The sequence below is a fragment of the Phoxinus phoxinus genome (genome assembly GCF_949152265.1).
Source record: "Phoxinus phoxinus genome assembly, chromosome: 9".
In the NCBI taxonomy this organism is placed as follows: Eukaryota; Metazoa; Chordata; class Actinopteri; order Cypriniformes; family Leuciscidae; genus Phoxinus; species Phoxinus phoxinus.
In genome coordinates this window covers 28,766,473-28,834,490 of record NC_136884.1, presented here as the reverse complement: position 1 = coordinate 28,834,490, position 68,018 = coordinate 28,766,473, and the positions used below count along the sequence as shown (strand labels likewise).

The 68,018-nt window shown below is 40.5% G+C and overlaps 1 protein-coding gene across 1 annotated transcript; it reads right to left on the bottom strand.

The window, feature by feature from the left end:
* Positions 1-32,127: 32,127 nt before the first annotated feature.
* LOC307003770 (tripartite motif-containing protein 16-like) lies at positions 32,128-47,906 on the bottom strand. Its single transcript, XM_079622560.1, has 6 exons — positions 47,258-47,906; positions 39,967-40,062; positions 38,870-39,103; positions 37,877-38,030; positions 34,827-34,874; positions 32,128-34,594 (listed from the first exon to the last, which is right to left on the bottom strand). The coding sequence occupies exons 1-6, from the start codon at positions 47,828-47,830 to the stop codon at positions 34,065-34,067; spliced, it is 1,635 nt and encodes a 544-aa protein (XP_079478686.1). The 5' UTR covers positions 47,831-47,906; the 3' UTR covers positions 32,128-34,064.
* Positions 47,907-68,018: the final 20,112 nt, after the last annotated feature.

Sequence of the window (68,018 nt, the reverse complement as noted above, 5' to 3'; positions counted from 1 at the left end):
ACTCTGTTAACTTTCCACAGTAAAAAGTTAATTAATATCACTTTTTAAACACTTTTATGAGATGAAGATTTCTCATGTCAAAAGCTGTTCTTGATGTGCAGAGGCAAAAGTGCTGTGACCATATACTGTACAGTAGCAATTATTAGCAGACACATTTATTCAAAGCAAATTAAAAATGAGGATCATCAAACAATTTCTGATAAGAGCCAACAGTATTTGTAGTTCACATCACTATGTACGTATAACTTATAAGTTATAACTGGTCGTAAGGTATAGTTGCTTTTAGAGATTTACCATTGGTCAGTAAATCTCTCACTTTCGATGTCATTGCATTTGTCCTCAAGGAACTTGATTTTAGCTTTTAAAAAAGCATTTGCTTCCTTCATTTTGTGTAGGGACACCTGCTGAGTTGGTGCTGTTGCTGATGCTCCTGATGGAATATATATATATAAACACTTTAACACTCTATCTAAATAGCTATATTATATCTATATTAGTCTTGTGAGTAAACTAGAACATTACTAGCCAATGGCGATGCTATTGCCAAGGTGTGAGATAATGCATGATGCATAATTAATTCTAAAGTCAAGAATATGGTAATTCAGTAATGACTCGTGTTTAGAAGGAATTACTAGGAAATGTATTTTTGTTTAATAACACAGAAAAAAAAAATATTAAAGAATGTGAAAGCTTTGATTAAGGAGATCCCATTAATGTAGTAACAATAAATATTAGGGGTGTGACGAGATCTCACCCCCTAATATTTCATGATGGTTTCATTATAAATATGGTGATTATCTCTATGATGGGCACCCAACTTATTGCCTTTAACAAAATATTAACAAGCCTTTGACTCAAAATATCACATTTTCACCTGCATCGTGAAACACGGATGTTTAGGAAAGTGGTTTTGGGGTTTAGAGGAGAATACAATCCAATGTGCAATTCTTTCCTTGATTTCAAACATTTCATTAACAGTTAGTCCTACCTTCATTACTTAAATAATGGATTTGTATATTGCTGAATGAAATATTGACCCAGTTTTGCTAATAAACTTTAAATTGCCTCGCCAATCACTAATTGGCCGAGCTTGTCAACGAGCATTTGCTAGTTAGGCCTAACTGTTACTACACACATATGGTGCTAATCCTATGATAATATGCATAGAACTTAAAATACATAAATTACCGGCAGTATCCTCATCACTTTCCTCAACTAGGCGATTGGCTGGTACCCTTCTTCGATCAGCCATGCCTTCTCCTGCTGAACTTTCTGCCGAATCACATCGCCGCTGAGTTACGTTGTCCCAATATGTTATATAATTAATCACTGGCCTTACACCACTCATTCTCAAATCATTTAACATTTGAATTATATTTTTAGATTTTCCCTTGTTTTTATTACCAGTTATAAAATCCATCTCAATCAATGTTTTTGCTTAACAAGACAGGACACTCGATTGTGGTTGGTTTAGGCACATTCGGTCAAATTTGAATGACTTACTCTTACATATTTATTTACTTTATTAAGGACTAATAAAATATTTTTCAGTTCAATTATTTAATATGCTTCCTGACCGTTTTAAGATGTAAAAAAAACCTTTTTTTGTGTGTACATTTTACGACAGATGACATACAACAGATTGTTTTTCACGGACAAAGGCGCCTTCGCTGTTACGCCGTTGTGTATAAGGAGTAGCTACAGTCCAACAATGGGACTTTCAAGAAAGATTGTATCGCTCTGTCAGCACACGGACATAAAAGGAAACAGAAAGTTAACTAAATGGCTACAAAAAGACAAGCTAACGGGTTCTACAAAGAAATGCAGAATATGTAAAAGAAATATGAAATTGAGGAAGACACACAACAAATGGTTAATATAGATCCCTAAGATACGTTTTTGTCAGCTAATTTAAAGCTAAATGCTAAGTGTTACTGTACTTTTGTATTTTAAGGGTATGTACACGAGTAGCACACAATGAAAAAGGGACAAAATCATGCAGATCAGGATAAATGTTTGACAAGACCAAAATTGGATGACTTTTATATATTGGGTGGTGTAACAACATGCTAAATAACCTATTCTTACCTTTTTTCACACAAATATTTCACTATTGCTGACAGATTCTGTCAAGGATTACGCTTACGGCATTTAATTACAACATTTAATGTTTTTCACAGTCAGTAATTCATACTGTAACATTCGTTTGTATGTTGTCATGGTGCAGTTTGTTTGAAATAACACACCTGTTCACCTGAAGGAAAACTCGACGAAGTGCTATTAGAAGACATCCTGTCAAAGCTTTTTGGTACATATCGCCTACCGTAGATGCAACGCGTATTTGAAAAAGTGAGGCGCTGGAGAGCAAAATTAGTTTGAATGCAAAATACAAATTCACCACTAGATGGGAGTAATTCCTACTTATTGTCCCTTTAAGAAGCTTCTTATGGGACACTTCGGGGAACACACTTAGGAACATAAACTACTTTGGTAAGATGTATCTTATTTGAACAGATCTGAACTAAACGGTAGCTTCTGAAACAGTTTACAGCTCGTGTCAGCACTGATCCACATATTTAATCAAAACTAACTTTTTCGACGTCTGACAGTCACTCCCACTTGAAGTGTTCAAATGTTTCTCTCTCTCTTCTAGCAGCAGTCCAGTTACTCCAACAGTTTATACTTAAAGGGACAGGTCACCCAAAAATTAAAATTCTGTCATCATTTACTCTCAGGTTTTTCCAATCCTCTATAAATGTCTTTGTTCTGTTGAACACAAAGGAAGAAATTGAACAGTTCTGGGGCACCATTAACTTCCATAGTATTTACATTTTTTTTAAAGGTGTATAACTTTCTTCAACGTATAGTATCTTTCTTGGTGTTCAGCATGACAGAGATATTCACACAGGTTTCAACTTGAGGGCGAGTAAATGATGACAGAATTGACATTTTTTGGGTGAACTATCCCTTTAATATCAAAATACTTGTAGGAAACACACCCTGAAGAAGGCTGATTGTGCCGCTGCGCGTGGGTTGTTTTTCCCCCCCATGTTTTTTACATTTTCTACTATGAAATAGCCAATCTAATAAAGGCTTTTTATATATTTCCAAAGAAGAGTGTCTTGGATTTCCTTCTATTACATTTTGTTGAATTCCCAACCTCAAAGAGCACCTTCAAAAAACTTCCTTATGTTGAACTCCTTGAGCACCCTGGACATTTTTTCTTTTTGTACTTTTAGGAAACATTTGATTTTTAATCAAGATTTTAAAAAATAAGAAAGGCATTAAATAGACACATTAATGAATTGATAAATGAAGTATTAAATAATAAATAAAAGAGTAAATAATTAATGTAGCCCACACTGACTGGCATGATTGTTGTAGACAACATATACATTAGTCCTGGTCATGGTCCTGTGGTCTCCAACAACAAAGCTAGCATATGTTGTGGAGTTAACAGTACCATGGGAAAATGGGGTTGAAGAGGCTTATGAGAAGAAAAGGAACAAATATTCCGACCTGGCAGCTGAAGCATCCCAGAACGGCTGGAAGACTAGGATCTTCCCAGTAGAGGTCGGATGCAGGGGATTTGTTGCCACATCTACCACCAGTTTGTTGAGGAAAATGGGAGTGAAGGGTCGCTCTCTCCAACAGGCCATCAAGTCATTGTCAAGTGCTGCCGAAAAAAGCAGTAATTGGCTCTGGATCAAACGTAAGGACCCCAGCTGGGCAGCAAGGTAGAGACAGAGGGTATGCGGTCAGGCTTAGGCCCGACTCGGGGAGAAGGACGCCCCTGCCATGCAGAGCCCATCAGGGACAAGGAGGATATGGCATAGAGGGGGGTGTACCTGGGACGCTGGGTACACCGTTGAGCCTTCTGGAGACGTTGTGGGCTTCAATCAAGATGACCCCAATGACATACCTTACCCTCCTTTTCACCACTCCACACCGACTGCTACTGTCAAGAGTTTCCTACTAAAGGGATTGAAACATCTAGTTCTATTAGCTTTACTAATACTACTGTTGTCCAGCTAATAAAAACTAGATTTCTTTTTACCTTACTGGCATAAAAACGCACTTATATATTAATTTAATAAATAATGTGTATTGTAAAGTTGGAATAAAGTTACAATAATTACATTTACATAATTACATTTTTACATTTTACCAACCCAACGCTTTTTGACTTTCTCAGGTTGTCTAAATCCACTTGGGGTTCAGAGTATCCACAAACACACCACAAAACATTGCATTTATGTGGTTTCATTTCATTAAAACAGTGTCCACTTTTTCCTTGATTTACCCCGAAAGAATGGAAGTGAAATGTGACAACCATGGGGCACGCTGTAACATGACCATATGACAGCTTAAAATGTTATCATATCTATTCAAAAAATGTACAAGACAAACTAAAATATTTTGTTAATAAAATACAATGAACTTTTTCATATAAAATAATGTCATTTTTTAAATAATTAAACAAAGCTATACAGCATAGTTCAAAACATAATAATTATTCATATTATCTGAACATTGACTCTTTGTCTTTATTCACCTTCTTCTCATGGTTTCTAAATATATATATATATATAAAAAGTTGTTAAATATGAATTATATGGAATAGCATAGTTATAATAGGGGCACATTGTAACGCCGCGTTACGTGCCACACCTGCACACAACTGGGATGTAAACGAGGCCCGTGTCTAATCTAAACAGATTGGAGATTTAAATGATAGCAGATTTGTCTCATTTTATATAAACACTAAAAACTGAGAAGAAAAATTAGTTTCAGTAAGAAATGTACTTTTACTGTGATTAAATACATGTTCAGTGATATCTTCCAAAGATTTTAAAATGTTGGTGCATTTTTATATGTATACAGTGCTCAGCATAAGTGAACACACACATGCTAAAGCTGACTAAAAAGAGGAATAAAAAAATAATATTTTGGAAATTGATATTAATGCCTTATTTATAAAAATTAGGGAAAACTCCAACCTTTACGGACACCAATTTTAGCCCCACATCCTCACACACCCTTCACCATACCTAGAGAGTGGCATGGGGTACTTTCCATAAGATCATCTCTCAATGCAAATCAAACCAGCTAATAGGCTAACTGAAATAAACCATGCCAATCTCTAGGTGTGGTGAAGGGTGTGTGATGATGGGGGGCTATTTTAATCCCAAAGGCCAAGGGAACTTTATCAGGATGCATAGTATCCTGGATCCATGAAATAACTGGCCTTTAAAAATAAAAATCTGCATTTAAAAATGGGAATTTAACATAGGGGTGTCCTGACTTATGCACCCTGTATTTTAAGGAAGAACATTTATTTATTTACGATACATTATTCATTCACAAAGAAAATTGGTGTCCTTAAAGGTTGGATTTTTCCTCATTTTTTAATTAAGGCATTAAAGGTTGTGTAGGTAAGAATTGTCTAAAGAACTTTTTTTCAAATTGGCTTAAACTGTCTTTATATACCAATACATAATTAAAATGTAAGTACTTTGAAAAAGAGAGTATATAAATTGAGTGACTATAGTGTATTTAATCTTCAAAAAACACCGCTCATTAATTCCTACCGGGACGAAACAAGTGATTGGCTTGCGCGACTGTCACTCTCCGTCACCATGACTACCGCCGCTATTATTGGCTCTGCCCATGTGCGCGCAGTCGCGCACCCGTTTTTAGGTGGGAGTGAATGGAATTAATGAGCTGTGTTTATTGAAGATTAAATACACTAGAGTCACTCAGTTTTTTATACTCTCTATTTCAGAGTACTTGCATTTTAATTATGTATTGGTATATAAAGACAGTTTAAACAAATTTGAATAAAAGTTTTTTTAGACAATTCTGACCTACCCTACCTTTAAGATCAATTTCCAAAAGATACTTTTTTTATTCCTCTTTTTGGTCAACTTTAGCATGGGTGTGTTCACTTATGCTAAGCACTGTGTGTGTGTGTGTGTATATATATATATATATACACACACACACACACACACTCTGTAGTGTGCTGGAGAAAGCAGGCAAAGGCGAGGATCTATCTGCAGGGTTTTAATGAAATCACACATAGAACAAAATAATAAAGAACACGAGCGACAAAGAAACAAAACCACAAGCAGGACCGAACTAGCAGCAACCATACATGTACAAAAACTGACAATTTAACAAGTGAAATACAAGGGCTATAAATACACAGGCAAACACGATTAACAAGATAACAAGGGGGCGTGGCTAATAAGAAACACCTGGGAACATAACGGGGAACTGCTAAACATAGGACAAGACAGGGGAACACAGACATGAAAGTCCCTGTAAAGGTAATTCTAAAAAAAAATTCTAAACACATTATACATGTTAGAAATGTATTGCTAAAACATATTACAAAGACTGTGAACTGCGAAGTACTGAATTGTGGAGTTAGACCGTTAAACAGTTTTTCACCATTGCTATTTTCCGTATTTTTTGGGCGGGGCTAAAACGGGGGCTCGATGACGCACTGGAGCCCCTGAGCTGCTGGACACGCCCCTACTTGATGACGCACTGGAGCCCCCGAGGCTGGCCGCGGCGCTCCCTAACAAAATAAATATAGCACATTCGCATCAGTTTGCCGCTCAATCGCGAGTTACTGTCAGTCAGTACTATTATTAGTTACTACAGCCTACAGTTTGCTAGTTACAGATGGTACTCAACCAGAATGCCTATTACCGCCGCGACAGGCACCGCGGCGAAACTACCGCGGTAAAAATAATCCAGTCGCATTTCAAAGTCATTCGCGAAATGACCGCCAGGTGGCGCAGAGGGACATTGTGCAAAACAGCCGCTATTGCCGTATTTTGAAATGTAAGCGGGGTTAATGTCAATTAACAGATGAAATAGGCTACTATAGAACATTGTTTAGGACAGAAAAATAGAATCATAATTTTAAAATAGAGACGAGAACAATATAGCCTTTGTTTCATATTGTAACCTAGACGTCGGTGGGCGACATAAGCCTATTGCCCGTTGGGAGCAGCGTGATAAAATTATAATAATAACAAAAATAACGAACAAAAATAAATTAGGTGCAAAGAAGCTGATTATTTGTTTACTACTCAACTGAGGAATGAGACGAATGATGAGCGCTTTTCTGGAACAGATTGGATAAACCGGGCATTTTTAAATAAGTATATTCATAGCCTATTAATGCATGTCATAGCCTATTATTAATGCAGACAATCAAACAAACAAAACATTTTTTTTATACAGGATAGCCTTTTTTTTGGTTCATATAGAGTTAAACATGGTTTTAATAAGGTGCGATTTGCCAGGGGGGACGGGGATTTCCTTCTGGTCTAAACATCCCTGCTTCTGCTGAATTATTTTAATCCCCCCTCCCTCCACAGTAACCAATGCTATAAATTACTTCACCAATAGGCCATTTAAAATATATAAAATAAAGATATGCAACAGGCACGTTTAAACGACAATAAAATCAGAACCAGTTTCAGTTCATGGTTCCAGTGCCTTAATGCATGCACGGCTTTCAAAATGTCACAAAGCGTTTTGAGATTATTTTGAATGAAATATTGAAGTTTATAATTAAGTATTTTGGCACACCACGCCGAGTGGCGCTATCCATTGTTCTAAAGTCGGGTTTTATTCTGGCATGTTGAAATAGTGTTCGGCAGACGCGGCTGCGCGTTCATTTGGATTTATTTTTCTCATAACAGACAGCTAAAATAACTTCGGCCCTAATAGGCTACTCCGTAGTTTTTTAGTCATACAGATCAGAGTAGAGTAGCCTAGCCTACATCGGTCAAAACTGTAAACTTGTATTCATATTCAAACTTTTATTCAAAAGTTTATCTGTCGTCTCTGTCTCCAGGAACTGCGCGTCACAAAAATGAACCGAAAGCCACTTTCCTCCGCTCAGTCACGATAAGAAATCGGCTATGTCTAAAGCCTTTAAATGTCTAAATATTTAATAAATGTTATCTGATTAGGTAATCCGTATGAAACCGAGAGGTGCAGATCTACTCAAAAGCTATGAGCGCTTCCCAATGATGAACGGACAAGGATGAAAATCTCGCTATAATTAAATGTAGGCCTATAGTCTAGGCTAAATCGCCCTGAATTAAATTGTAAAAATAGATCAGATAATTTATTTGTCGAAATGTTGCGATATTGTTTCATTTAAGTTCATAAATATTATATAAATGTTATTTAGTTTAGCAGCAGCACAAAGCACTGTGGTTCGAGATTTATATATAAAAAAATAATAATAGATAATTCACAAATCGCGCACCCTGGTTGTAAGGATCCAAAGATCCCCGTGGAATTTAACATTGAGTTGAACATTGTATTCATGACAACAAATGAACATGCGTTTGAACAAATGAACATGCGTTTGTATTTAGGCTTGCTTGGAAAAAGCTGCCCAAACCGAGGTAGCGTTTTATTTCTTCAATTATTGAAATAATTAAATGTTTATTAATAAACTTTTATGACAGAAATATTAGCCTATTAGCCTACATGTAGCCTAAATAATTAAATTATTTCATTATCAACACTTTACTAGCCTAATGCTATGTCTAGAATTAAGTGTGAATTGCGACTTCTCTTTGTTTTAAGTCGGTCTGGAGCTCAGATCGCCTGTGGGGGGTTGGGTGTTCAGGAGGTGTTAATGTTCCGTCTTTCATATGGAGAGTAGCCGAAGCCTGATGACCAGGCAAAGGCAAAATACTTTTAAAAATAAATCTCTCGATGTGTCCAAATGTAGGCCCTTAAATTATAAATATTGTAGTTTTATGTATTGTATTTAAAGGGGTTTCACACACACTTTCAGTTGAAGTGTTCAATCCATTTGTTTCAACTGGTTTTGTAGAATTTTAACACGTTTGAGTAGTGTGTTTGTCAACAATCTGGCATTATCTAAACATGAACTATCGACGAAACGCGTTCATGCCAACTAAACGAATGCAAGTGAGCAGCAGATACAGAGCGCTTATTCGCGATCCACCTCGTTTTATTGTACGGTGAATTCAACCAGGCATTCTGTTTGAAGCAAGACTCAATCATGTTACAGTTTTTTTTTCGTGATTTGTCTGGATGACACACAGCGACATCAGTATTATCAGCTGTATAATGGGGTTTTACCCTGAAATCTTGTTTAATTTCGAGAGAGACCCCGGCGCGCGCAGTGCAGGGAGACATAAACTAAAATAAAAGAGATCCAGCGCGAGAGAGAAGCAAAGAAAATCTTAATTTATGTTGCTTTGAACTATTTTCGTTTTGTAGACTATAGCCTACTGTTTAATTGTTTATTTAGCTGCAATTTCTTTGGCAATACAGATTTAAAATGTTGCAAGAATAAGATTCTGTTTCTTACTTAATAAACTCTAACTCGATGCAACCCTGTTTTAAATAAATAAACTGCCCCGACACTTTATTTAAACCTTGAAATGTCCAGGATCTGTTTTTAAAAATTTCTTCCTTTGGCGGGTATCAATTGTCAGTCATCTCAATTTCGTGGATGATTCACAAAACAATAATTTAGCAGATTAAAGATAGCTTCCATTTTCATTCTCTGACGCGATCGGCTGATAATCTTCCTTCATCAGTTTTGTCGTCTGTGCAGCGGCTCTACTGGAAAGTAGCAAATTTATGTTGTAATGTGCCATTGATAATTAAACAAAACGCTTGACTTCAATAAACAGTTACCCATCTAAGCATCAAGAATGGTAAAACATTTAACGCTGTCAGCCAAAGCTAGTGGGATTCGATCTCGCATCGCTTGAATCTCCGTGAAGTTCGTTCTGGTGCGTTGTCTACTGCGCTATCGTCAGTCCACTGATAAGACGCTGCTCTTGCAAATCCTCATTGATGTAGCCTAATATTTTTCTATTGCAATGTTTTGTGTTGAAATGTTTTCATTATTTATTAAATGTATTAGGCCTACATTTAATTTCAGTCTTGTGATTATATGAATTCATTTAACTACATGTTTAACTTGAATTGATCTGTTTTACCACATTTCAATCACTCTCAATGAGCCGCGGCGCGGCGGCAGATTACACAATAGAGAGAATAAACTGACACTTTTCAAAGTCTGCGATTGTAGCGCCTCTTAGCGGTCAAAGCCAGCAAATACACCCCCGCAATTTTACCGCCGCGGGAACGGCGGCGGTAAAAGTCTCATTCTGGTTGAGTACCATCTGTAGCTATGCCTTCGTCACAGAAATGCGTACTACCTGGATGCGATCATGTACGAAACAGATCGGTGTCCTTATTTAAATTTCCTAAAAACGATCACATCAAGAAGAGGTGGATTAATTTTGTGAAGAGCCACCTTGATGGAGAGCTGAGGATCACCACCAAAACGTACTCGGTTACTAACGTAACCTCGGTTCTCTCTAGGAGAGGGAACGAGTACTGCGTCGAATCGACGCTGCGGGAAAGATATTTCTTTGTCGAGATTGAAGCCCAAAAATTAATCCTTAATTTTGTAATATGTAAAACGCTTTTCTGTAGCATACAACCCTAGGCGGAGCAATACAGCTCGCCCATTGGCTGCTCCGCCAGAAAAGCACAGCCTATGCGAGGCCAGTGACGCTGACCAATGAGGGCGCTTCGCGCCCTTCTGCGTCATCTCCCGCCGAAACAGGCGTGGCCTAGGTCTATAAATACCAAGCATAGCTGCTTCCACTCCGATTTTTGTCACAGAAGCGACACATCGTGGGCATGCACGGCATGAGACGCAGTACTCGTTCCCTCTCCTAGAGAGAACCGAGGTTACGTTAGTAACCGAGTACGTTCTCTTACGTAGAGTTCTCTCCTACTGCGTCGAATCGACGCTGCGGGAACCCCTGTAAGACGCCGTGCGTGCTCTTGGACCGACCCAGACACCCGAGGGCGCGCGCACGCGCCCCGGCATGCCAGAGCCTACACCAAGAGTATACAGGGAGAGCGGCTAGGATAGCATCATCCCTTTATAATAGGGCCCCTAGGGGCATAATAACATATATATGTAAATAATAGATATATATGGGGGGGGGTAAATAGCATGCTCATGGGACACATTGTCGGTGAGTGATGCTTAAACATTAGTGACCTGGGCCGCAGTGCGGGGCAGGAACACTATACCTGGTCTTAGACCGAGAGCAGTTTAGCCTGCAACGCGGGAACCTCTAGGTTATAGAACCTTATAAATGTAGACGGGGAGGCCCAGCCTGCCGCCATACAAATATCATGCAAAGAGATTCCGCTATACCAAGCCCACGACGAGGCCATGCCTCTCGTAGAATGTGCTCTGATGCCCAGGGGGCATTCCAAACCTCTAGATGCGTAGGCTAGCGCAATGGCATCCACTACCCATCGAGATAGGCTCTGTTTCGTCGCAGCACGCCCTTTAGAGCGCCCACTGAACGAAACGAAGAGCTGCTCCGTCTGTCGAAAAACAGCGGAGCGGGACACGTAAGCTCTTAATGCCCTGACCGGGCAAAGAAAGCTATTTCCGTCCTCAGAGGCCGGCAGAGCCGACAGGGAGATGACCTGAGCCCTGAACGGTGTGTTGAGGGACTTAGGTACATACCCGTGCTTCGGTTTCAACACGACTATAGAGTCGTTGGGCCCGAACTCCATACAAGAGGCTCTTACTGAGAGCGCTTGCAGATCCCCCACACGCTTCACTGAAGCGAGAGCCAAAAGAAACATGGTCTTGAGAGACAGATGTTTCATGTCAACTGAGTGAATAGGCTCGAAAGGGGCCCCTTTCATAGCGTTCAACACTGTAGAAAGGTCCCAAACGGGGACTGAGGGAGGCCTTGGAGGATTTAACCTTCTGGCTCCTCTAAGGAAACGTACCACCAGGTCGTTTCTGCCCAGTGCATGGCCAAGCGTCGGATTGACGAACGCTGATATGGCTGCCACATAGACTTTGAGCGTGGATGGGGTCCTACCCTTATCCAACAGCTCCTGCAGGAAGGAGAGAACCTCCGTTTCACCGCACTGAAGAGGTGATAGACCTTGGTCTGAACACCAGTCAGAGAACACCGACCATTTGGAAGCGTAGAGCCGTCTAGTAGACGGGGCCCTAGCCTGCTCGATCGTGTCTAACACTCCTCTCGGGAGTTTAGCGGGTACCCGTTTATGGCCCACACATGAAGGGACCATAGCTCTGGGTGAGGATGCAAAATCGAGCCCCTGGCCTGCGAGAGGAGATCCCTCCTCACCGGGATCGGCCACGGAGCAGTACTCTTGAGCTGCATCAAGACTGGGAACCAGGGTTGATTCGTCCAGTATGGTGCTACAAGAAGCACTGAGCATCCGCTTTTCCTGATTCGCTCGAGCACTTGGGGCAGGAGCGAGACAGGGGGAAAAGCATAGAGCGGACGGCGGGGCCAGACTCTGGCGAGCGCGTTCGTGCTCTTTGAAAAGAATTCCGGGCAGTGAGCGTTTTCCTGGTTTGCAAACAGGTCTATCTCCGCTCTGCCGAACGTTTTCCACAGCAGACGCACTGTCTGTGTGTGTAGGGACCATTCTCCTGTCGGAACATTGTTCCGTGAGAGTCTGTCTGGTCCTACATTCAGGCGACCAGGCACATGGATCGCTCTCAGCGAGCGCAGGTTGTGCTGGGCCCATACCAGTATGCGTTCCGTCAGCCTGTAAAGGTTTCGGGATCTCACGCCACCCTGGCGGTTTATATAGGCTACTACCGACGTGTTGTCCGAACGGACTAGGACGTGGTGTCCTTTTATCCGAGGACAGAAGCGCCTCAGCGCTAAGTCCACTGCCATCATTTCTAGGCAGTTTATGTGCGGTAGTTCGACTCGTTTTGCCCATTGGCCAAAAAACGGTCTGCCTTCGAGCAGTGCTCCCCAGCCTGAGGTGGACGCGTCCGTGGACACCACCTTCAGGCTCGAAGAAGTCCCCAGGCTTACACCTGACCGGTACCAGTCTGACGCTCTCCATGGTGTCAGGGCTGAAACGCATTCCTGATTGACCTTGAGGCGATAACGACCGTGGACCCATGCTCGGCGCGGTACACGCGCTTTTAGCCAGAACTGCAGTGGGCGCATGCGCAGCAGGCCCAACTGTAGAGCTGTCGATGCTGCGGCCATGAGGCCTAGCATTTTCTGAAATCTCTTGAGCGGCACTATGTGGCCGCTGCGGAAGGATTTCGCCATCCGCAGGGAATTTCGCCTGCGTTGTGATGACAGTCGAGCTGTCATAGACAGCGAGTTCAGCTCCAGTCCTAAAAAGGAGATCCTTTGACTGGGAAACAGTGAACTTTTCTCCCAATTGACTCTCAGACCCAAGCACTCGAGGTGATCGAGAATTAGGGTCTTGTGGCGGATGAGTTCTGAAGGTGATTGAGCTAGAATCAGCCAATCGTCCAAATAATTCAGAATTCGAATGCCGCGGAGTCTCAGGGGTGCCAGCGCCGCGTCCATGCACACTGTAAATGTACGAGGTGCTAGAGACAGGCCGAATGGCAGGACTGTGTACTGATATGCCTGGCCCTCGAAGGCGAATCTCAAAAATCGCCTGTGACGTGACGCAATTTGTATGTGAAAATACGCGTCTTTCAGATCTATTGCCATAAACCAGTCTCCTCGGCGAACCTGCGCGAGGATGGCTCTGGTCGTGAGCATTCTGAACTTTCGCTTTGTCAGCGCTTTGTTCAGATGCCTGAGATCTAAAATGGGTCTGAGACCCCCGTCTTTTTTCGGTACCAGAAAATATCTGCTGTACAGACCCCCTTCGCTCTGAGCTTGAGATAAAGGCTCTATGGCCCCTTTGCTCAATAGCTTCGCTATTTCGGCTCGAAGTAGATGTGCTACTTCTGTTTTTACCGTTGTTTCGACTTTCTCCGTGAAACGGGGAGGGCGTCGATGAAACTGTAGCGAATAGCCTCTTTTTATAGTCTCTAGCACCCATTCTGAGACCCCGGGAAGTCTTTCCCATGCATCTGCACGTGTGACTAGGGGTTGAATGTAATCTGGGCCCTGGTCGCGAAAATGGCGGCGACACGAGAGCAACCGTGTGCTGTGACATGGACGCCGTGGCGTGTGAGGCGGGGGGCATGTTTAACACAGTATGCATCCCGCGCGCGCTCGGCTCTCTGTGTCGAGAGAGAGCGCGCGGGACGAGTCCCGTAGGGCTCGATATGTTTGTGAATAAACGTGGGCGCTTGGTGGCGGGCACATTTATAACACCGGGGACATTGTGTTTGTGTACTGACTGACCGTTCGTTAGTTTCGTTTTTACAGAAACCGCGGAACGTGCAGTGTGTAGTGGTTGTGGGCACTGGATAGTGGGCACGCTCACTACATGCAAAGCACAATCGGCATGAGCCGATTTTATGTGTGCAAACCCTGTGTTGAACGGGGCTGTGCTTGTGTGAATGAATGGGCACTGGGTGGGCATTGCAGTTACACACATTACACCATCGGCCTTGGCCGGAACACCAGAAATTAAACTCTTTTTTAGATTTATCTGGGTCGCCGTGAAAACGGCGTTTGTGTGCAGGCAAACGGGCTTTACGGCCGGTTTGTTGGCTGCTAAATACACTGGTACAAACACGGAACTTAGGGCTGTACAAGCGAAAATCTTTGGTGGAAGTCCGGCCGCAGCGGGACCCGAACACCGTCTTTTTCCTAGCAGGGCTAGGATGGCGCCGAGGCCTCGGGCTTGAGTGAAATCTTGGGCCGAGGACCACGCGGTGGCGGGCGGCGTCCGGCGGAGCGAGACCGTGGTCTCTCTCGGGCCTGTTGCTGCTGGGCCGGTGCGGCGGGCGCGGGGCGCTGCTGAGTTCGGGCAGGCGGCTGTTTAGGGCGGCCTGTTACGGAACTGGAGCGCTTTGGCAGAAAATGTCTCATGGCCTGCGAAGTTTTCTGTACCTCGGCGAATCGGTCCGCGAAGTCCTTCACGGAGGATCCGAAGAGGCCCGTCGTTGAAATGGGAGCGTCGAGGAACGCAGAGCGCTCCGACTCCGCCATTTCAGAGAGAGTCAGCCACAAATGTCTCTCGGAAACAGTAGCTGAGGCCATAATCCTGCCGATGGCGTGTGCGGCGGACTTTGTAGCGCGAAGAGCTAGGTCTGTGGCGCTACGCAAGTCCGGAACACTGATCGCGCCCGGGCCTTCCTCGTCTAGCTTGCAGAGGAGGTTAGCCTGGTGGATTTGGAGCACCGCCATGGTGTGCAGCGCCGATGCAGCTTGTCCGGCGGCGGAATACACGCGGCCGTTCAGAGCTGACGATGTGCGGCAAGCTTTCGATGGTAGGACTCCCTTAGCCCGCCGTCCAGCAGAGGGTGGGCAAAGGTGAGTCGCTACGGCCTCCTCGACCGGAGGGAGAGCGTGGTAGCCTCTGTCTCGAGCACCGTCCACTACGGAGAATGCTGGCGAGGCAGAAGTACGCACTCTGGCTGAAAAAGGCGCCTTCCACGATTTCGCTACCTCTTCGTGAAGCTCAGGAAGAAATGGTGCGTGTCTGGAGGGGGGCGCAGCGCGGTCTCCAGCGAGGAAGCGGCCATCCAGCCGGTTGAGTGCAGGTTGTTCGGGCGTCGACCACTCGAGGCCGAGGCTCGACACGGCCTGTGTGAGCAGACGCATCAGCTCTGTCTCGATGCTGATCTTCCCTCCTCGACGTTCCGGAACGGCGGGGGAGGGGAGATCCACAGAGCTCGCCCATCCCTCGCTCTCCGAAGCGAGAAGCGAACAGCAGTCGTCATCCCCCTCAGATACAGCTTGCTGGTCGTCCTCCATAACGGACAAAGCGGCGTGCTGCGGCTGTTGTCCGTCGGTGAGCGACTCGAGCGAAACGTTGAGAGGAGCTAGCGGCGGCGGCGGCGGCGAGCTCCTCGTGGAGGGAGGTTCCGGGACCCGCTACAGGGGGCGGTTGAGCAGCTTCAGCGAAAGATGCCAGGCGAGTCCGCAGAGTCGCGATTGGCATCATGTCGCAGTGATGGCAGCCGCCATCACCGAGAGCGATAGCTGCATGTTCCTCGCCCAAGCAGGAAACACATAGTTCGTGGTGGTCCCCGTCGATGAGCGCGGCTCGGCAGGAGCCGCAGGAAACGCGAGACATCTTTAAAAAGACACTCGTGCTCTTTTGTGAGGAAAAAATGTGTGACGCAGTAGGCGAACACACACACAAAACACACACAAAGACTGAAAGGATATTCCACGCCGGAGAAGCGCAGCAGGGAACGGCGGCTGAAGGCGGCGATGACCAGCGGCTTCAGGTAAGGGCTCGTCCTGCTGAGGTGCTGTGTCAGACGGCTGTGGTGGCTCGAATCCGGTCCAACGATGCGTGTAGCTTCGTGAAGTAAAGAAAATCGGAGTGGAAGCAGCTATGCTTGGTATTTATAGACCTAGGCCACGCCTGTTTCGGCGGGAGATGACGCAGAAGGGCGCGAAGCGCCCTCATTGGTCAGCGTCACTGGCCTCGCATAGGCTGTGCTTTTCTGGCGGAGCAGCCAATGGGCGAGCTGTATTGCTCCGCCTAGGGTTGTATGCTACAGAAAAGCGTTTTACATATTACAAAATTAAGGATTAATTTTTGGGCTTCAATCTCGACAAAGAAATATCTTTCCCGCAGCGTCGATTCGACGCAGTAGGAGAGAACTCTACGTAAGAGAACCCGCCTCTGTAGTGATCATTTTACACGGGATAGTTTTATAAACTTTCGTCGGAGACAACTGGGATGCTCTGATAATCCGCTGTTACTGGTGAATGGGGCCGAACCGACTATCTCCCGCCTCGGCCTTCATCCTCCCGTCGCGCCGACAACTGTGCCATCCTCGGCAGTGCGTGCCCACCAATGAGGGTAAGCTGCCTTGTGTGCTTATGTTATAATTATAAACCTAATAAGCTGCTAGGAGCATCCATTCCGGCTGTAGCAGTGACAGTTGAGTGTGGCGACGGCAGCTTCCCCGCGAGTGGGCGTGGTTTCAGCGCAGCCGGCAGACACGCCCCCAGCGTTTGAGAGCAGAGACCACTGCTCATTTTTTCAAAATTTTGATAGCTTATTTTATGTTCTTGCCGGCTTTTTTTATCATTCAAATTTGGCTGGGTGGCTAATAACAAATGTTTCTGTGATATGACAAACTCAGAACACATACTTAATTTTGACTTTACAGGGACTTAATCATGACATACACACACACACAATATATCCTACAGGTTTTCTTTTCTTACTGGCTGAATGTTTTATGCCCAAGATTTAATTAGATAGTTTTAAAGATTTATGAATACATTTCTCTCTGGTTTTATTTGTCAGCTGTAGTACATTTTTATGGTTATTAGAAGAACATTAGAACATTACAATCTAAAATAAATATAAAAAGCTTATTAAAGCAGAAGATAAAATCACACAATTTAAAATAAATAATTACAAAAGCACAGTATACATTTAACTGGTAAGATGAATCTGAGCTTAGTAATTGCTATATTAGCCTACACTTGATTTACCCCATTACAATAGTCCCTTCACAGTTATTTCTATCATAAAAATACACTTATTTGTTTAAATTTCTAAATAAGGCACATCTAATGTCCAACAACAAATATTTTAGCATATATGTATAGCCTATATACTTTAATTGTCTTTTAATTCAAACACATTTAACACAATTATACAAATGGACAGTTCCTTTAAAGACACAATATTTTCCCCCAATAAATCTTATTTTTCCATCTACTTTTTTTCTTTTGTGATAATACCCACCAACACATAGACTAAAAAACACATACGGTAATTAGAACAATAACCAATAATTAGAACAATAACCAATAAGTACATAGTCAGACACTTTTACAAATGAAAAAAAGGGAACAAATATAACATTCACAATTCACATATTTATATCAAACTCTTATAATGACACATAATTCCTAATAAGTTATTCAAGTAATATTACAAGTATATTTATATTTCAAATATTAAATATTATAAGTAAATAAAAAAATAACAAATAACTAGAATTAAAAGGGAGGGAAGGTTATTTAGTTAATATAGGCTAATATGTATTCCTTTATTTTATTAAATATTCTTTGATTTTAGAGTTGCACATATATTTTCAAAATGTATACTTTTGCTCTTAATTTAATGTTATCCTCTCCATAATGTACTGTAAAAACTAAATCTAACCAAACATTCTTGCTTTCTCCAAAAAAACAATTATTGCTTTAAAAAGCTGCAATTCTCAGCATTCTAAATAAATAAGTCATCTTTGTTAAGTAGCTTAGGTCCTAAACCCAAAACTATATTTTGTATCTTTATTATATTTGGTTTCTTAAAAAAATCTTCCCTAAATTACTTCTGTTAATTTTGCATCATTATTTTAAGTATAAATTATATGAGTGTAATGAGCTATAAGCTCACTGCAACTTATCCAACATCCTAAAGATAAATTATTGTAATTCTAAGATATTTCTGGTGTTATAAAATATTGCATAGCCAATTAATTTTCCAAGCAAAATGTATTAGTCAGAATTATTGTGTTCATATTTGGCGCGCAGCACCGCTCGTTCAATGTGAAGTTTAGCAGCAAAATGGAAATATTTGCACGACTTCCTAAGATTTACAGACGGAGAATATTCCTGTGAAATGTAAGTTTTGCAAACTCCACGTCTCAAACGCATAAAACAGCACAAAATATATATGCAGTTTGATGGTGGATCGATTTGATCTATGATCGACCTCCAGGGCTGCTTAATAAACGCGTGCACTCGCAGTTATCCAGACTAGATCAACCTGGATCAAATTAGTGGGATTGCGTGAACTTGAATTACCTTTTTATTAAACTGCTTTAGCCCCAATTTATTTGTTAGGTTTATTCAAGTCGGGTTTTGGAGTTTAATCCCCGCTTTTCTTAGCATCTTTTATGGAACAACCCTCAGGTCTTCCTTTCAAGCAAAACGTTTACTTTGTGAAAAAAACTCACTAGCCTACTAACAATATTCACAAAATGTACACAATTTCATGTTTTCTTGTCTACATTACATGTCAACATTTTTTTTCAAACCAAAGATGAACTATATATTAGAAATAACACAGAAACCCACCACTATTTACAATATTTACACAATGTGCATGTTTTCATGTTTCAGTTGTTCAGCTGTCATGCCATGTTTCTGTCAAAACAGTTTCTGTCCAGCTGCATGCAAAGCGCAACATCACACTCCCTGCATTTCCAAGTGTGTCCTTTCTCTGGCCGTGGCTTTGCCGATGCTCACACCTGCTGCGACCTGTGGTGGCTTTTGTGGAAAAATCTGCTGCATGAACAGCAATTGGCACAGGAATATGACCTGCAGGTACCGGGACCGGAGCAGTGTGGAGAGGCTTACCACAGAGTTCAACAGTCAGCTCCTCCATGAAAGCCCTGTGTGTCATGGGTGTTGTTTGCTGGGCCAGAAGAGTTCCTTGTGGAGGATGTAGCTGTTGGTGGTGGCAATGTCCAGAAAATGGTAAAACAGGTGTCTGTACCAGCGCATTGTTTTGTGTTGTGTAGAGTAATACTGAATGAGCTGGTCTGAATGATCACCTCCCCCCATGTGTTCATTGTACTCCATAACTGGCGTGGGACAGGGGATTGATGTCTTTGTCCAAGAGCCATCTTGTTGTTTCACCCTCCTCTGCACAGAGTGTGCTGTGTGAAGTGTGGAGCAGACTGATACTTCCCTCGTGTCCATCCATTTCACATAGATGAGGGGGCCGTCCCGGATCCATCTTATGGAGCCTCTTTCTGATTTATTTGTGAGGGCGTTATTTGTTGTCCGAGGGCAGTCCTTGCGATTCTCCCTGTAGGTCCCACAGGCAGCAAATTCTTGCTCATGGAGAGCCCTGAAGAGCTTGGGGCTAGAATAAAAATGGTCCATGTAAATGTGGTAGCCCGTGCCAAGGTAACCTGGATGTACCAGGGACATCACAACATCATAGGAAAGGCCATGTCCAGAGGGGATGTCACTTTTGCCGGTGTAAACGGAAAAGTCCCCTGTATAGCCATTCTGTGAGTCTGCCAAGACAAACAACTTGAATCCCCACTTTATCGGTTTTGCCTTCATGTACTGCGTCATCCCAGTTTTGGCCTTAGATGCAACGATTCTTTCATCCACAGCCACATCTCTGTGAGGATGATAAAATGACTTGCAGGCATTTTTGATGGTGTTCATCAGGGGTTTCAGTCGGAAAAGTTTGTCATGGTCGGCTGTGCCCTTTATTTTGTCGTTCTGGACATCCTCTTCAGGGTCGCTAAGGTGAAGGTCCAAGAAAGTGCCCTTATTTCTCTATTTCTGGAAAAGCTTGATTTTCATAGCTAGTAGTTATAGATGTCAGATAAATGTATGTAATGTAGTGAAAGTATTTTAAAAATGTTTTCTCATACATAGTGGAGTAAATCATGAAGTAGCATAAAATAGCTCAGATAAAAGTATCTCCAAATCAAAAGTACAATACTTATGCCTCAACACTGTAGACCACACGTTGACTATTGTATCTTAATGTGTATGTTAAAAACTTAAATGTTAATGCCTTCTATTCCTATGTCTTCTCACTTATCTCCCAGCTAAGCAACCACCGAGCCAGAGGAATAAAGAAGTCAGTTTGGCTCAAGTCAAATCTAGTCATTACAGTGACTACGTTTACATGCAGCCAATAACCCGTTCAAAACTGGAATATTAGCAATAACCCGGTCGCGCACGGCCATGTAAACACCGGCAAAAACCCGGATATGCTCATGTGGCAATGTGGGTGACGTAGTTCAGTCTTATTGGCTCATTGGTGCATGATTGTCACCCACCATAGCCTATTGGAGGTGGCACTGATGGTATTTTAGGGCTGGAGTTAGATCGCCTGGTATGCGTCACGACTGGGACCGCCCATACTGAGCGCGCTGGTGTGGACGGTGCGTGGTTTCTCTTGGTTTGTAACTGTTTGGCTAATAGACGTGAGCAGGTGGATTTTTAAATGTAGACTTTCTCTTTTTTTTAGTGCGTGTTATGCCGGGTTGGGTCATAGGCTGTCCACTGTATGTCAGGTATGTGCGTGATTCTTTTCCCTACTGTTATTTTGGCCTCGGGCGATTAATTATCTGTTTTACTCTTAGCCGTGAAATCAGTGAAAAGTCTTCCTGCATGCTAATGCATTATGAACTGTGAGCGACTATACACTCCGTGTGGCACGAGGAATTGCTTTGGGTAAGCGTGATCAATCTGCTTCCTACTTTTCACAAAACAAGTGTTTAATTAAGAATTTCTCTTTCTTAGTGCGCTGAGCTGTCTCTCCCGTCGCGTTTTCTGAAGGCGGAAGTTTATATCCGTTGTTAAAGGAGGATGCGCTGCTGTTTTTCCTTTACTGCTGTTTTTGGGCTGGTTTACATCTAGGGCAGTTGTCTCAAACCGGTTCCACGGAGGGCCTAGTGTATGCAGGTTTTCTCTTTTACCTTGAACCAAACTGATTGAGTAGGTCACTAATTGGTTAAGATCTCCCCTCACCTGGTAGTCTAGGTCTTAATTGGGCACTAATTGAAGGGAAAGACCAAAAACCTCCATACACTAGGCCCTCCGTGGAACCGGTTTGAGACAACTGATCTAGGGCATTATTAATGTCATCGCTCGTGCCCCGATACCGTTAAGTGTGTCCACGCTAGTGTGGGGAGAACTTTGATTCTGGGACCTGCTTTAGTGAGCATTGGAACTATTGCATTTATTTTACTTTTCTGTGGTGTTGTTTATATTGTTGTTTACTAGTATTTTGTTTTCTATATTTTCAGTAGTTTAAGTTTGCTATTGTAATAGTGTTTCTTTATAAATGTCTTTGTTTATTTTGCTGGAAATATCTTCATTATATTATGGAATTTAATTTGCTTTGTTTGTTTTGGTGTACTCTAGGCACTGCTGGCCAGAGGCTGGGAGGCTAGCTAGCTAGTTTGGAGTATCACAGGTGGTGGTGCAGTTGTGTGGAGTGCAGTGCTGCTTGGATTCACCTCTCACTGTGTGTGTGTGTGTGTGTTACACGAATCCGCAGATAGGATCTTTACTCCATCTAGCCTGCCCCCGCCGCTAGAAAGCCTGTGTCTTTTATTATTTCTTTTTGTTTATTTTTGTTTTGAGTATTTTCAAATTGATATTTTTATTTTTTTCCAGAACACAGAGTTTTTGATTGTGACAGTTGTAAGTCGCGCTATTTTGGTCCAATGGGGGTTTCCAGTAGCACGGGGAAGGAAACGCGTGTTCGAGTCTCTCCAGCGTTTTAAAGGAATTTTGGTTAAATAAGACACAGGTTCTCATATGCAATTATCTCGTTTTAATCTGACTCCATGAATTAAATAAAAGTTCAATGTGCAATAAGGTTATGTTTACACTTAAATAGTTACAACATGATGTAATGAGAATTTAAATCATTTGTACCCAATATTTAAATATAAAGTGTTACCTGAGAGAGAGAGAGAAAGAAAGAAAGAGAGAGGGGGAGAGAGAGAGAGAGAGAGAGAGAGAGAGAGAGAGAGAGAGAGAGAGAGGGAGAGAGAGAGAGACCCTCTCCACACCAGCTCAGTATCCAAAAAGAAGAGACCCGATAGAGCAAGCACACCTTCCTTTATACTGTTTGCCCAGGTGATATGGGGGATGGGGAAAGCCACCCTCAAATGGCTTTCCCAGTTTTCTCTAAACTTCTATCAACCTTATTAACTTTTATCTATCTGGATATGAGATATCTGTACCACTCACTTTGAGACCTTTCAAATGACACCAAAAACATAAGTTATTGATAAACATTCACATTAAACCATGTTCTTGTGTGAGTTCTTCGTTGTTTCTGAGAGGAAGTCAGGCTGTATGGGGGAAGTCGAATGTTAATTAGCTAGCAGGGCCATTTTGTCTCAGACCAGGGCCCCAACCAATATTTTCAGTCTTACAGTTCCCTCCTTGACCCCGTGGGTCACATTCTGATGAACACTTACGGGGTCACAGTAAGACGTTTGTTATTATCCTTGAAGATGTAGCACAAAAATTGTCTTTGCAATGTTGGCATCTGTAGAAGCTCAGTGGGCTGTGTTCACCTGCAGAACACCTGTTCTCATCAGGTGTATAGCTTGAGTCCAGCAGGTGGATGAATGAGTTCAGGTTCTCTTCCTGTAATCCTGTGACGTGAGCAAAGTTCATAGAGTCAATCTGGATATTTGTGACTTGTTCAGTTCAGTGTCATTCCTCCATGGAGAAAACTTCTGCTTCCCTGGCACCTTCTCCACGATGATGATCTGACCCTTCTTGACCAACCCTGTCACCTCCAGCGGTACGGTGGTCTGGGCAGACCTCAGTGGATGAAGGGGTTCTCCTTCGATCCACACTGCTTTGTGTGAGACACCTGAAAAGCATCTTAAATGTCGCTTCACGATTGAGCACATATGAACTTACAGTCGTAAGGAAATGCATAGGAACACATAATGCAATCAAGCAAAATCATGTCATGTTCAATGTAAAATACCATGTTCATGTCAGCAAATGTGAGTGGTACATTTGGTCTCATTAATTATCTGATTTTAATTGCCACACCAATAGCATTCCTAGGGTCAAGGAAGGACAAAGGAAGATCCTACAAGCTCTTACCCTGTTTCTAGAAACATTTAGATAAATGTCATTCTAATAAAACAACCAGTGCTGGGTTAAATAGTGTCAGCTAAATTTTGTTGTAACCAAACATAGAGATTCAATTGAATTGATGTCCAAAAACATTGTTGCAAGTAAATTGGACAATATACAAATGTGCAGAAAACAAAATATGTTTCAGAAATTAAATCAAAATAAGTTTCAGAAATGTTTGTCTGAATTATTCAAAGGAAATTAAAATAAGTTTTAGAACTGTTTTTCTGAATTACTCAAAGAAAATCAAAATAAGTTAAAAAAAAATTCAGCAAGAGGTCGGTGTAAACCAAATAATCAAAGAAATGGTATATGATCATTGGTTTTGTGTGTGTGTGTGAGTGTGAGTTTGAGTGTGTGTGTGTCTGTGACAGAGTGTGTTTTAGTATGTGTGTGTGTATTGATCTGGCTAAGTCACAGTCGATGACAGAGTTGAATTGTAAATTTTGTAATTGATTGAAGTGTTCACACTTCAGATCTAGTTTGTTTTTATAATGTGTCTGTTATTAGAGGCATTGTTGAGAAATCATGGGCCCTATGATTTTCCAACCACACCAATGACAATCAGTTAAACAATTTTGAATTTTGATAGCAGGTCTGCCTCTGCTTTAGAATTTGCATTATCAATTTGTGACTGTAGCCATTCATGTCCATGTGTGTTGCATTAGTTGGCAGTTTGTTGTGAATAGCGTATGCTATTCTCTGTGTCTCTGTTAGACCATGATCACGAGATCACCTCCACCCTGTGTGTGTGAAGCTATCTGGATCTGTTAGTGTGAAGAGGACACATCTTCGTCTGATGTGCAGTGTTTAGCCTGGATAGACTATCTACCCCAGGTGATGATGCTGTGAGGGTATAGTGATGGAGGGGTGTGTTCAGTGTTCATGTCTAGGAGATGGGTGTAATCTAATCTATAACAATTGTGTTGCAAATTTAGTTCCAGTTCTAAACTGGGAGGCCATATTTATTCAGTGATGTATTATTGTGAGTGTGAATGGCCTCTTGAAGTGTCTTTTCACCCATCTCCCGAGGTTATGTTCTAACAATTCCGCTGTCCTGGCTTTGACCCAGGTGGGGTCCGGCCCATCCTGGCGTCCGTCCTTCGAGGAATTTGCAGAAGTAAACCTGAGACATAAAACAGAGGAGAGCGAACCACAGACAGATAATTCCAATATTTCAAAAACATTACATTCAGACGAGTGGAATTCTTTTATTTGTTCCATTATCATGTCAATTGCAATTTTAATTCCAGATGTCACATGAAACCGAGTTTCATTGACCACGTCTGAATTGTTGCTGTTGTCTCAGTGTGTTGTGACACCTGAAGCTGCTTTTCCAGTTCAGTCTTCAGTCCGCTGCATGTGCAATGCGTTCACACATTTTAGTTAGTGCAGATATTTTTTCACACCCTCCTCGTAAATTTACTTCTCTTGATAAATTCGATTTTAGTTGTTGCACAATTTTGTTTGCTATTAACTGTGCCACACAATTCTAGCCGTGTACCCGTCCCTTTTTGGCACTGGGTAGCACACAAATGAAATTCAATTTTAGTGACGAAAGTCACCCTTCTCCAATTATTATCCTGCTCGGCGAGTGTAATATAATGTTTATTATAATTCCAGTTATAATATAATTATATTCTTTAATAATACAAGTAAAATTCTATTGTTTTCAGTCTCTGAAGAGTCTCTGGAACAATTTAATGCATGGTCAAATCTCTACTTGTTCTCATGTCAATACATTTGAATATGAAAATGCTTCTGGCTCAGGACTGATAAGATGTACATTGGCTGTTTCTCTTTGCTAGGTTTCAAATATCTTTTCTTCTCATTTAGTCTTTTTAACCCTTTAACGTGCATTGTAACCGTGCGGTTGACCTTTTTTCGCGGTCAAATTCCTGTCATTAAAACTCGCCAAACCCCATTTTTAGCTGTTTGTTCTTCTTCCTCTCACTGAATAGAATGTGTAATGACAATTATATCCACTGGGTGGCAATGTTGTACTAAAATATTTTGCTGCTGAGACGAGCTGAATCGGAACCGGAAGTGTATTGTCGTGACCTCTCCTCAAGCAATGGCTCCCAGTGACGCTAAAATTTAAGGTAAGGAATTTTTTGGTTGGATTTCATGTTCTAGACTTCCTAATGATTATATTTTTGTTGAATGGAAGAAACGTGATGATAAGATGTATCTCTCTGTTACCACAGAAAAGTTGCGTGTTCGTTCGGTTGAGTTGCCCAGTTAGGGTAAACAACTGGACGCTAGCTAAATTAGCACAGAAACGCGATCGTGACTTAGTATAATACATCCTGCTGGATCATACAACCTATTTCTTTGCTAGACTATATGTATTTTACCCTTATTTATACAGCCTGTGGTTTTACCTTCAGATTCTAAATTTAATACTGTTTACTCTTTATATATTACGAAATGAACCATTAGTCTTACTCATTATTTCTGCAATAGCCATCATAGCTGAGGCTTATTGACTAACACTAGGTTATGCATTGAATAGCTACAACTACAGCTGTCTAGATGGGTATAAACATTACATTTTCTGTTCAATAATCTGACAAACATAAGATAATGAGACTAATTTAATTGATAATTGGATATTTGTGGCTTTATTTAGCACAGTAAACTTACCTTATCAGTCACACTTCAACATTTTCTGTCTCTTGTTATGTCATTTCATGGTTGTGTGTTATCCGATTTGTCATAAATAGTACACAGAGTATTTATTAGCATGTGCAATTTTTTCTTAACAAATTAAAATCAATCACAATGTGCCTGTATGTTGGGAGAACAGTTTATCAATATGACAATTGTGCATTTATTATGGATAGATGTAGCTACCTGATGTACTGATTATTCAAGACACAGTTTGTGACCCTACACTGTACAGTAATGTTTATTATGTTCCATCTCTTTCAGACATAATGGACTGCCGTACATTTTATGGACCCCCCCCCCAGATCTACCTATAACACTATTGCACTGTTACGCATACACACACCCTTACTTGATATTATTACTACATTAATTTTTATATGAAAAAAAAGATTTACAAGTTGCATTTTAGTATTTTGATCAATTTCACATTTAGAGTAATTCAAGGATGAGAAGTTGTTTGAACAGAAAACAGTTCTTTGTTACGTATCACCTATCAAATCAAAAGATATGTGCTATATTTCTATTTTATTACATTGTCAATTTGTCTATACCATACTTGTCAGATATTGCTACCAGAGATTATTTATTTATTTATAGTATACAAATTATTTAGCCTATTGTTGACAGCTGTCATAATTATTTTTTTTAGTTTTGTATTTACATTTGTTACATTTCTTTATTTATATTATGCTTACTGTTGCACTTTACAATGTTTTTTATTGTATGTGTTATAATAAGAACATGTTTTATAAAATAAATTGATAATATTTTTAACATATTCAACTGTCTGTGATGTTTTTATATGAAATAAAATTCAACTTCAGATGCACACAAGAAAAAAATCCATGAATGCCTAATACTAGTTACTTCATGTCAAGAACTACCCTAAGTGGGCAAGTCAACCGGCTGGTTGACGTGTGTATCTGCTTCCTGATTGGGTCATTAAAAAAAAAAACACTGAAAAGTTGCTAAATGTGGACTAAGGAACGCCATTTTATTAAAAAAAATTTTTTTGCATATTTATTTCTTAGTGTGACTGATAAAGGGTTAAATGGCCATTTTAACGTTTGATTCTTCTATTTACTCTTACTTTATATTTTTCCGTTTATAGACAAGGAAACTATATCGCTTTGCAGTCCTTCTCCTAAGGATGCACGACACAATCTCGCCAGTCTGATTCTCAAAACAGAGGTAATTGGCTAAATATCTGAGATTTGCCGTATTCACACGTACAAAATAACAGACACTTACATAGCCCCCTTGAATGCCACCTCAGGAACTTAATCAAATTGTTTCACTTGAGTAGAGGTCATGATCACCATAAAAAGACGTTAGTCGATCAACTTACTTTTCTTAATATGGCTTTGGTTTAATCAAGCCCGTGGTATAACCACGTACACGTATCTAAAGGAACATTTAAATGAGAACAGAGGTTATGGAACGCACCCGAATCCAGGTTGATCAAAAAGCATTCGCTGATTCTGGACGGAAATAACTCGCTCCCCTCATTCAAGTACACTTGAATCTGATATCATCCACTAATGTCTGGCGCAAACTTGTGGAAATATACAAATCCGTTAATCTATTTTGGAAAAAACAAATCTCAGAGTAATTCAGAATACATTTAAACATAACAATATTTAGTTTTCTGAAGCCTTAAATATCATTTAGCATTAGCCTTAATGCAGCATGGCTTTAGCATTTAGCGTAGCTTTGAGCGTTTTGAAAACAGCATGCCAATAGCATTTAGTATTAACCATTAATATTTGAGTTGTAGTCTGTACATCATATCATCCTGTTTTCCCAAAATTTTCTTTCCATAAACAATGCATCGATCTGCCTTTTTATTGATAAAATCACGTGTTTTCCGATTGTTTCTCTTTTTATATTTCAAATGCCTATTCTTTAATTTTTTTTGTCTCTTTGAGGACTACGTGAAAGGCAAAATTACCATTTTAATGTTTAATTATTCTCTTTTGACTCTTTAATATTATTTTACCCGCTTAGATTAGGAAACTATGTCGCTTTGAGGTCCTTACCCAGTAGGTCTCCGGCACAAGCGTTCAGTCCTGAAGATCAGGAGCAGAGGCAAATGGCTACATATCTAGGATTTTGCCGTAATCCCTACATGCAACAATCAAAGATACATTCAGTAGCCCTCAAGGATGCCCTTCAGGAACTTAATTCAACGGTTTTACTTTAGTAGGTTTTGGCCACCATTAAAGACGCCAGTAGATTAACTTTACTTCTTCTTTAATGGCTTTGGATTGGCCAAGCCCGTGATGGTTCACGTGCACTTACTTACAGTAACATTAAATTAGAACAGAAGTCATCGGAAGCATCCAAGCTAGATTAATCGACCAGCCTCTAACTGGCCCTAGTCGGACATACTCATCCTCCCACCCAAGCAGCCTGCAAACTTCCTGATATCAGTTTTTAGCCGTCGCTAAACTCTGAAGCAGCCTTGTGGTAACATACGAATCCGTCAATCTTATTTGGGAAAAACAATCTCGGAGTCATTTAGAATTAATTCAAACGTCATAAATTTCGTTCAAGATTCAGAGTTACTGAACCCTAATGCGCGACGTTCTCTGGAACTTTGAATATGAGTATTTTGTTGTTTCAGGATTAATAAGATGCGCGTTTGCTGTTTTTGATTTTCAAATTCATTGTGAATCACACTAAAACCACAATTCTATGCTCCCCCGCATGGAGTTTCTCTTTCCACCGAGGAAACAAACAAATTCAACATAGATACACGTGTTTAATTCAGTTCAACACAGGACACATGGCCTAGAGAAATATCTACAGCCTTTACCTAAGTGTTCCAAGTACATTTACAGTAAAGCAATCCTGTGTTTAAAAAATAAACTTAAATTTAGCCTCTGTAGACATTGTTTGTACAAACGACTAAATTGTGTTCTATGAGCATAATGTGTTCATACAATTTCAAATTGGAAAATTAACATAATTATTGCATGCTTTTTAATCTCATATGTGTTAAAGTTCAAGCTTTCAAATGTATAGTGTTTGTCAAGATTAGTTTAGGTTCAGTATGGGATATTAATGCTTTCAATGTAGTTTTGGGCCTACCGGTGGGCCGGCGGCACAAAGGGTTAAGCGTTTGGAAGCAGCATGGACATATTTAGCTTAGCCTAAAACTGATTTTTAGCCTGTAAATCATGTCATCCTATTTTTTTCCAAACTTCTGTGCTTTTCATAAACAATTCATCGACCTGCCTTTTTATTTATAAAATCACACGTTTTTCGATCGTTTACAAACTTAGATTTTTCTTTCTGTTGTTTGCTCACTCTCTTTATGCGTTGCTGGTTTGTTTTAACAAGCCAAAGCAACAATGGTAAAAACATGCGGCTGATTTTAAAACTTTTAGGCTTTATTTTTTCAGTTCTTCGTCGAGTTATTCATTATTTGGAAGATGTTATTCCAATTTTAGGTTTCGTTTCTTGTTGCTTAGGCAAACAAGGAGATCTTTCAAATCTCTACAAATGTTTTCATTCTTCATCTGCGCTGCCGCTGCTAATCTAATCACGTCCTCACACGTGTTTCTAGACAAAGAGCCTTCCGACCCGTAACAATGCAAACATTTTCTCAATACTTCTAAAAAGTTAGAAAAGGTTGACTTACCCCAGCGGCGGAAGAAAGAGAAGATGTTCAAACCTCTGTGTTGATTTTAGATTCCATTTTTTTGCTGGAAAGATCTTTTTTCGCGGCTCGCGTTGTGCTTCGCGATCACGTCTCCGGGGCTCACCAATTTGTAAGTCGCGCTATTTTGGTCCAATGGGGGTTTCCAGTAGCACGGGGAAGGAAACGCGTGTTCGAGTCTCTCCAGCGTTTTAAAGGAATTTTGGTTAAATAAGACACAGGTTCTCATATGCAATTATCTCGTTTTAATCTGACTCCATGAATTAAATAAAAGTTCAATGTGCAATAAGGTTATGTTTACACTTAAATAGTTACAACATGATGTAATGAGAATTTAAATCATTTGTACCCAATATTTAAATATAAAGTGTTACCTGAGAGAGAGAGAGAAAGAAAGAAAGAGAGAGGGGGAGAGAGAGAGAGAGAGAGAGAGAGAGAGAGAGGGAGAGAGAGAGAGACCCTCTCCACACCAGCTCAGTATCCAAAAAGAAGAGACCCGATAGAGCAAGCACACCTTCCTTTATACTGTTTGCCCAGGTGATATGGGGGATGGGGAAAGCCACCCTCAAATGGCTTTCCCAGTTTTCTCTAAACTTCTATCAACCTTATTAACTTTTATCTATCTGGATATGAGATATCTGTACCACTCACTTTGAGACCTTTCAAATGACACCAAAAACATAAGTTATTGATAAACATTCACATTAAACCATGTTCTTGTGTGAGTTCTTCGTTGTTTCTGAGAGGAAGTCAGGCTGTATGGGGGAAGTCGAATGTTAATTAGCTAGCAGGGCCATTTTGTCTCAGACCAGGGCCCCAACCAATATTTTCAGTCTTACACAGTGCTTGATCGTGACCTGACATTTGACATTGATTATCATTGAACATTTTAATTATTTATGGTGATTTGAATAAAGTCTTTTGTACATTGTTCACACGCCTCTCTCGGATTACTTCAGCCTACGAATTTGTGTCCCTTATTTTGGTTAGTTCCCCGTTTCTTTACGGGGTGGCGTAGTCGGATTGTATTTGGGTGGGTTTATACGTACTTACAACGTTTAAAACCCCCCCTCCCTCAGCATTGCCACATTCGTATCCCGGTTTTTAAAAACCGGGATATTATACCTGGGGTACCCCTTTTCTAACCCGAATATTTGGTATTGTAAACGCGTTTCGGCATATCCCCATCAAAATGTGTGTTCTGCGCATGTTCTATTCGCAAGGAATCTTGGTCTTTTGAGTAGAGACGGCGCATAAACAAAACCCGCGTGCAGTATAGCGGAAGTAAACAAGTCGAGGTTAACATGGCGAGACGCAGCACAGCACCGCACTTTTGGAGCGAGGAGGAGACCAATTTCTTCATATGTGTGGCACAGCTCCAGCTACATTTCCCATCTCTTGCTCAATTTCTCTCCTTCTATTAATAAAGACCACGAGGCACAGTAGTGTCAAGTGCTGCTGGTGGATCAGTACCAGCGCCAAAGCGAAAACAAAGACTATCGCTATCTGCCCCAAACTATTCATTATCCGCCTGCTGCTGCTGCTGCTGTTGTCTTTGGATACAGGAAGAAGAATCGGAAATGACGCATATTGCGTCTTAATGTTGTCCGTACGTCCAGACGCTAACCGTGCGTCGCCGTTTACATCGGGATATTGGCGACTGATTACACATTCCATGTATACAGGAGTAACTCTCTCTGCTCACGCATGTAAACGGGTTATCCCGAATGTTTCAGAAACCCGAATAGTGACCTTAACCCGACCATAACCCGAATTTTAACAGCTTGTAAACGTAGTCATTGTCTCCTACTTCAAATGGATGAAATTTCTGTTCAGGTTAGTTTAAACTCTGCCTGTGCTTCTGCTACCTAGTTATACGCATGCATGTATGGATATCTATATCTGCAATAGACTGAAGCGGATGATTTTATAGGATTTAGTTTATTATTAATGTTAAATAATTCTACATATGCTAAAAAATATTGGTTCAAGATCTTGTAAATGTTATTGATCATCAGAGAACCCAACAGATAAATTGCTTTTAGCTTCTAATGAAAGCAGTGAACTCATTATAAACAAGTTCATTGGAAAGAAATCATAAACCATCAACCAATCAGACATCAAAATAAATTGAAGAAAAACAATTTTATATAGACAATATGTTTATTCAAACCATGTTTAAAGTAATCAACATAGGCATCACCTGAAAGCTTTAATTTACCAAACTAATCCTGTTTTGCGATCAGACGTTGCCTTACCATGGAAACAATACTCACAAAACATGACCAAATTTTGCACTATTTTACGATCACATCCTTCTCTAATCTTGACAAAACATATAGCCTACAATTAAAAATATCTGAGACCCAAGGGTCAATATGTGACCAGTGTTTTGCAATAGAAGTGATATTGTAAGAGAAATGTAATCATTTGTAACGATAAGCATAAAACATTATAATGGAGTGTGGGTGTCACCCAGTATCATCAAAACAAAATTTCACAGGATCCTAATTTTTTGGTGATATCAACCTATGATTTGGAAAACAACTTGGTTAGACTTTTGGTTTTCTTGCAAGAAAAGCACAGATACACACCGTCACTCATCATGACTCACAAACACACACTGATCTGACTGTCTATATGAGGATTCATTACACACATTTATTCTGACGTGTCCTTTCACTGACAGAAGCTCAGCTGCAGTATTAATGTAATTGTGATGTACTTCACAGAGACACGAAGAGTGAAGATCCAAGCACAGCTTTATTTGACAGTAGTTCAGAATCGTAGTCAATACAGCAGACAAAGGGTCAAAACACACGTAAACCATCCGAATACAAACACGAACTCGGGAAAACAGGGAAACCCAGGAAACTGAGGGTCCAGAAGTGCAGTGGTAACATATACTAAATAAAACCTCACAATGAATGACAGAGTGAACCAGGCTTTATAGACAGAACAAACAAGGCTAATAAGCAACAGCTGAAGACAATGAGTGATGATGAAACAGGGCAGAGGATTATGGGTAGTGTAGTCCATGACAGAGTAACAATAGTCTATGATGGAGAGCGCACTGGTGGACAAGCAGCACTTCAGCTGGAGACTGGGACAGTAATGAAGAGAAAATAAGAGACTCTATAACAGAAGTCAGCAACATATGGATTGGTAATCGCTGGCACGTGAGTAAAAGAGAGAGGTGTATGTTTTTCATTCAGATAAAGTTCCTTGTACCTGAATACAGATCTATATTTTGAGGTAATCATTCCTCATAGTAACACAGCTTGTTTTATTAAAGGGGTGGTAAAATGCCCTTTTCACAAGATATAAAATAAATCTCTGATGTCCCCAGAATGTACATTTCCTGAAGAAAATGTGAAGTGGTGCTTGCAGTGACAAAACTTGTAAATTATTGCATACGAGCCAACAACCATGTTCTACGATGTTCTGGTGCTGAGATATGGCTTATTCATGTTGTTCAGGTGGTTGCTAGGGTTATCTGAATGGTTGCTATGGTGTTGCTAGGCAGTTGCTATGGTGTTGCTAAGGTATTCTGGGTGGTTTCTAGGCAGTTGCTAGGGTGTTATGGGTGGTTGCTAGGGTGTTGTTAGGGTGTTATGGGTGGTTGCTAGGGTGTTTCTAATGGATTGCTAAGGTGTTCTGGGTGGTTGCTAGGGTATTCAGGGTGGTTGTCAGGGCGTTGCTAGGTGGTTATTAGGGTGTTCTGGGTGGTTGCTAGGTGATTCTAAGTGGTTGCTAGGGTATTCTAGGTGGTTGCTAGGGTGTTGCTAGGCAGTTGCTAGGGTGTTCTGGGAGGTTGCTATGGCGTTGCTAGGGTGTTGAAGATAAATAAAATGAAGCTCATATCTTGCTTTCTTTGACGTGAACTCAGTGATGTGAAGTTATGTTGCCGAGTGTGAATGGAAGTTTTAACGGATAGCGATCCAATCAGAGTGATTAACTCAGAAACTTAAAAATGGCACTTCATGACAACAAAGTTGCCAACCCCTTCTCTCTAACATCTCACTGTTACTGGTTTATCATGCAGCTCAAAGCATTATGGGTAGAATCTCTCTACAGTCTGTTCTCAGTCATCAACACAGTTTCACTGATGATCCAGGATAATAAACCCTAAACCCAGGATAGAGCGGCTGAGTGAATGTGGTCTGGACTGTGTGGATGAGGCTCATTGTGTCAGAGACGCTGTAGAAGGACAGAGTTCCTGCGCTGTGATCCACATACACTCCTACTCTCCTGTTGATGGGCTTTACTGGGAGTTTAGTCTCTATCTTATTGTGTGTGAATGAGGAACTGGAGGAAGAGCAGAACAAACTCCAGGACTGATCATTACATCCAAACCAACACTCATCACCCGATCCCTTCCTCCTGATGCTCTTATATGACACTGATATATGCACACCAAACACACCATCACTCCACTCGATCTCCCAGTAACAGCGTCCACACACACTCTCTCTACACAACACCTGATACACATCATCAAATCTGTCTGGATGATCAGGATACGACTGAACTGTGCCAGTGTCAGTAATCACTCTGTTCTCCTCAGACAGACGGAGACGTTTATACACAGTGTTCGGATCCAGAGTGAACTGATGAGAATCTGATGGAGAGAAAACACATCAGAATCAGGAATTATGAATCTGATCTTTTATTATAGCTGAACTCTTCATGTTCAATATATCTGCAGTGTCTCAGTGCAGTTTACCAGATATCCTGTGCAAATCATCACATGATCAACTCTAAAACTCTTCTGTCATGTTTTCTTTCTCCTTCTACAGGAAGAACATGAAGACACTCAGTGAGTTTCTCTGCTTGTTTTCTCAGTGACTTACATTGTAGGAAGTCGTTCCTGGTTCTGGGAACAATGTTGGTGAAAGTGACTGTGGAAATCAACAGACATGAAGAGTGTGATTATCATGTCGAGAGAAAATGATCCTAAGACATTTCTAACATTTTAACATTCAAAATCTTCAACGACCCCCCCCATCATCATCCTCATCAAACACACTAGCAGACATTTCATTTAGTAACTCATTCAATTAAGTTTTTAGTAGTTGCAACAACAAATGAAGACAATTAGCAACATGCAATTACTCATAAGAATATATATTTTTCTTTCCAACAACAGGTTCCACTTTTTTCTGAAACTGATGAACAAATAACAGCAGCAAATTATAATCTGTCAATGTAAACTATCAATTAATCAGAGAAATAACCTCATGTTATTAACCCTAAAACTGGCAATGTGATCTGAGTGTAACAGTTTTTTGGGGCGTAAGAATGACTTTTTCATCACATCCTTTTATCATTGATCACAGCCTGGTCTGTCTTGAGTATGCTGGTCACATGATTTGTTTAAAAATGTTGTGATTAATTAGTCAGCCTCATAGACATGTATAGAAAGGCTAGATGGCTCAAGGCGGAGTCAGCTGTGTCATCACTTGGCGGCCATCTTAGGTCAGGAGACTGCGCTGCTGCTCCCTGCTGCTGTGGACGGAAGGTGAGTGACATACGCCAACTAAAATGCTCGTAACTTGCTGAATTCTTGACGGATTTACAAACGGTTTGGTTTATTACAAACCTTATTAACGTGGCTATGATTTGTGCTGATGCCGATGTTTAAATTGTAGCTTCACGTTTTGAGAAACGCTTAACATTGCAGCGTAGCTGTGTGTTTCATGGCATCCCTGACGTTTATGACACACCAAGCCGTTTGAAAATCGGTTGAAAATTGAGCAAAATATAGTTATTTCAGCACTACATGCACAATAGACTTTAATGTTATAACTGGACGAGCGGTCCTGTCCTAAGATGGCCGCCGTGTGACGTCGTCGGGTCCCATTGGCTCTCAGCGCCGGTAAGCCATCTAGCCTTTCTATACATGTCTATGGTCAGCCTGACCTAAATCCAACATGGCTGCCAGTGGTGCAGGACATTCAGATTTTGAGATAAGTAAATATATATTTAACTTATTTTCTTTTGAAAAAATAATACTAACACTGCTAACATTAATTATGAACATTGTCTTAAGGTGTTGTAAAAGAAAATGTATAAAAATGTTGTTCATGTTGTTATTTAGCACGTTTTGAAATATATGTTACACCTGAGTCACATTGCCACGTTTGGGTATAAAAAGGGATTGACCCTACTTTTGACTATCTTTGTGTTCTGAGGTATTATTATTTTACAAATTATAAAATTTACAGGTTAAAAATGCAAGAAAAATGGACCAATGAATTTTTTTTTTTGCTGCAAATAAAAAACAACAACAATATTACAAACCTGTCATCCCCTTTCTGAGAATATATGTAATATTGCACTATCCAAATTTAAATGGTTGTAATTCAAGAATGCTTTAGGAGCTGTGCCAAAAATAGCCACTGGGTGTTTTTTGTAACAAATGTATTTATTTTTAGTCTCGATACTGTCTCAGACCTTTCCGACGATATGTGTTTTGTCAAGATTAGAAAAGTGTTTTATTATAAAGTAGTTAAAAGAAATTTTGTAATAAGAAATCTGACACCACCCACTAGGTAAGGAACTCGTTAAAATAATTTTAAGTACCATTTTTATGGTAACGCAAGGTCCGATTTCAAAACGGTTTTCACCGACTGAATCTTGAGTTTGTAAGCTTTCCAATGTCAACATTATATGAGTTGAAGTAAAATAGTTAAAGTATAGGATATAATTGTTTTAAACATGCAATGGCAGTTACAGTTATAGATTTGGAAATCCAAAATACATAACATTTTTCAAAAATTCTTTTGGATATGATTTACTTTAGTCCAGATGATATAAAAAAATGACATGAAATTATTTGTTGCTTATCATTTTCTACTCTTGCCTGTTTAAACAATCCATTTTATACCTTAAAATGTCTACAACATGCAACGGTTCACAGGGGCAGATTTGTCTTTGCAACAGCAGCTCTGCTTTTATTTTAAATGTAAGGAAATACGACAGGAACCACTTTAAATCTATTAATGTGAATATCAAATAATCAGATAATTCATGTATTATTGTATGTATTTTTACCCAAAACATTAATTAATTTAAGAAGAACAATAATATAACCAAATCAAATATATCCGGCATGGTTTTTGTGACAGACAGAAAGTCATCAGTTGAAAATGAATCTGAAAATATCAGATATGAAGCTCTAATAAGAAATGTGTCTGTCATTTCATCAAGCAGTTTCTGGATGTTCAGTCTCAGGAACTCCTTTAATTTAATTAATTCTAGTGAAAGCATCTCTGATGTTCTGGGGCCTGTTGGATATAACAAGTTATTTCTTCCTCAGGAAGAGTTCTCTGGGTTTACCAGCCGTCAGTGGGTGTTTGCTGCTCTGATGCCTCCTCAATTTGCAGGGCTTCACGCTTTAATTCGCTAGTCTCTCACTACACATCTATTATAATAGAAATATATCTCAATTCTAATATAACTTAATATAACACAGATTACACACTCCATTCTCACCTTGTCCATTGCTTCAATGAAGCAAAATTCGAGATAACGGTCCAAATAAATCCTTGTTTTCTTTTAGCGCTTTGCCATATATTTGCTTTTGCCGCCGCTGCCGCGTTTTTTAAATTATTTTTTTATTTTATTTTATTTTAAAGCTGCGTCTGTCTATTCCCACCCTCGCGATAGAAAATTTGCGATGTTAAGGAAATTGCTACACTTTTAATTTATAAACTATTATTTAAATATTCTAAATTAAATAATTTATCGTGTTTTTAAAAAAATTAATACAAAATCCTCCAACCTAGAGTGAGCTTGGCGACCCCTCGTAAATCTTTAGCGACCCCGGGTTGGGAACCACTTCTACATGATATGAGATGGAGGATGATTTCTGAGAGCTGGTGAATCTCCAGGACTTTACCTCTGTCTGAGATCTTCTCCTCTTTGCAGAAATCCTCCAGTTTGACTCTCAGCTGACGGACAGATTCTCTCACGCCATCAAAAGAGGAGAGAGAACTGAAGGGATTGTCATTTACGTCTGTAGATTCAGGAGGAGCTGAGAGAGACTGGAAACTCTACAGAAAACAGAAATCAAAGCTCATCACCTCCACACTTCATCAATAACCTAGCCTGGGAAAACCCAGACCACTCTCAGTTGTAACTGAGTAAGGGTCGGGCAAAGCTCCATAGACAATTCATTTCCACAGGGGCATCACCAACGGACGTCGGATAGATCTAAAACCAATCAGAGCGATGAATGACATGACGTATGCAGAATGACGGAGAAACATCTCGAGACTCTCAGCAATTCTCTGTTTGTGTTAACGAAAATGACAATTTTAAATCGCTTGAAACAGACGCGATAGCTGATTCGAACGAGTGATATTGTGATGTTCCACGGCGGCATCCATCTCTGTAATGTACAAAATCTGCATCACCGTCTCTGCTCTGTCGTCATCGTGTAAAGCCCGCCCCAACGTTTCTGATTGGTGCCGCGATTTCGACGGATTGGAAATGGGTTTCAATGGGCTCTTTGCCAGACCCACTTGCAGAGCAAATCTAAATTTGCCGGAAGTGGTCTGGGTTTTCCCAGGATATCAATAACCTGCACTACTGCCAGATCTGAGCAGCTCTTGTTGATCTTTAGTAGTGAAACTGGTGCCATCAACTTCATGGATTTCACATTGTTATAAATAAGAGTTTCAATATTAGTGAAGTTTTGAAAGCTGAACTGCATTTGTAAGTGCGTCTCGTTCAACAGAAGAAGATCAGATGAGAGTCTGACTGATGATGATATAATAACCGAACACACAGATCAACACTTCAGTCGACGGCTCATTCTGCTGTCATGAAATGTTTCTCTGAGTCTCTTGCTCAAGTCCACTATGACCCTGTTCTTCTAGATCTGTGTTACCTGCAGGAACTGGATGTGATCCTGTGTGTGTGAAAGCTGCTCCAGCTCAGCGTCTCTCCTCCTCAGATCATTGATCTCCTGCTCCAGTCGCTCCAGTCGTCCTTCAGCTCGACTCACTGCAGTCTTTTCCTGATCTCTGATCCGCTGTGTCGCCTCAGAGCGTCTTCTCTCAATGGAGCGGATGAGCTCAGTGAAGATCCTCTCACTGTCCTCCACTGCTGTGTGTGCCGAGCGCTGTTACACACACATCACAATCACACAGTGTCTTCAGTGAGTCCTGACTACAGTGATCGAATTAGTAAAGGAGTACAAATATCTAGGCATCATAGTTGATGATGCCTTATCTTTTAGTTCTAATATCACTCAACTGAAGAATAAACTGAAAATCAAGCTTGGGTTTTATTTCAGGAACAAGTTTTGCTTCTCTTTTAATGTAAAAAAGAAATTAGTCTCAGCTACTTTTCTTCCTGTCCTCGATTATGGTGATGTTGTATATCAGTTTGCACCTTCTTATCATCTTTCTTCACTAGATGCCATTTATCATGGTGCTTTAAGGTTCATATCAAATTGTAAACCCTCAACCCATCACTGCACCTTGTACCATAGAGTAGGTTGGCCTTCCCTGTCTACCAGAAGGAAAATGCACTGGTATTTAATTAATTATTTACAAAGCCATCTTGGGGTTGTTGCCGCCTTATCTCTGTTGTTTTATGCAGCAGAAAATTATCAAGAATTATTCTCTCCGTTCGCAAAATTTCTATACTCTTTCTGTACCTTTTACTCAGACTGAGTTAGGGAAGAAGTCCTTTATGTATGCAGCGCCGTTTGATTGGAATCTCCTCCAATCTAAATTAAAATTAGAGAATTTGCTGACTCTAGACCATTTTAAACTAGTTATAGTTATTATCTAACATTATGCAACTGCTTTTAAGTGTTTTAATTAGTTAATTTGTTTGTGTGCTGTTTATCTGTGATGGAATTGATTGTACTGCTGCACATTTTTGGCCAGGACACTCCTGTGAAAAGGATTTTTAATCTCAGAGAGCTTTTCTGGTTAAATAAAGGTTAAATAAATAAATAAAAATGTCCAGACTCACCTTATGAGACGCCACAGCCTCTCTCAGCTGCTGAAGATCTTTCTCTCTCCGCTGGATCCTCTGCTGGAACGACCTCTGCGTCTCCTTCAGCTGGAGCTAAAGGACAAACCAATGACAGGAGAAACATCACACAAATCATCAGCTAAACAGATATCAATCCAGTATCAGTGAAGTGGTGAGATTGAGGAGTTAAAGGTCATTCATAAGTGCCAGCATTATTTCATCATTGCCTAGATTTATAGCGATAGTTCACCTAGAAATATAAATTATTTCATTGTTTATTCATCCTCATGTCCTTCCACACTTTCTGAAGAATGTCTGTTTCTAAAGCCCACATCAAGTGACACGTCAATAACCTCAAATCTCATGCATGTGACATGACTAATCATGCCACCATATTTGCTTTTTCTTATCACTTCAGCTGGAGCTAAAGGACAAACCAATGACAGGAGAAACATCACATCGAAGCCGTTGTAAATTACTCAACCAACACACACCTGTGAGCGCATTACACTAGTGTTACTGTGCAACTGCCGTTTGTGATTCTTTGTTGCTGCATGTGTTGCTTAGCAACCCCTTTGGAACTACATTACTTGGCGGAGGAATAAATGTGTTATAAACGTTATATTTTTTGTTGCTGGTGTTTATTTTATGAATAAAATAAATATTAAAATTAATATTTTTATTTGTTTTCATACTCCGCTCCGCGTCATGCCTAACAACGCCCCTTAGCTGTTCTAAATTCACTGTAAAACACAGCTTCAAGGGGCTTATTGCTTTTATATATCATACACTTAAAGGGTTAGTTCACCCAAAAATGAAAATAATGTCATTAATGACTCACCCTCATGTCGTTCTAAGCCCGTAAGACCACCGTTCATCTTCGGAACACAGTTTAAGATATTTTAGATTTAGTCCGAGAGCTTTCTGTCCCTCCATTGAAACTGTATATACAGTATACTGGCCATGTCCATAAAGGTAATAAAAAGATCATCAAAGTAGTCCATGTGACATCAGTGGGTTAGTTAGAAGTTTTTGAAGCATCGAAAATACTTTTTGGTCCAAAAATAACACAAAATAAGACTTTATTCAGCATTGTATTCTCTCCCGGGTCTGTTGTGAATCCGCGTTCAGGACTCCGCAGTGACGCTGCTGACGTAAGACGCTGATGACGTGTTATCTGGTGCGCCCGAGCTTCGTTTACAGTCTGAGGGAGACGCACGCTATATTCAAGCTATTCTACATTGTTTGCGTGGATATCATTTTTTTAATGGTGCGTAAATGTGCATGTCGCGGATGAGACACTTTTACAGCGTGCGTTTCCCTCAGACTGTAAACGAAGCTCGGGCGCACCAGAAATACACGTCATCAGCGTAACTGTGAAGGATTGACAACAGACCCGGGAGAGAATACAATGCTGAATAAAGTCTTATTTTGTGTTATTTTTGGACCAAAAAGTATTTTCGATGCTTCAAAAACTTCTAACTAACCCACTGATGTCACATGGACTACTGTGATGATGTTTTTATTACCTTTATGGACATGGCCAGTAGACTGTATATACAGTTTCAATGGAGGGACAGAAAGCTCTCGGACTAAATCTAAAATATCTTAAACTGTGTTCCGAAGATGAACGGAGGTCTTACGGGCTTAGAACGACATGAGGGCGAGTCATTAATGACATTATTTTCATTTTTGGGTGAACTAACCCTTTAAGTTGAGCGTGATCTGCTGTGACGTCACAATCAAGTTGAATTGTGGGATATAGAGCTGCTTGAAGTGTACATCAGAGTAGACTCACTCCCTCGGTCAAAGTCGATGGGTCGAAGGTCCATATAATCTTCCCTCGTCCACTTCACAAAGTGGAACGCACTTCAAAATGGCGACAGAGATTCCCAGAGAAGGAAGTTTGCAGGTGTGTATCTAAAAGTGAGTTGAACGCAGCCTAGTGTACCCCCCTTGGAGTTGTTATGGATTTATTTTATGCTATGTTAATGTCCTTCTGAAGACTGAAACTTTTGGACCCTATTGACTTTCAATATATGGACAGACCTTAAAATACCTTCTTTTGTCTTCGTCAGAAAAAATAAACTCATACCAGTTTGAAATAACTTGAATGAGAATTGAACCCCCCCAGCTTTGCTATAGGGATGATTCGCCCTACTACAAGTTTGTTTACCATCGAAATCTCGCTGTGACTGCTGCTGCTGTGAGTTTGTTTGCTGCGTCTAAGCCTCGTATTAGCTTCGTGTTTCTTTCTGTTTTGAACCATCATTTATTATAAATTCTAGTTGTTTATACTACTAAATACATCTTACTCAACATCTCAGATTAACCTGACATTGCTAGCTTCCGTTATTGTCAGCACAACACGCTAACTCGCTAGCCTTTTAACGCACCACCCGTGCGCTCAGTTATTTATTTTTCTCTCGCGCGCCCGCGCCTTTGAGTTCATAAAAGCCCAGGTGAGTAAGAATCAGTCAACAAACACGGTGAGTAATGTCTTCTCCTGTTATTGTCACCTGCACTTCATGTCACATGTTTACCATAGCCTTCTCTGTCGGCAATATAGGATTTATATGTGATAAATGCAAGGAGACAGTCAGGCTGACGGAGAAGATTTCAGAACTAGAGACACGCATCCAAACTTTAATCGAGAATAGTAAGAAGAGTGCTAGAGCTTTAGATACCATTTTGGATGCGCCTAGCCTAGTGAACTCTTTGCATGAGTCGGTTCCGGCTGAAGTAGAGCCCGTGCAGCAGGGCAGATGGGTGACAGTGAGAGATCGCTCTAGTCGCGGATCAAAAAACCACTTTTCCGTTCCGATAACAAATCGATTTGCCCCACTCAGTGAAACACCCACTGAGAATTATTCTGATTGTGCCCTAGTTATTGGCGATTCTATTACACGGAACGTGAAAATAGAGACACCAGCCACCATAGTCACATGTTTGCCGGGAGCCAGAGCGCCTGACATCAAAGCAAATTTGAAAGTGCTGGCTAATGCTAAACGTAAATTCTCTAAGATTATTATTCACGTCGGCACAAATGATGTTCGACTTCGCCAGTCGGAGATCACCAAAATTAATATTAAAGAGGTGTGTGAACTTGCAAGTACGATGTCAAGCACTGTAATTTGCTCTGGCCCCCTTCCTGTTCGGCGGAGTGATGAGATAGTTAGTAGATTGTGTTCACTCAATGGCTGGCTGTCTGGGTGGTGTCCACGAAATAATATAGAATTCATAGACAATTGGAAAAGTTTTTGGGGCAAACCTGACCTGTTGAAAAGAGATGGTATTCATCCCTCCTGGGATGGTGCTGCTCTTCTCTCTAGTAATTTGGCTCATAGTCTTAGAGATAAAACATGACAATCTGGGCCTCAGGTCAGGAAGCAGACAGACTGGCTTAACCGACCGTCTGCTAGCGGCCTCACGTCACCAAGGTCAGATAAATCCCATCACATAGAGCCTCTTTCACCTAGATATCATCATATAGAGACTGTGTCTGTTCCCCGAATTTGGAAATCAAAAATACGTTCAAACCCATCTAAGGTTAAAAATTTAATTGATCTTCAACAAATAAAAAACAGATATAATACAAATGAGCAAATGATAAAGCTTGGGTTGCTGAATATTCGATCTCTTACTTCAAAAGCGCTAATAGTTAATGATATGATTACAGATTATAACCTAGATGTGCTGTGTTTAACAGAAACCTGGCTAAAACCAAACGATTACATTGCTTTAAATGAGTCAACCCCACAAGATTACGGTTATAAACATGAACCTCGCCTGAAACGCAAAGGAGGAGGTGTTGCTGTAATTTATAGTAATATTTTCAAAACCACTAAGAAATCTAGTTGTAAATATAATTATTTTGAAGTGTTGGTGCTTAATGTAAAAATATATAGTGTAAACGATAAATCACATTTGAAAATTCTGCTGGCTACTGTATACAGGCCACCAGGGCACCATACAGACTTTATCAAAGAATTTGCGGACTTTCTATCAGAATTAGTATTGGCTGCAGATAAAGTGCTAATTGTTGGTGACTTTAATATACACATAGATAATGAAAAAGATGCATTGGGATTGGCATTTAAAGACATTATAAACTCAATTGGAGTTAGACAACACGTGTCAGGACCGACTCATTGTCGTAATCATACTCTAGATCAAATACTATCACATGGAATAGATGTTGATGCCGTTGAAATACTGCAGCAGAGCGATGACATCTCAGATCATTATCTAGTCTCGTGTAAATTACATTTAGCCAAGGCTGCAAAGCCGACTCCGTGTTATAAATATGTTAGACCGATCACTTCTGCCACTAAAGATTGCTTTATCAATAATCTTCCTAATCAGTTTCATCATCTCAGCATCCCGGATAGCTTAGAAGAACTTGATATTGCAACAGAAACTTTTAACTCTCTCTTTTCCAGCACTTTAGACACAGTTGCTCCGCTGCGCTTAAAGAAGATTAAGGAACATAGTCCAACGCCGTGGCACAACGAGCACACTCAGGCCCTTAAGAGAGCAGCCAGAAAAATGGAGCGCAACTGGAAGAAAACAAAACTAGAGGTGTTTCGGATTTCATGGAAGGAGAGCTCGATTGCTTACAGAGAGGCTTTAAAAGCTGCTAGATCTGCTTATTTTTCAACCCTATTAGAAGATAATAAACATAATCCTAGGTATTTATTTGAAACAGTGGCTAAACTAACGAAAAAGAAAGCTTCAAGCCCAAAAGTTTCCAAGCAACACAGCAGTAATGACTTTATGAACTTCTTCACTTATAAGATCGATAATATCAGGGACAAAATTATAACTATGCAACCGTCTAATACAGTATCGCATCAGGAAGCGCATTGTAGTCTCCCTGAGGGAAAATTTGATTCATTCGTTGCTATAGGAGAGGAAGAATTTTGCAAACTCGTCAAATCATCTAAATCGACAACGTGCATGTTAGACCCTATACCGACTAAGCTGCTGAAAGAGATGCTTCCAGATGTCATAGATCCTCTTCTTAATATCATTAATTCATCTTTGTCTCTAGGATACGTACCAAAAACCTTTAAGCTAGCTATGATTAAACCGCTTGTTAAAAAACAGCAACTTGATCCTACAAAGCTAGTCAATTACAGGCCTATCTCTAATCTGCCATTTCTGTCAAAGATATTAGAAAAAGCAGTATCCTCACAACTGTGTTCTTTTCTTGAAAGAAATGATATCTGCGAGGATTTTCAGTCCGGATTTAGACCGTACCATAGTACCGAGACAGCTCTCGTTAGAGTCACAAATGATTTGCTCTTATCATCCGATCGTGGTTGTATCTCTCTATTAGTTTTACTGGATCTTAGTGCTGCATTTGACACCATTGACCACAACATCCTTTTAAATAGACTCGAACATTATGTTGGCATTAGTGGAATTGCACTAGCATGGTTTAAATCATACTTATCTGACCGTTATCAGTTTGTAGCAGTAAATGAAGAGATGTCTTATCAATCACAAGTTCAGTATGGCGTACCACAAGGCTCAGTACTAGGACCGCTGCTGTTCACTCTGTATATGCTACCATTAGGAGATATCATTAGGAAACATGGAATTAGCTTTCACTGTTATGCCGACGATACTCAGCTGTATATTTCTTCAAAACCTAACGAAACCTACGAATTCACAAAATTAACGGAATGCATAGCTGATATAAAAAATTGGATGACTAGTAATTTCCTACTACTAAATTCAGAAAAAACAGAGATTCTAATTATTGGACAAAAAACTTCCACACGTAATAACCTAGAGTACTGTCTAACACTTGATGGCTGCTCTGTTAAGTCTTCGTCGTCGGTTAGGAACCTGGGTGTGCTCTTTGATACCAATCTTTCATTTGAAAGTCATGTGTCTAGTATCTGTAAAACCGCTTTCTTCCATCTTAAAAATATATCTAAATTACGTCATATGCTCTCAATGAATAATGCAGAACAATTAGTTCATGCGTTTATGACCTCAAGGCTAGATTATTGTAATGCTCTACTGGGTGGTTGCCCTGCACGCTTAATAAACAAACTACAGCTAGTTCAAAACGCAGCAGCTCGAGTTCTTACTAGAACCAGGAAGTATGACCATATTAGCCCTGTTCTGTCAACACTGCATTGGCTGCCTATTAAACATCGGATAAATTTTAAAATATTGCTGATCACTTACAAAGCACTAAATGGTTTAGCTCCGCAGTACTTGAGCGAGCTCTTAACGCATTATAGTCCTTCACGTCTACCGCGATCTCAAAATTCCGGTCAGTTAATAATACCTAGAATATCAAAATCGACTGCTGGCGGTAGATCCTTTTCCTACTTAGCACCAAAACTTTGGAACAGTCTTCCTACCATTGTCCGGGAAGCAGACACACTCTGTCAGTTCAAATCTAGACTAAAAACACATCTCTTCGGCCTAGCATACACATAACACATTATAGACTTATATAATTAGGCTGCATAGTTTAGAACAGCCGGGACCGGGAACACTTCCCGTAATCCTGATGTACTTGGTACATCATAAGAAGGACGGCGTCTACGCTAATATTAGTCTCTCTGTCTATCCCGAGGTTTACTGCTGTCCACCGGAACCAGGCCGTATCCAGATCTGATGAAGGACCAGCGCCAGGACACGACGACGCCGCTGACCTGAAGTGTCAACCAGTCTCTCCTCCTCTCCACTCCGACTTCAACCAACCGGAACTGGACAAATACTCTGATTCATTCTGAACTTAATACACTGTTCACTCATTGGCCAGAGGAGAACTGGCCCCCGACTGAGCCTGGGTTCTCCCAAGGTTTTTTTCTCCCTTCTGTCACCTGATGGAGTTTTGGTTCCTTGCCGCTGTTGCCTTACCTTCTGGCTTGCTTAGTTGGGGACAATTAATATTCAACAAGATTATAGATCTGCCTTAAAGGTGGATGATGATGAAATTATTTTTTGTATTATTTTCATGTTATCACTGTGAAGCTGCTTTGATACAATCTGTATTGTAAAAAGCGCTATATAAATAAAGATGACTTGACTTGAAGCTGTTATATTAAAGTACAATTATTGCATAGTGTGCCTTTAAGGGATAAAATGATTGACTACAGGGGGACTTTAAGCATATCGTTGTCGTGTAAACGTACCCTAAACCAGAGTTCAGTCAGAGGGTGAAAATAGACATTAAATAATGTAAATGTATTCTAGTAGACCCCATTAACAAAACTAAGAGCCAGTAAATGATAATAATGGGACGTCTGTAAGTTCATACCTGATTCTCTGTCCTCTGTGCTGCCGCCGATACAGTGTCGTGGTTTTTATGTTCATCCATCACACACAGCACACATATACACTTCTGATCAGTGCGGCAGAAGACCTCGAGGAGCTTGTCGTGTTTCTGGCAGATCATCTCCTGCAGTCGTCCAGTGGCATCAGTCAGATTGTGTCTCTTTCCTTTAAACCAACTCTCGTGTTGTTCAAGGTGACTCTGGCAGTAAGAGTTCAGACACACAAGACAGGACTTGACGGCTTTGTGTTTTCTTCCAGTACAGACGTCACACTGCACATCTCCAGCTCCAGCGAAACAGTCAGCAGCAAGTTTAGTCTTCTTCAGTTTCTCCACCACTTCAGCCAGAAGTGTGTTTTTAGCTAAAGCAGGTCTTGGCCTGAAGGTCTGTCTGCACTGAGGGCAGCTGTAGACTCTCTTCTCATCCTCCTGATCCCAGCAGTCTGTAATACAGATCTTACAGTAGCTGTGTCCACAGGGAATGGCCACTGGATCCTTCAGGAGATCCAGACACACTGAACACATGAACTCATCCTGAGATATTCTGGCTTCTGCCATTTTACTGCTTGAAGACAGAGACACAAACACACAACAGCTCAACTACACTTCAGTTTCACTTTCCCTGAACTCGTGTGATTCCTGTTTCCTGGTTCTGTGTTTGAGTGTCGTGTGCAGAACAGGCGTGTCTGTAAATCAGTGATAAGAACAGTCACTGGTGTCAAAAAGTGCAATGGTGTTTATTGCCAGTCTTTTGTGATCCAGCTTTTCCAAAATTGTGAGAAAGAAATAACAAAAATCTCTCTTTCTCTCTCTCTCTCTCTCTCTCTCTCTATATATATATATATATATATATATAAAAGGTCTGGGCAACGATTACATTTTTTTAATCGCAAAATTCAATAATTAATTCAAAAGTACTGTATTCCGCACTTTTATTTTAAAAGTACTGCTATATAAACAAAAGTGCTATAACATTTGGTTTGCAAACACTTTAATCAAATAAGGTGCTTTTTAACAGTATTCCCTTTACACAGTTGAAATATTTATTGTAAATCTCAACTTCAACATTGTAACATAACTGCTCCGAGACGCAAGGGTTGAGGATCCAAACCCAGTTTAACCCTCTGGGTCCTGGAGGTAGGGTTGCCACCTTCAGTGTGGCAAAATAAGGGACACCCATTCACGTCGTCCCCCCCCCCCCCCCCCCCCCCCCCCCTTCGAGCACTTCAAGCACTTTAGGCACCTTGTACGAACCCTTGCACTCCATGACTTTGGCTACGTTTCGCGCTGCCAGTGTGGGAAACACATTCGTGTATGGGAAACACAAAACAAATTTCCAAATTTCTAATCTTTCCTAACTATCTGCTAGCTGCCCGCCCCGCTGTAAAAAAAAACGCATCTCTGTAGGCAGCCTAGGCGCTGAGATCTGCACACAAAAACAATTGATTTCACCAACCACTCAAAACCAAAATAAACAGTGTTCCAACCAATCACCGACAGGGGCTGGTGTTGTGAGGTTTTGCGCTTGTGCACGGTGACGGCTGCACGCGAAGTCGGAGCTGAAGAAGAAGCCAGCGTCTATCAAGTAGTTACTAGAGAAATTTAACATGGCTGAGTCAATACCCAAGAGGAGGAGGAGGAGGATACCATCGTGTTTATTCCAAGACACGTATAGTTGTCGGGAAGGCTTTTGAACGGTGGAAAGAAATTGAAGTAAAAAAACAAAAAAACTTTTTTTTTTTAATCGGACGCCGAGGTTGCACTGTTTCTTCTGGACAGGTGAGTAGCTGCTAGTGCTGACTTGTTTGGATGTGAACTGTGTGTGAAAATATCCTTCTTGAAATAATATGAGCAAAGCTCGACTAAACTAAGTAACTCTAGCTAAGAAATGCGCGTGCATGATCGTTTTTTTTCATGATGCACGAAACGGGAGGGAGGGCGAGCTAACTTGGTTTGTTTGGGATCTCACTTCAAACACAAACCGAAGTGACGTCACCCACAATCGCTGATACAACCTTTAAGTAGATTTCCAAGCCTGTACTTTGTTACTTTTACTTGAGTAAATAAGTTTAATCAGTACTTCTACTTTTACCAGAATATTTTTTAACACAAGTATCTGTACTTCTACTTGAGTACGGGAAGTGAGTACTTTTGCCATCTCTGCATTCATTTAAGAAGAACAATTATATAACCAAATCAATGCTATTTCCATATTTTAAATTATAAATATTTGTTCATGCTACTCTTTGAAATCTTGACTGAATTAAGTCCTTTAAGGCTGTTTAATGTGAGCTCTGGGCCTGCATTTCTTGGACGAGAGATTTGATATCCAGCCTGTTCTCACGTAAATGTGTCTCTATAGCACGCATTGTGTTTATCGTGCAATTATAAGCGAAAATTAGTTTTTACGTGCCTATGTTACGCAGTTTTTGCGTGCATTTGATACGCACTTCATTGCGTGTAATACACACACACCCCACACCACTAATTCTACCCAAAAGTATAATACACACGCACCCCACACCACTACTAAACCTACCCTAACCAACCCTCGCGTATCCTATGCACGTAAAAACTCATTTTCACATATAAAGTACACGATAAACACACGGCATGCTATAGAGACGCATTAAGTGTGATCGAGTTGGGATATCTGACATGATTTTCATGACAGGCAGACAAGGTCATTGTGCACGTCTAGCTTGCTGCGTGTCTTCATTTTGATGGTTATGTTGTATTACAAATGTATTAATTGTTTAATTTAGATTCCAATACAATAGTATATAAACTGCGAAAGTTCTGTACATTGGCTGAGATTCCTGCCAGTCCTGTTCTCTCTATTGTAAGTTAAATGAGTCAGATTACTTAAATTTCACCCTTTGTCTTTAATGGCTCTGGGAGCCCCTGGCCCAGTCGTTGACTAGTTAGGCTGATTGGATCATTTGAATGACACTGTTAAGGCCAATTTATACTTCTGCGTCGGGTGCGCGCAGTAGGTACTAGAGGATGGATACCCGACCCGAGCCCGACGGGACCCGCCGGTACCCGACGGGCCGGGCCGGGTTCGGACAGATATTTAGAAATGATGTTCGGGTTCGGGTCGGGCTCGGTCACATCAGCGCGATAAGGCATTGAACATTTTAAATTTAAAACCGCTTATGTAGGTAGCCGATGTGCCTGATGCTTTCACTTGATGCAAACGTTCGTTTTTGTGATTAAAATACATGTAAAATATTACCATCCGTCTTCCTGTGTGCGGACATTTGTTTATGTAGCCGTGACAACGAAACGCGTGCATAATGTGCGCGCGCCTGTGTTAAGAGCGCTTGTTGCTCCGCGCGCTGATGCGCTTGTCCTGTTGACATTTCCGATTGCCTTCCTACAGTTGCTTAATAAAAGCGGGCTTTCCACACAAACAAACGTACAATTGTCATTAGTATGAGAAAAAAATGGGATTTTAACTGTCGGGCTCGGGTCGGGCTCGAACATAAATATCTTGATGCCTGTCGGGCTCGGGTCGGGTTCGGTTACTGCTCTGTCGGACGCGGGCCGGGCTCGGACTGAAAAAGTCGGCCCGATCCGCACTCTAGTAGGTACGGCGTAGCATACGCATAGACGTGTACCATACGTCGTAGCCTTCGCCGTACCCTGACGCGCACCTCCTCAAAAATGTAACTACACGTCGCGACGACGCGGACCGCAAGATCTGTGATTAGTCGGCTTGGTAGCATTGCGTTTCCTCCTACGCCAGGGGTGCCCAATCCTGCTCCTGGCGATCGACTGTCCTGCACAGTTCATCTCCAACCCTAATCAAACACACCTGAAGCAACCAATTAAGGTCTTCAGAGCACATCAGGATCACTTGAAAATTAAAGGCAGGTGTGTTTGATTAGGGTTGGAGATGAACTGTGCAGGACAGTCGATCGCCAGGAGCAGGATTGGGCACCCCTGTCCTACGCGTTTCCGGCGTGTTCTTCTGCACCGCCCGCCATCTTTAAATTCAGAAGTTCTGTAAATTCAGAAATTTCACTAAAATTTACTGTTTTTCCAACTCGATAAGCTCCAGCTCCAACATGATCCGCTCTCTTTCAGTCACCATTGCTTGTAGTAGCCCAATCAAAACAGCCACGAGGAATCTATACACAGTGGAACATTAAAACCCGCCCCCGCCAACTAGCGTTTCGGCGATGTAACTGCAGAGCAACGCAGACATAAACGCAGAAGTATAAATGCTCACGACAGCGTCGCCTACGTCGTACACTACGGCGTACACCCGACGCAGAAGTATAAATCAGCCTTTATGCTGATGAGATCAGGAAATCTCCGTGTTGTTCGGTAAAAAATCTCCTCAGAAAATAATTTGACTTCACATCCAAGAGCTCGTCCTCTGCTTCTAAATACTCCACGTTCTCCTCCTTTGCGGTGAATGATCCATTTCACCAGAACCGGTTGCATGCCCTTGTTTGTTTCGTTATAGAGGCTGAAAATATCAGCCAGATATCATGTGACTAAATTATTATAGGTAATGTTTTGCTTTGTAAATTACGTGTCAATTGCGTGGAAAATATCTTCTCCTCGTGTCGTTTTGGAGAAATTAGTAGACAAAAGAATGTCCTGCTTTATTTCATCGTCCTCAATGTACTGCACATATGCAATCAATACGGCTGGCAATATCTGCCACGGTGGTAGTATCATCAAGTTGGATATAAAATTAATGCATCTTTATCTTTTCAACCAGAGTGTTCTCAGCATCATTTGCCATCTTGAACCCTCAGTCACCCCAGTATAAACAAGAAATGATTATAGCAAAGTAAGAAACACACATAAAATCCAAATGATAAAAGTATTTAAAAAAATCCCTCAGTTTCAAACCCTGTCCTTGTACGCCATCTCGTAACACGGATGACTGCTGCTTTTGACCTTCCTTACATATCAATCGTTCTCAGAAAGGAAAGAAAACATCAACACATTTAACTGTAATCTCTACTTGAATCATCTGCATAATTTTGTTCATCATCATCATCATTTGGATAGACTGTCATTTTCACCAATTGAACAGACATTTCAGTTTTCTCATATTCACCCATGAATAACAAAATTATCAGAATAACACATACAATCATAACTCCTACACATTCAACATTTTCCCCATCTCCATTTCCCTAACCATATTTTGTTATTTTACCTTTAACTTTTAATTCAATCAGGCAGTGGTTCTACTTAAAGCTTCAATAATAATCCTTATAATTTTAATTAATTCATGTATCTTCTCTTCCTGAAAACATTTGCCTTAAATATTTTCTAATGAATCAGTAACCAATCAAATCATTTGATCTACTGTATATCAATACTAAGCCCTATTTCGATATAATCAGATAAAATAATCAAAATCATCACAAAAACACATTCTTAAACCATTAGTTGGTCCACATCCTCCTCCAGGCGTGTTGATCATCTCGTTCGCCCCATGGACTATGGGAAAGTTGCGGCCTGTTGGTGTAGGTGAGAGGCTTGGACCCAGGTGTCACACTGATCTCCTGAGATCACAACCGCACCCCAGGCCCGGATTGGCTCATCGGACCCAGGTGTTAGAGTTCTCAACGGGCCTGAAAATTACAACCCGACCCGACCCGGCCCGTGGCTTTTAAAGCCCGGACCCGAACTAACCCGACACATCAACATGAATTATCTGCCCGAACCCGGCCCGCGGCCCGACGGCCGTGTATTTTTTTTTCTCATACACGTTATGACCAGCAGACGGGAATTCAAATCAACCTTTAATGTCCACGCCTTTTAACAATACAAACAACTGAAACAATAAACTTTAAATATATAAATAGGCTATATAAATATGCCTTAGTCTAAATAAAAATCTTCACACAATAATAAATAAAAAGAACTCAAACATGTACCCAGGCAGCGGGCGGGCTGTACATAACCTGTAAAATTTCCATCAGAATCCAGCACCAGTCCAAACACTTTCCAGACCTCTGATTTCCCACTCCTGTAGTAGCGATGGTGAATTCACCTGCGGCAAGTTTACTTTTCACCAGCTTCAACTCCATAAAGGCGAGCACGCAGCGGCGTCAGGTCTGTCCGCACCCCTCTCCATGATGCAAGCCACGTTGCATGCAGCCGCCAGACTTTCTTTACGTTGAACAGCAGCGATGATTAATAAATGTTTTTGTTTTTTTTCACTGAGCGGAAAAGATTAAGCCCGAGGTCCGACCTCATTTGCTTATATTTTCGACCCGAACCCGGCCCGACCCCGCGGGTCCCGTCAGGTTTGTCGGGCCGACCTGACCCGTTGAGAACTCTACCAGGTGTCACACTGATCTCCTGAGATCACAACCACACCCCAGGCCCGGATTGGCTCATCGGGAACACCGGGAGAATTCCCGGTGGGCCGGTCTGTTTTATTGGCCAGGAGGGCCGGTGTTGTCATGGCACTGGGTTGAATGTTTTCCCTTTATAGGCTCCAGTCACAGCGCAGCCCCACTATTTTTTTATTATTATTTTCTCGAAAAGCCCCACAAAAAAATAAAGTCAGTTGTTAGAGATGTGCGAACAAAAAAAATTTGAGATACAAAACATGGATAATAGGCGCAAAGGCGTCGCTGAAAAGGCCAGAATTATAAAAAAATCTCTAGAAACTCAAGCGGCCAAATAGCCTACGAGTCAGAGCCGTACCCACCATTGAGTTCTCCGATTTTTCTGAGTGTATAACGTTGTGAAATGATTGCCTATTATTAACTCTAATTTGGTGCTGCAATGATTCGCATATCGCGACGATAACCGACCTCATCATCGTCGGCAATGGCAAACGTTTGAAATAACCGATCAAAGCAAGCGGGATTTATGTTCACAGAAGCGACGCTTCACGAGATAAGATGCAAGTGGCTAAACTAAACAGCTGTTTTACAATAGAAGTTTTAAACAACCAACATAAATAATCAGTTTGCAAAGACCGTGTCAATCAAAGCTCAGCTTCGGGAAGGGGAGATTTACAGGTAAAGATAAAGAGACTGAGAGAAGAAGAATGAGAGAAGGAGATGGAGATGAGAGAGGAGAGCAGGTAGAGGAATAGCCTATTGCATACTCTGCCCAGAATGAGAATAACTTTATTACAATGGATTCCTATTTTACACAAACATACATAGCCTATGTTCTTTGCCAATGACAGTGGAATCATAATATGCCCCCGAACCCCCTAGCCAGATCACTTTTGGGACCTTTATTTATAAAACCCTGTGTACAGTTATTGCACTGAATAGAAAATAATATTTTTGAAAAATACAATGAATTACAAGGCTGTACAGAACAGTGCACTATTGCAGACTTATATACTGGGGGTTTAATTACATTATTTTAATATAGTCAGTCGGGAACTAAAGTGGGCCGGTCTAAGGCATGAAACTCCAGGGCTGAAAATGAGTCCCACTCCGGCCCTGCCGCACCCCCACTGGAATGAACCATTTCCTGCTTCCTGTCACCTGTGAATGGAGACCTGAAGTATTTTGTTAGTGACCGCTTGTCTTTCCCTCGTCCCTTTTGGTGTGACCTGTGGAATTTTCACCATCTGTTTACAAACTGAAACATATTATCATTAGACATTTCTTGCTTAATAGCACTCAGAGTCCTTTTCCCCTGAAAAACACATATCCACTTTGCTTACGTTAACAAGTCAATATTCATACATTTGGAAACAGGATGGATTGCATCAAGCTGAACTGATTCTGACACTTTGCAAAAGGAAAATTTTAAGTTATGCGCTGCACAAGGTGTAGCGGACAGTTAGCCAAATTCATCCATAGCCATTATTTCATTGGGCACAATTTGCCCTGTCTCCCAATCCTGCATGCTCTCTGTAAAGAAAAACAAATTTCGAGGATATTGTCAGATAGTAAAGTATGTATTTTCTTTTGTCTACTGTTCTCCCGTGGCCTTCGATGCCCTGGCATTTCCTGTTGAAACAATCCAGACAGCAATTTTGTTAGGCAGAAGAATGGCTTCTTCCAGGGCTTTTACCCAATTACCCCTAGTGTTATCCCAACATTTATTCCTAATAAATGTGAACCCCTTAATAAACCATATTTGGCAATTGTTATACCATCCCCCTCTTGATGCACGACACAACTCAAGCATCAATTTAACATAATATTTAACATAGTGTCTTGGATAAAGTCTGCCCTCAACACTAACCCAAACGTTGTCCTTCAGACAAATTTCCTCCAGACATCTTTCTCTGCCTCTGAAACAAAATATTACATTCTTCACTTAAAGCCACAATCTCATCTTCTTATCGAAGTATTTGAAGGGCAACGGCCCTCAGTCTCACCGCGTCTCATCCAGCTTTTCAGGTCTGTTGTTTTGTCTCTCAACTCAGTCCTCTACAACCATTTTTAAAGTCATCAATTGTTTCTATCAGGTCAGGTCGTGCTGTACAGACTTGGTCAATGTCAGTCAAAAAAAACATTCTCCTCCTGTTTACCATAATCATAAAAGGCTCTCTGCATAATTTGATATTGACTTAGCCAATGTGTCACTTTGTTGTTGCCGTCAAATCTAAAACATCTTTTATTTCAACCCACGATGGACGGCGATCTACAACTCCACAATTCCAATTTACATAAATACCTAAACTGATCTAGAAAGTAATTCAAATCCACATCATAAATGACAAAAGTAATTACTACCAGACAGAGCTTGATGGCCAATCAACTTAAAGCTCGTCCCATGTTCTCTATCATCTTTTCATCAGATTCACTCAGCATTTGCCTTCTTTAAAATGTGTAATTTGCCTTAACCCTCTGGGGTCGGCAAACGCGCGGGCGCGTTTTGCTCTGTTTTTTTTTTTTACATAGCAGCAAAATAGAACTAAAATACTCCGTCAGTTTTGGTCATACAGACTTAAGAAATATTAAAAAATAAACTGTTAAATGTCTACTTTTTTATGTGTCCACTTACAATCGAAATAAAACATTGTGCTTTAGTAAAATAAAGAAAGTAAACAGGGAGTGCTTTATGCCTCTCCATCTCCGTGAACTTTTTTTCTGAAGCACGTCTCTAAACTCAAACAAAACTCAGCGAATACTATTCACTCAGACATGAACTATATATCTCTATAATCATTTAAGTGTGTATTTTTAAATTATCTAATTCAAAACTAAAAGAAATATTCTCTGTTTATGTAATCTATATAAAAAGAGCGAGAGATCAGCCGTTCTCATTATCGTTCTGGCACCTCATTACTCTGCTAATTTGACACGTCCATGGAGAGCGCGCGCTATTCAAACGCAGATGATCTGAAGCAACACATGCAATGCAAACCAGTCAACGCCCACAACAGCTGGAGAACACACTCGCTGTGAGGAATAATAATATCGTGATAATCCTGGAAATTTTACCTCAAACGTGGTGGAGTAGCCTAACAACGGATCCAGCTGCAGATCATCAGTAAGTGCTTTGTTCTAATCGCGATTTGAAATGGTGTCTGTAAACCGCAAAAGACTGTTTAAATTTGAATCGCGTTTCTGTGTTTTAATGAATGAACGGCACATATGCGCGCTGTTGTTTACTACAGCTTGCGCGTGTCTGTGTGAATGAATTTAGCTTTTAGCAAACTATCTATATTGCCTACTGAGATGAGTAAAAATCGACTGAATACGTTGAAATGAAATGTCTTTGTATATTAAACTGCAAATTAACATTTATGCCCTAATATATATTATAAAAGACGATATATTACAGACGAAATATGAAAGACAACATTTCGTTTTGGATAGATAATAAAGTTTTTACTGCCACATCAAAACGTAATTTACAAGGTGCAAACAAAAGGTCAATCAATATAAGCCTTCTCTTTAAATTATTTTTGGTTTTATTAGTGACAAATTTGGGGAGAGGATAGCCTACATATTGCAAAACTTTCTGAAAATACGAATGAGAATTAACTGCACAATTACTAGAAATGTTTACCTTGGATATTATACAATTTGCAAGCATACACAGTTTGTGGAAAAATACACTTTTTTTCAAGATGTTTCCAACTCTGAACCAATTCTGTAGTTATTTATATATATATATATATGTATGTATGTATGTATATGTGTGTGTGTGTATATATATATATATGTGTGTGTGTGTATGTATATATATATGTGTGTGTGTGTATGTATATATATATGTGTGTGTGTTGTCTTTGCATTCTATCTTGTGGCTCAGTGACACCTATGCAAGGCTCATTAGTATGCAGCATTAGCGGGTCTTTGTGTCCTCAGGTGTGAATGAGGACATTATTCATGACCTTGTTGGATCATTCACGCCCACCTGCATATTGCCTTTCCAAACAAAAAGTGTCTTACAAAATTTTAAATCAATCTATTGTTTAATGTGAACGATTAGCCCGGATGATTTTCAGATCATTTTTGAAGTATTGTGGGAATATGTGAAGTTGGTCGTTTGTGGTCTTATATTTGAAAATTTAAGTTTGAGTTTTTTGAATAACCACGCATAAATAATATTCTCTCAAAAATGCAAACATGTACATACATGTTGCTCACATATTATGATAGCCATGTTCGTGCTAAATATATTGTAATTACACCTTTGCCATTAATATGTTTATAAGCAACTGAAAAAAATACAAATATCAGGGCATGTCAAAACATCTCAAGGACCCCAAAAACACCTTAGACCCCAGAAGGTTAATAAATATTATTTTTGTATTAAATGGACGTGCCTTTTGTGTTTAAGAGTAAAAGCTTTAAGTTAATAGTCTATTCGTGTCTCAGCCGCGAAGCTGCGCTCCTATGTTCAGCCTAGCTCGCTACACAGAGCGGCTGAAATTATAGTGTCTGTCAGTTATTATAATACATATATGACAAAAACAATTGTCTAAATTATGTTGCATATTCCTCAAAAGTTCTTGTGATGATATCACTAGTTGACAACATAGTACTATTTTCGGAAATCATAAGCTATGATATTGCACGTGATGAAAAAAATACAAATATCAGGTCATGTCAAAACATCTCAAGGACCCCAAAAACACCTTGGTCCCCAGAGGGTTAAACAAAAATCTGACAATTCGTCGAGATTTACTTTTTCAGTTCAAATTAAAATTTTGGTGTTTAACTTTGCGTTTTAAAAAGACAACAACCGTTAATTTTTCGTTTTTCAATTACGGGTTAAAAAAGGAAAAACGAATGGACACAAAAGTAGCCTATATATATCGTTTGGACAGAATACGAGACAGAGTTCTCTCATAAAATTCTTAAAAGAAACAGTGAATATTGGATTCTAAACCTCAAAGAAATGCCACAATCAAAACCTCGGAGCAGAAATGAGTGCGAAACACCCAGAAACTCCTTATATATCGTTCGGAGTATAAGGGTCTTTCCCTGCCATTAATGCTTGGATAACACGCCACGTCTCTTTCCATTAATAATAATAATGTCTAATGCGGTGGCTGTGATATTATATAAAAAAAACGTCTGTTGCCGTGATTTTTGGAATGACTTATCGCGAGAGAAAAAGGACGTTTTAGTCGCATAACATCAGTTAATGGAAACGCCGTCATTTAGCAATAGTTTTTTATCGATATTTAGATAATAGCGCAAAACATTAGCGCAAATATGTAATGGAAACGCGGCTACTGATGGACAATTAGCAATGCTGATAACACAAACCATAATGTAACATCATCAACCATCATCAAATCTCCAAAAATAAATAAAGTCATACAGGCTCATATTGTATTAACACTAAGTATAAACAAAATTGAACTAACATCTGTAAAATAGTGGGTAAATATGTACTTACTCTTTCTAATTTCTGAATGTGTTGCTAAGCGCACTCCGAGTTGCAGGCGGAGGTAGTGATGAAGCTACATTCCTTTAAAAAAAGTTGAAGAATATTATTGTATCGTGCCATCTTCCCAACGCGCAGGTGACTGAATGATGAAACTTGAAGCGTTTAATGCATTTGCTTGGGGGCGTTTACCGGTTTTGCATAGATACCTTAACACATTATCTTGTGAATAGCGTGCTCCGTCAGTAGGCGTGAATGAATTAAAGTCAATGAGCTCGTAATCCGCTCGACTGGAATCACTCTCTTTTCATACAGATTACAGAAGTTTGAGAATATTTGTTTTTTATATAAATTACTTCATTTGAAAGATGTGATCTCAAGCTTTATGCCCGTGGGTATGTTTGCCTGTTTGACTGCAGTTTCGCGGAGTTACAGATCATTTTCGAACGCGTTTCAAATTGGAGTTCATTGACAGAGAGAGTGCAGAACTCGCATCATGTTAATTTTTCTTTATTTGGCAAAAAGCAAAACACTTTATTTTTATTGTGAGTATACAGAAAAAAAAATAGAAACTGAACAGGATCGATTGATTTATAACACGAAAATGAAAGATCAAAATTAACAGAGCATTTTGAGTTTATTTTGCATTGCTAAAAAAAAACACAAGCAAAACGCGGGGGCGCGTTTTGGTCCCCAGAGGGTTAAGCTATATAACTGACATCAAGAAGTATCATGTTATCACTCCAAGTAACGGGAGGGCCACGTCTGACAGGATTTTACCTTTCTGTGAGAAAAGTTAATTTTTCAACAGTATTGCAAGTACAACAGGTAGCAAGGCTATTTGTTTTACAAACTTAAATTTGAGTTTTATAAAGTCAAAATGCAAATTTTTCAAAAAAATAACTTCCTCATAAAGAAGACCACAAAAAGATAAATCAACAAAGTACAAAATACCTGCAGCACTCAGGCCACACTCTCCACTGCAGCAACCAACAACTCCATTAAACACAGACGAGCACATTTATACTGGCGGCCAGTACCATTACCCTATGTGGAGGGACAAACTTACATACAACACTTTACACATTTTGCATAAACATAGAGTCTAGAAGAAACATTTTGTCATACTGGTCAAAATAGATAATCTACTCTATTATACAACCGTTTATATAATTTACAATACATTGAACAGGAAATAACAGAAGCAACTCGGCCGCGTTGTCCCTGAAACACCCATGCTCAATTAATAAGTGGTAGATTCCTATCCTTAGCGGAACCCAAGATTCCCGCCACAGTTTCCCCGTCGGACCTCTAAAATTATGGGACAAACAATACTGCATAAAAATAACCAAGGGGGTAATCCATCCGCCAGAAACTGAAGCTTCCCCGGGGGCCGCCATTGTAGCAGAACATCACTTGCTGTTAGCATTACATTGACTCCCATTGATTTTAGCGTCACTTTGACAGCGAATAACATCTGAGGCGTCCAAAAGACTCCATTTGTCCATCATTTATTTCTAAAGAAACATGACAATGTATAAAAGGCTCCATTACTTTGTATCTTACATTATGTAAGAAGCCGTTTTTGTAAAAATAGGCTAACGATTGCGTTATAACCACGCGACTCTGTCGCACAGTCGAGAAATTACCGTATAGACCGGCGGAGAAGCTCGCAGGCAATCGGGGGGACGTGGAGGCATAAAGTCCGATAAAGTCAAGGGAGAAGCCCATAGAGTGTCATAAAGTTGATCCTGCTGCTAGCTCATGGACAGCTAATGCTCACGCTCTCCGTCTCTGCGAGATTCGGAAGGGAATGATTCAGATTTATCTTGGCACAGCTACTAGAAAGCTCACGTCACCTATACGGCGTCAAGCTCAGTTTGAGCCTGCGCAGTACGCCTGCGATCAGGAAGTGAGTGCTTCTAATGGGCTTCACTTTTCTCCGTTGAAATCTATGGGGTCGCTGTGTCCATCTTATATACTATCTATGAAGATAACAGGTATTTCATTCACTCATTTCGATCGATAATCATAATAAATGTTTATGTCAGTAAACTGTGTGTGTGTGTGTGTGTGTGTGTGCATGTGCATGCGAGCTGAATCAGTGGTCAAACGGGCCCAGCAGAGAGTACATTTATTGCGTAGGATAAATTCCTTCGGGATTTCTAAACCTACAGATGGTACTAAACCAGAATAAGACTTTTACCGCCGCCGGAGGGTGTGTATTTGCTGCCTTTGACCGCTAAGAGGCGCTACAATCGCAGACTTTGAAAAGTATCAGTTTATTCTCTCTATTGCGTAATCTGCCGCCGCGCCGCGGCTCATTGAGAAGGATTGAAATGTGGTAACAGATCAATTCAAGTGAAACATGTAGTTAAATGAATTCATAATCACAAGACTGAAATTAAATGTAATACATTTAATAAATAATGAAAACATTTCAACACAAAACATTGCAATAGAAAAATATTAGGCTACATCAATGAGGCTTTGCAAGAGCATAAGACGTGATGTTAACAGCGGTCCGATGATAGCTCAGTGGACAACGCAACAGCACGAGCTTCACGGAGCTTCAAGCGATGAGATCGAATCTCATAGCTGACAGCGTAAATGTTTTACCATTCTTGATGCTTAGATATGTAACTTTATTGAAGTCAAGCGTTTTGTTTAATTATCAATGGCACATTACAACATAAATTTGCTACATTCCAGTAGAGCCGCTGCACAGACGACAAAACTGATGAAGGAAGATTATCAGCCGATCGCGTCAGAAAATGAAAATGACGAAGCTATCTTTAATCTGCTAAATTATTGTTTTGTGAATCATCCACGATGACTGACATTGATTCCCGCCATAGCAAAGGAAGAAATTTTTAAAAACAGATCCTGGACATTTCAAGGTTTAAATAAAGTGTCGGGGGCAGTTTATTTATTTAAAACAGGGTTGCATCGAGTTAGAGTTTTTTTTCTAAGTAAGAAACAGAATCTTATTCTTGCGACATTTTAAATTTGTATTGCCAAAGAAATTGCAGCTAAATAAACGATTAAAACAGTAGGCTAGTCTACAAAACGAAAATAGTTCAAAGCAACATAAATTAAGATCATGCGTTTTTCTATGCTTCTCTCGCGCTGGATCTCTTTTATTTTATTTTATTTAGTCTCCCTGCACTGCGTGCGCCGGGTCTCTCTCAAAATTAAACAAGATTTCAGGGTAAAACCCCATTATACAGCTGATAATACTGTAGTAGGCTATGTCGCTGTGTGTCATCCATACAAATCACGAAAAAAAAAACTGTAACAAATGATTGAGTCTTGCTTCAAAGAAACAGAATGCCTGGTTGAATTCACCGTACAATAAAACGAGGTGCATCGCGAATAAAAGAGCTCTGTATGATCTGCTGCTCACTTGCATTCGTTTAGTTGGCAAGAATGCGTTTCGTCGATAGTTCATGTTTAGATAATGCCAGATTATTGACAAACACACTGCTCAAACATGTTAAAACTCTACAAAACCAGTTGAAACAAATGGATTGAACACTTCAACTGAAAGTGTGTGTGAAACCTCTTTAAATACAATACATAAAACTACAATATTTATAATTTAAGGGCCTACATTTGGACACATCGAGAGATTTATCTTTAAAAGTATTTTGCCTTTGCCTGGTCATCAGGCTCACTCTGCATATGAAAGACAGAACATTAACACCTCCTGAACACCCAACCCCCCACAGGCGATCTGAGTTTGAGACCGACTTAAAACAAAGAGAAGTCGGAATTCACACTTAATTATAGACATAGCATTAGGCTAGTAAAGTGTTGATAATGAAATAATTTAATTATTTAGGCTATGTAGGCTAGTAGGCTAATATTTCTGTCATATAAGTGTATTACTAAACATTTAATTATTATAGAAATCCACAGCCATTTTACGCATCTCCATTTGATCAGAAGTGTCTCGACCAACAATTTTAAACAATACATCACTTTCTCTTGTCATTTTTTTTCGCTCTAGATAAAAAAAAAAAAAGTAGGAGCATCCATATCCGTTACTGTTGAAAAACGACTCCTTACAAGAGCTCCCTTCACTCTTTTATTTAAAATTGAGCTCAACATGTTAATCTTTTCAGTCCACAGATCTTAAAAGTTTACAGTGTCATTTGCAATCATACACTGCTCAATACCAATAATTTTCTTTTCCAAAGATTTTTTTATACAGACCGAAGAATGTGATAAATATTGTTGACAAAAATTATTTATTTGTACCTTCCCTATTTCCCACCATTGAATACAATCTTCATAATTCTTCTCACTCTTCCAAGACTCCCAAAAAGACTTATTTTTCAAAGACTAATTTTGCATTAAAATTCCAATAATTACTTTTATGCATTCTTTTTAATAAAGTACACTCAATAGTAACGAATTTGTGATCAGACATTTCAAAAATATTTGAATTTATAACTCTATTCCTCATATTACGTGACGTATAGAGTCTATCCAACCGTGCAGCAGAATCCCGTCTCATTTCTAATCTTCACCCATGTATACTGACGTGTATACAAATTATGCTCTCTCCATACATCAGATAGGTTTAGATTTTTAATCACATTGCTTAAGCACAAAGCACTCTGTATTTGAGGTTCTTCACCATTCCTATCCTGTGTAAAATCCAAAGTACAATTGAAACCCCCCCCCCCTAAGATAATGAGATCTCCTTCATCTTGTTGTCTTAAAAAATCTTCTAATTTAGTGAACAAACGTATTCTTCTCTACACCTATGTTTGGAGCATAGATATTCACAAAAAGAAAAATAAGATTGTTAATTTCTGCTCTCACAATCAGCAATCTCCCTGGATCAACTTCATTTTTTGACAAGATTTTAACTTTAACAATAGGGGAGAAAATGACTGCCACTCCAGCACTCAAATTGGACCCATGACTAAGGCCCCGTTTACACGTACATGGTTATTTTAAAAAAAGGACACATTTCCCTTCGGTTGTGCCCCTCGTTTACATGCAAACGGAGAATTTTCCTCTGAAAAAGATTCTTTCTAAAAACTCCGGCCAGAGTGGAGATTTTGGAAAACTCTGTTCGCACGTTTGTATGTAAACTGAGAAACACGGAGTTTTAGGCAGCGACGTCACAGTATGTGACTATTTTCGGGATTCTGGTTGGCTAACATGGGCTTGAGCTTCTCGTTACACTGCCACCTACAGGTTTGGCATGCTCTTGACGGCATATACACGGGGTCGTGTGCACAGGGTTATTTTTGAAAACGAAGATGGGTGAAATGTCCGTTTATGAAAATAGCCGTCCACTTGTAAACGTAGCCCAAGGACTGTCTCTCCCTCCCACCATAGGCCCCAATCAGCCTCATTGCTTTGATCACTGTGAGTCTCTTGTAACAAAACCACTCCTATATCTTTCAAATGTGTAATCTCTGAAAGTAGTCTACTCTTTCTCCTATCTCTCATCCCATTAATATTTAGAGATCCCACCCGCAAGACATCCATGAGAAAGAGGGAGAGAAGGAAAGAAAAAGTACAGAAAATAAAAGAATTAGCATTCATCAGTATTATTGCGTTTTTCTTTTGCCTTTCCCCTCGTCATACGTTCTTTCCCTATTTGTTTTCCTTGTCTAATACCAGTTATGTGCTTTTTTAACCGAAATCTCTTCTGCTGTGAGAGCTCTTCAAGGCTATTTGTTTTCATTGCCCATGTAACAGAGGCTACAAACTTTTCAAGATCCGGAAAAAAATCACTGACTTCTACACCTGCTTTTCCTTTTGTTTCATCTAAAAAAATAGTTGATCTGTTCAAGAGTATACATATCTTTTTCAGCCACTCTTGCAATATCAGATGCGTCAGACCACTGCTCTTCATTTCTCAAACTAGCATCAGTACATTGGGACATTTCATCTAACTCCTCAGTCATGTTTTCTTCAGAAACTCCTGCTGGTGTTTCTTTAAGCAGTCCTTCATCACCTCCCTGAGGCCACATTTACACATAGCCGGGTATTTAGAGAAACAAATATTTCCCCCCCTCCGTTTTCAATAATAACATCGTGCACACAACCCGCATAAATACGCCGTCGAGCGCCATTATAGCTATGCCAAACCGATGGGCGGCAGTGTAGGGAGAAGGATAAAGCCCTGCAAGCCAATCAGAATCCTCAGAATCGACAAGAGAGAACCTAAAACCCCGTTTCTCCCAGTTGACACGACAACATATAACCGGCGTTTTCAGAAATCTCCACTTTGGCCGGAGTTTTTAGAAATAATCGTTTTCTGGGATAAAAACGGCGTTTTCGTGTAAATGACAGGCCAAAACGCAGAGAAATATCAGCGTTTTCCCATTGTGTAAACGGGGCCTGAGTTTCACTCTCATCAGTTACATCAGTCACAGTCTCAGCAACGCAAACCAGCTGCTCACTACCTCCAGCATGTAAATTAACATCACTCACCACTTCCGAGGCTGCTTTCTCCTGTGTCTCAGTTCTCCGTTCTTTATTCTGTTGATATTGGTTTGCATTGTTATCATCTCCATGCGAAGTAGACGGCCGCTGATCGTCTTTATGTGGGCATGTGAAGCGTTTGTGTCCTAGGTCACCGCATTCAAAGCACTTCAGGTTTTCAGTACTTGCGTAAATCATATACGAGTTCTCTCCTTGTTTAACTCGGAACGAAACCTCCAATGTGCGTTCAGGCGAAGTCAAAAACATAAAAACTTGGCGGCGAAAAGAAGTGACATGATTAAGCGCGATGTTTTTACAGCCTAAAGGAATCATTCTCACTGGGCTTGCTATTTTCCCGAATCTTAGCAACTCTTTCGTAATGATATCATTACTAATAAAAGGTGGGACATTCGAAATCGTGATTTTTGTTGCTGGAGCGGATAGTGGGGTAACCGGAACAAACGTTTCCTTAACCCATATTCCGCTCACAGTCAACTGATTAATCAGCGTTTCAGATCTCAAAAAAACAACAACCGCTTTGTTCATTCGTGAAGCTGAAACTATATTTTCAAAACCTACTTGCTCCCCTACAACTACGAGCAGATCCTCTATTGTCACGCCGGGTTCTGGTGCACACCTGCACCCATTTCGGAGTGATAGATTAGGTGGCGTTTGCCCAGGAATGATAGATTAGGTGGCGACGCCATCCCGGCGTCTAAAATTCCACGGGCACACGATTGAAACGTATCCTTATTTTAACTTAAACTACAAAAAACGAGGGGAAAGGAAAAAGAAAAAAACACGAAAAGAAAAGGAAACATATAGGCCTAAGAGAAAAAAAGTTTTTTTCTTTCAGTCACTCTCAGAAACGCACTCAGTCCTCCTCACCCACACTCTCAACATGCAACACGCAGAGAGAGAGAGAGAGAGAGAGAGAGAGAGAAACACACACACATTAACAGTAGACTGCATCACATGCACGCACAATTATGGATCTGTTGTAATAGTATAACATTATAGGATGGCCTTATTATTTATAGCAGGGGTGCCCAATCCTGCTCCTGGCGATCGACTGTCCTGCACAGTTCATCTCCAACCCTAATCAAACACACCTGCCTTTAATTTTCAAGTGATCCTGATGTGCTCTGAAGACCTTAATTGGTTGCTTCAGGTGTGTTTGATTAGGGTTGGAGATGAACTGTGCAGGACAGTCGATCGCCAGGAGCAGGATTGGGCACCCCTGATTTATAGTCATTTATGGTTTGCTTGTCCAATTGGCTGCTATGACTGCATGGTCTACTCCCTGCTCCTTTCAAAAAATAAATGTGTTTTTTGGCAAAAAAAAAAAAAGAAAAAAAAAGGAAAAGTTCTTGACACAACATGCATTTTTATTTTAGTAGTGGAAATTGAGAGAGGATTGGAGTCACTGCACAAAACTAGGGAGCAGATCCGGCAGGCCTTTGCAGATGTTGATCCAGAGTTTTCAGAGTTGCTGAGGGAGGATGCTGATGCTGTAATTAACATTGCTGTCTCTTTTGATGGCACTTGGCAAAAAAGAGGCTTCACTTCCCATTATGGCATTGGTGTTTGCATTGACATTCTTACAGGACTGGTCATTGACTTTGAGGTCTTATCCTCTAACTGTCATGCTTGTGTCCTAAAGCAAAGTGCCAAGAATGAGGGGAAGATTACTGTGGAGGAACTTGACAGCTGGAGGGAGACGCACACTGACTGTGCCAAGAATTTTACAGGGTCTTGTAAGGCAATGGAGCATGAGGCAGCAAAGAGGATGTGGGCTAGATCAGTCAGTCGCCACCAGCTGCGGTACACTGAGATGCTCTCAGATGGGGATAGCTCTGCTTTTAATGAAGTACTGTCACTGAACCCATATCCTGAGCATTATATTGTAAAGCTGAAAAGTATAAACCATGCTCACAAGCGAATGGGCACAGCGCTCAGAAATTTTTTAGCCGAGCGCAAATTGGAAGGCAAGGGTTTGGGGAAACTGACCGCAAAGAAATGCAAAACACTGCAAAATGATTACAGGGGGGCAATTTTGAATAACCAGGGGTCAGTGGATACAATGAAAGCAGAGATTTGGGCAGGCCTTCTCCACTGCATGTCAACAAACAAAACACCATTGCATACTAGGTGCAATCCATCTTGGTGTTGGTATCGGAGGGCAGAAGACAAAGATGAGACCCCAAAAAGCCACACGTGACATGCTGACATTACCTATCCCACAAGGTGGGCCAGAAACTTCTCCTCATCTATCACCGCATGTCAGGCGACAGCTTGGTGGCACACAAAATGCAAATGAGTGCCTCAATTATGTGATATGGGCCCGCTGCCCAAAAACTGCTGGCAAGAACAGGGTCGAGGCAGCGGCAAGCATGGCCATCTCCTCTTTTAATGAGGGTGCCTCAGCTATGCTTAATATGATGGCAAACTTATGGCTGGAGAGCACACTTATTACAGTGAA

Excerpts from the sequence above, each read along its gene's own strand:
- LOC307003770 (XM_079622560.1), bottom strand. The coding sequence starts at position 47,830 with ATGGCAGAAGCCAGAATATCTCAGGATGAGTTCATGTGTTCAGTGTGT. Across the intron at positions 39,104-39,966 it reads AGGCTGTGGCGTCTCATAAG|CGCTCGGCACACACAGCAGT; the intron begins GTGAGTCTGGAC and ends TGTGTGTAACAG. Across the intron at positions 34,875-37,876 it reads GGAGAAGATCTCAGACAGAG|TCACTTTCACCAACATTGTT; the intron begins GTAAAGTCCTGG and ends TGATTTCCACAG.